The sequence below is a fragment of the Trichosurus vulpecula genome, chromosome 4, assembly GCF_011100635.1.
Source record: "Trichosurus vulpecula isolate mTriVul1 chromosome 4, mTriVul1.pri, whole genome shotgun sequence".
Lineage (NCBI taxonomy): Eukaryota > Metazoa > Chordata > Mammalia > Diprotodontia > Phalangeridae > Trichosurus > Trichosurus vulpecula.
Window position 1 is genome coordinate 220098029 of NC_050576.1, and position 71666 is coordinate 220169694.

Genomic DNA, 71666 nt, shown 5'->3' on the forward strand with positions numbered 1-71666 from the left:
CATATTCATCTCATGTTACCTGGACGTGCTTCCATTTTTGGTAATTTATTTTTTAAATCCAAGTCAGTTGGTAAGTTTCCTGTGCATCCGCATTAGTGTCTTCAGACAATTCTATTTTTCCTATTCATTGAAATTGTATCCCTTTGTGTCTTTAGAATTTCATTCTTAAACATCTCTCATTCCTCCAGGGATGACTTCTGAAGCATTTCACTCCCTGGTCTCCTCTGAACTCTTTCAACAGGTCATATCTCTTGGTGAATCAGTTCAACTCTACACTATACTCTAGAATCCTTTGCTCCTAGATTACTCCCACCATCATTTCTATTCACATGATATTGAATGGAGCTGGAGAAAGTCACAAAATAGTACTAATTAACTCTATTACAAATTTATGTCACATAATGTCAACTAGGGCCTCGTTGCATCAAAGCAGTCCTTTAATACTTTCCTAAAAGATTCTCCATGATGCTATTTCATCTCTCTTCAAGACGTTTCCCTATAGCTTCCTCTTCTATCCCTCTCTTCATCTCATATCACTAAGCCATCTTTTACTATCTTCTCCTTCACTCTTGTCTCTTATAGATAAGAGGTTCTTCTCTCTGCCAAGACAAACCTCTTGATTCCATGCCTTCCTCCACCTTCTCCAGAAGATTTCTCCCATTATCATCCCTACCCTCTTTCTATTCTTTGAAATCTCCTTGGTTTCTTCTCTCCTGCCTACAAACACTCTCATGTTGCTTACATTCTTTAAAAAAACCCTGCTTGATCTGACCATCCCCAGTAACAGTCGTCCAATATTTCTACTCTTCTCAGCTAAACTCATTGAGAAAGTTGTCTACATTAGGTATTTCTCCTCTTCTCCAACTTCCTTCTAAACCTTCTGCAGTCTGGCTTCTGACCTCATCATTCAACTGAAATGGCTCTGGCCAAGATTACCAGTGATCTCTTAATTCCCAAAATCCAGTAGCTTTTTCTTGATTCTCATCCTTTTCAACCTCTTTGCAGCATCTAATGCTATTGATCTGACTTCTCTAAGCTTTCATGACATTGCTCGCTCCCGTTGCTTCTAGCAGTGTAACTGCTCCTCAGCCTCCTCTGCAGGATCTTCATCCAGCTAATTCCCCTAACAGTGGCTGGCCCCCAAAGCTCTGTCCTGGGCTTTCTCTTTTTCCTGTGCTATCTAATTTGGTGATCTTATTAGCTTACGTGGGTTCAATTATCATCTCTATGAAGGTGATTCCCAGATTCATATATTCATCCCAAATCTCTTTCCTGAGCTCCACTTTTGGATATCTTGAATAAAATGTCCCATAAGTGTCTCAAATTCAACATGTTTAAAAAATAACTCATTATCTTTCCTCCCCAAAAGACCTCCTGTCTTCCCATCTTTCCTATTATTACAGAGAACACCATCATCCTCCTGGTCACCTAAGCTCAAAACCTTGGATTCCTCGCTCATACCCAATCCACTATCCAATATGTTGTCAAATCTTGTCATTTCTACCTTCAGAATAGCTCTCCGATATGTTTAGGAGAAGAGCAAGATAGTGTGAGATCAGGATAGGATGACCCCAAGGATCCAGCTTCTGTGACTCACCCTCTTTTTGGGCTGGAGACCAGTTCACATTATTTTTTGAGGTATCAGATGTATCTATAGTGTCATTGCTGTCCTCTTCCAAATTGGTATTTTAATCATGCCTGTCTCCATAGAAAGAATCTATTGTCCTCGGTTTTTTTGTGTTGTTCTTCATATTGGTTTGCCTTTTCCTGGCTTTACAACAAATTTCTGCCTTTGGGACTCAGGGCTCACTGTCCCAGCTTTCTTATTCTGGGGATTGTGAGTCTAGAATTATAGCCTTCAGTTTCCTGAGGTGTGGGGGAGGGGTCTGGCTCCCTGACGTCTCACTCCCTATGGGTGCTCTCCAGCACTGTTGCTCTTCAGCAATGGTCTCAGCTGTTTGTTGTTTGAGCTGATATCTGGCACTTCCCCTGGGGGAGCAAGATTATGTCCGGGCTCCTGGTGTTGACCCCTGCCAGCTCTGCCCCTCTGGGACTAATGAACTTCTACTATTTGACCACTGAAGCCCCACTTCTTTCTCCTCTGTTCCAGCGTTCTTTTTTTTCCCAAGGAATTATCTGGGGGAGTGGGGGAGGGATTAGAGCCGTTTACCTGGCCATTATGTCTCCTGGAAGTTCAAGAAGCCATGTTTCATTCCTTCAGGCTACAAGCCTGAGGAGTTGGTGTTTCACCACCGGTGGCATTGCGCTGCCTCTCATCACTTCCACAGACTGCCGTCCTGTGTTGGGAGGCCTGGGGATCTCCACCGGTTTCGGGCACCCAGCTTTCTCCCAGCCTGTCTCCCACGTGGGTTTCCCGGCTGACCACTTCTGCTTTGGTCTGGAGCAGCTCCGCACGTCGAGCACTCTCCGAGCCTACCCAATTCATTTTATTCTGTGACTGGCTAGAGTTTCAATTTCCAAATCAGCCTACCCCAACCAGGGCATCTCTTTCTCCTTCTGGCTATAGCTTTATGAATAGCAACTCCCAGAAATGAAGGAACTAGCAGTATGTCCACAACCTGGAGAACCACTGAGTCAAAAGCAAAAGAAGCCTGTCTGTACAAGCTCCCTCCCTGGTTTTATTTATAGTGGAAGCATCCCCCTGACATCCCACTTATTAATGGTGCTCTCCCACCCACATATGTACCAAGGTCTTACTATCTTCAGACCTTTTAGTACTTGGAAAAATAGACTTAAAGCCCCCTGACCTCTCAGATCTCTGTTAGTCCTCACAGATTTTTTTTTTATTTTTCAGGAGAATATAGACAGAAGTACAGGGTTCCAAAAATCTTAATGCAGTTTTAAGCTTCTAAAGCATAAATTATTAAACTTTCATAACACTAAGACTTTTGGGATGCCCTGTATAGTTAGTTACCTCTCACATAATCATGAGAGTTATCTATTCTATAGATTATCTATTTAATCCCAGGCTCCTCCTTTCTACCCAATATATTTCTGGATCACTTCCCATGCTGTTTAAACTCATTTGACTATCAAGTAAAATGATTTTATAAAGAATGGAAAGGAAAAATCCCATCATGAAACTCAGATTCTGATAGGACTCCTGTATTATTCACTGACTTGAATTATTCATGTCATCACTCTCCTCCATTAGATAACTGTATAAAGAAAGAGTAATAGGCCAGGGGTCAGGAGGTCAGGGTAACTGGCTCTGTGACCTTGGCTAAGTCATTTCTTCATCTGGATTACAATTTCCTCTGTTAGATGATCTCTAAGACCCTTTTGAGCTACAGCAGGCTATTATAACTCTATTTCTTGCAACTAATAACTTAGCTAGTAAGTAATGCAAACACGATAGCGGGAATTCAAACACGCCTTCCTTTATTCATGGACAATAATACTTTCCATCAAAGGAAAATGAATTATATAAAAAAAGGTAATTTGTCTTGACAATAGGACTATAAACTGACTCATGAACTCACCATGAACAATAGTAGATGTTTGGGCTTTAGTCTTGATATAAAAATATGTCATCGTCGTGCTTTTTTTTTTTAAATCTTCATTCTTCCAAAATAATCTAGCCTTTTCTCCTTTCTTCTCTTCTAAACTTCATTTTCCTGTGATTAATAGATAAAAGTAAATTTGAACACTCTAGAACAAGAGACTTTTAATCTCTTTTGGTCCTTGTATGTCATAAACGTAAGTATGCATGGGTTTCATCTGGATGTGCCTGCCTGGCCCGTGTTCCATGCAGGTCTGTGACATAGATAATGGTCCTTCCCCTCATTTTGCAGATAGGAAAATTAAGGCTTGGACCTCTGGATTTAGTCCCAGTTCTGCTATTTACTATTGACTTTTCAAAAAGAGAAAATGCCCTTCCCTCCTCTGGGCTTCAGGTTCCTCATTTGTAAAATTGGTGGATAAGAGAGATCTCTAGGGACTCCTCCACTTCAGACTCTGTAACCCTGAGAGGTGGAGCTGAGACTGGAACCTAGTCTCAGCGCTCCCATGTGCTACCCTGCCTGTGGGGAGCTATAGAAAGCTGTGTTCTGGGCAGTGGGAGGCAAAATCTCATCCCCCACTCATACCCTGCACACACTCTATACAGCCATCACCTTTCCTGACATAGCTGCCACTTTGAGTTTCTGACTTTTTAACCTGGAAGTCAGACTTACCCAAAGTAGACAGGAAAAAAGGCCTGAACTTGCTTGCCTGCCCCCCGCCCACTTCTCATTCCTCCTCAGCCTTGAGTGGGAACTCAGAACTGCATCTGGTACTTTCCTAGGAACCAGGGGGCCTGAAATGCAATTAACCTAATTGTCTGGGCAGATTGTGAGAGCCAGAGGGAGACAGGAACTTAGACACTGAAAGCAGGGAGAGTGTCTAGGACAATCACAGTTTCAGGATGGAAAATAACCAGGGTGATGTTAGGCGGTACAAACCTGTAATCCCTGCTACCTCAGCAATCTGAGGCTGGAAGATTGCTTGAGCTTGGGAGTCATGAGGAGCTAAGGCTTACTGGTTATCTCCACTAAGTCCAATACCAATATGGTGAGTCTCTGAGAGCAGGGACCACCAGGCTGCCTAAAAAAGAGGGGAACTTGTCCAGATCAGAAATGAAGCAAGTCAGAGGTTCCATGACCACCAGTTAGTGGGATTGGGTCCATGAGTCGTTGCTGTACTTCCATTCTGTCAAGATAGGGAGACCTACTCTTAAAGAAGGGAAGAAAAGAAGAAAGGGAAAGGTTGGGATATCAGAGTGACTGCTAGCAGTCAGGGTGACAGCAAGAGAAAGAATTCTCCTGCCCTTGCTCCCTCTGTGGATCCATATTATAGACACAGAATATCGCAGTTGGGAGGGATCTTAGAAATCAAACAGTCCAGTCTCTCATTTTGCAAATTAAGAAACTGAGGTCCAGAGAAGAGAAACAAAGTGTCATCATTAGTGGTTTGATGTCAGCTTTTAAGTGTCTCTAGTGGAATGCATATGGGATCTATTCTTGGTTCTATGTGGTTTAACACATCTGCTAATTCCAGACTCTAAGGTATTCTAGAATTCATAAGCAGTTATCATAATTAACTTTTTCTTCTTTTTTTAAAAGTAAATTTGTATCGATATCAATAAAATCTTATTGATACTTAGTTTTTACATTGTCCGTACACCCCCTTTTTCAAAATAAGAAAAGAGGAAAAAGTTGGCAAAACTAGTCAACCCTTCAAAAAAATCTGATAATTATGTAATATTCCAAATCCTTGGATGACCCCCTCCCCACCTCTGCAAAGTAGTTGGGAAAGGCGTCTTTTCATATATTTTCCCCAACCAGAGAAGGACACTTGGAATATAGCAACATCTCTCAAATGTGCCCCCTTCTGTCTTCTGATACTGCTACCAGCCTGGCTCAAGCCCTAATCTCCTCATGCCTAGACTTTTGCAGTAGCCTGCTGCCTCAAGTCTCTCCCCACTTCAATCCATCCTCCATTCAGATGCTAAAATGTTTTTCTTAAAACACAGTCAATTCATGTCACCCACCTACTCAATAAATTCTAGTGGTTCCCTATTACCTCCAGGATCAGATACAAAATCCTCTGTTTGATGTGCAAAGCCTATCCCCCCTCCACATTTCCAATCTTTTTTGCATTTCTCTCCCACCATGTACTTTTTGATCGAGCAACACTGACCTTCTTGCTGTTCCTCAAACAAGACACTCCGTAACTCAGCTCTGGGAATTTTCTCTGGCTGCCTTCCATACCTGGAATGCTCTCTCCCACCTTATCTTCACCTCCTGGCTTCTTTCAAGTCCCAGCTAAAATCCCACCTTCTACAGGAAGTATTTCCCAATCTCTCTTATACTAGTGCCCTCTTTCTGTTGTTATTTATTTATTTTGTATATTCCTTGTTTGTACATGATTGTTTGTTGTCTCTCCTATTAGGTTATGAACTTCTCGAGGGCAGGGCTTGTCTTTTGCCCTTGTGTGTGTGTGTGTGTGTGTGTGTGTGTGTGTGTGTGTGTGTCCCCAGTGCTTAGCACAGTGATTGGCACAGAGTAGGTGCTTAATAAAAGACTAACTGAAAGTCATGCCACATGAGAATCCATTGAAGGAACTAAAAGAGTTTAATCTGCAGAAGAAATGACTCAGAGGAAACATTACGGCTGTCTTCAAGTCTTTGAAAAGCTATCCTGTGAAAAAAAATTATTCAAATGTTCTACCTGATCCCCAGGGCAGAGCTAGGAGCACTGAGTGGCAGTGATAAAGGGACAAATTTTAGGCTAGAAGTAATCAAAATATTCTAACAAGTAGGGCTATCTCAAAGTATAATGAGCTATCTCAAGAGGTAGTGGGATCCTCCTTCACTGAAGGTTCAAGGAAAATGTTTATGATCCCTCATCAAGTATATCCCTTACGATCTAAATTATTCTCTTTTTATGCCTCATCAACTTTATTCTAACCAGATCAGTGGGCTCATCTTCTTTGGAGACTCACAGCCTTTGACTTTGAGTTAGCACCAGGCAAAATTGTGAAGCAGACAAACTTTGTCTCACTTCCTCACCAGCACTGAGTTCCATCATTCATTTAGCTTAAGCCTCCCTCCCCAATTCCTCCCTGGCTAACCTTGTAGTCAGGTCCCATGGGGTGAACCCAGGGGGTAGTTAATAAGGAAAGGGTTGTCTCATAAGACATAGCATTCATTATCTAGAGCTTTTTTTCCCTTTTAGTGGGTTTCTCTTAAGGACCTCAGACCTTCCAAACCCAAAGGAAAGAAGCTAAAGGTGAAAGAAGAGATCACTTAATCCCATTTCTGATTCCTTGTAAAAAGCCTTGATACAATATCTTCTTTATAAGTCTCTACTTGATGGGGTTGGAAAAGTAGGGGAGGGAGATCAGTTGGCAGGGTGAGGCATGTGAGGCCTGTCTCTGAAAGCCTACTAGAGGAAACCAGACTAGATTTTGCAGAATCTAATCCCAATGCAGGAAATTGACCAAGCTACAACCTGAGGATGGAGCCTTGGATACCTGAAATCGGCCCTCATTGAGAGTCCTGTCTCTTCCTCCAAATTCTTAATTGCTTATTTTACATAACCTCTTCCCCCTCCAATGCCCCCTTCCCCTTCTAGTCACAATCCCCAATGCCTTCTTGCCCTGCTGACTTGTCAGATGTTTCAAAGGCTCTTGATTGGCAGGCATCGGACTCTGGCATTCCAACCAAGCTAGTGAACATCTGCATCCTGAATGATGGACAGGTGTCACTCACCTTCACCTCCCCAACTCCATTGGGGTAGAGTGGCCAAGAAACCCTCAGGGTATGGAGAGATGTGTATGTTTGGGGGCTTCTGTGGGGGTGGGGTAGAAAAAGGGGAAGATGAAAGAGGAATGAAATGGGGAAAACAGAGTTTAAAAGGGGATGGAAGCAGAAAGGGGTGGGAGTTGGTGGGGAGAAAAAGGAGGAACGGGAAAAATTCTGTAAGTTGAAGCTAAGTTTCCAATCAAATATTTATCAGTTAATTGATCTCTCCTGTGTCTGCCAAAAGGCCCATTTGACAGCTCCCTCTCCCACATTCCTTGTCGCTTCCTTTTCCGTGGTCTTTGTCTTCCCCTGTTTTCTTTTGCCTTCTTTTGTTCCTTGCTTTTCTCTTCATTACACTCCCTACCGCCTCCACTTTCATAACTCTCTCTGTGGTCTCCCTTTGTGGTTCCTTCTCCCTTAACTGCATCATCCTGACCGTTCTCTCTTCTTTCATCCTCTATTCTTTCCCTTTCTTCACTGCACCCCAACCTCCCTCTCCTCTGCTCTTATCTTTCCTCTATTGGTTGGGAGCTGTGGGCCTGACACATTCTCTAACATGTTTGTTAATAATGGGCAATGGGGCTTTGCAGCCCACTTTGAAACAATGATGCTGGAGTCCCCAGTGGAAGAGTGTGTGTATGTGTGTGTGTGTGTGTCCCTCTTTTGTTGTTCTTGACGTTGAATGTTGCCCCAGTTTCTCAGTCTCTAAAGATAGAGGGAAGGGAATCTGCCAGCTGCACCAAAGCGAAGGGACCAGAGAGTTAGCTCATTAGGCATACAGCTCCATAGCTCAGAGTATCCCGGGGTGGCCAGAGAAGAACCCTTGAGATACCAATTTTGGAGGATAGCACAAGAAGGACTAGACACTCTGCAACTCTTGAAGAATGAACAAGGTACAGCCTCTCTCATAGGCCCACTCACGGATACCTCTGTGGGAATCCCACCCTATTTCATTTACCATGGCATCCCCCTAGAGTAGGCTCCAACCCCCTCAAAAGAGTCTTAGACTTAGAAGATGACCCTGGGATAAGTCTCATGTTGCTGCTTTCTAAAATGCATTATTAATAGGAATCAGAGATGTTGAATCTGGAAATACAGAGCTTCCCATGACCCCTAAACTCCCCCTCAAAATCACCTAAATCATTTGGCTGGGTCATCTCCATCCTCTCCTCATCTTGGAAACCAACCCCCTTCTTCTGAGGTTGAATGGTTTTGAAGCAGGACCAGTCATATGTTCCCAAATCTATGCACCAAAGGTCAAATTTCTTAGCTGCCCCAAGCATCTCTGGACTCCTTGAGGTTCTTCAAAGTGAGCAGTTGGAGGCAGCTCCCCTATCCTACCTTTCCCTCACCTTAAACTATAAGACCCTGGAGATCAGGAGCCACAATGGACTTAGCCTTCATGAATCCCTCTTGGTAATATTGATAAATCTAGATTGTTAACTCTTTAAGGGGAGAGGATATTATATATATACACACACACATACACACACACATACACATATTTAGCACTCATACTATATAGCTCGTTGCCTGAGGCCATGTACTAATTGTCACTCGTTATTGGAATGAGGCCCAGGGCAGAGCTAACTTAGACAAGGGATTGGAGAATGGGCCCAAGGACTTGATCAATCCCTGCCTTGACTGTCAGGGATTCATTACCTGCTCTTCTGCCCTTCCTTTTACATACTAGTCACCAATCCAGGATCGAAGATCCTCCTGGGACCACTACTACCCCTATTCCTTCCACCACCGCCACCCCACACACACTCTTGGAGGGATAAACTTGACATTAGAGTAGGCCCTAGGTCAGAACAGACCTGGTTGAGGATTTGGGGAGAATGAGATAGTACTTTAAATATGCCTCATTCACCCATCCCCACACCCCCACCCCCATAAGCAGCCAGGCTCCAGGACAACCTGTTTTGACCATCAGTCAGGACCAAGAACCCAGGACATCTGCCCCCATTGATATATGAATATCACAAATACACTTTCTTACAACCTTTCTCAACATTATCCTTGCAACCGCAATAAAATCTTACAGTTTTATTCAGTGATCCTGAGTCATAGGATGCCTAAGTTGGTGCCCCTTCTCTGACTACTTTTTCTGCATCCTCCTACCCATTCACATTTGCCCCATCCTTTTCGTGCCTCAATCTCACTGTGCCTTATCTTTCCAATGTATCTGGAATCTGCTGTTCTATTGTTAGCAAACGTATTAGTCATGTGCCTTCCCCCCAGAAATCACATCGCATATTTTTTTAATTTAATTTTCTGTGTACACATTGCTTCCTTCCCCGGGGACAGGGGCCTGTGTCATTTTTGCCTTTGTATGCCCAATGCCAAGAACAACGCCTGGAACATAGTAGATAATTAAAAAATGCTTGTTAAATTCAATTAATAAATGCTTCCTGATAGTCATAGGGTCTATAACCCTAAAGCTGGAAAAGATCTTAGAAGTCTTATAGTCCAAGCTTTCATTTCACAGATAAGAAAACTCTGGTGCAAGGGGACTAAGTGACTCACAGGTAGTAAGTGGCAGGTTAGAGACAATGATATTTTCTGAAACACACACACACACACTCTCTCTCTCTCTCTCTCTCTCTCACACACACACACACACACACACACACACACACACACACACACACACACACTGGATGCCTCTATGACCTTGGAAATTCTACCAATAGAGGACATCACCATATAATGGAAAGAACACTGGGTTTACATCCAGTTTATAGCTGAATGATCTTAGACAAGTCTTTCCTGAGTCTCAGTTTCATAATCTATAAAATGGGGTTCATAATACTAGCACTACCTATCACACAGGGTTATTTTGAGGTCAAATTAGACAGTATATTTTAAAGTAGCAGCAAAGGGCTAGAACTGTCATTACTACTACAGAGAATAATCATTTATCTCTAGCAGTAATAATAAGAAAAGTGATGCATCAGGACTGCTGTGCCTCTGGGCACTTTCCCACTGAACTAGAAGGATTCTCTTTATAGAACTGTGGAAGAGGGCACTGTCTGTACCCAAGGTGCCACCAAGATTCTAACCCGAGCCCTCCTGTTGGTTTTCTCTTTTTCTTTCTCTCTCTCTCTCCCCCCAGGGTAATCAGGACACCACGGCTCCTCCTGAAGCGATGGCTCAGCCCTACCCCCAGGCCCAGTATCCCCCACCACCACAGAACAGCATTCCCACTGAGTATGTGCCACCCCACCCTCACCCCACACAGGACTACTCGGGCCAGACCACAGTACCAGAACATGCCATGACCCTCTACACACCAGCACAGACCCACCCAGAGCAGCCAGGCACCGACGCCAGCACACAGCCCATCACTGGGACACAGACAGTACCGGTAAGAAGCCTCTACCAGCCAGCCTCATACCTTAGAGGGCCCCAGGCACTGTCTTCAAAGGCCCCATCAATAAGTCCTGTCTAGACCTTTTCTTTAGGTCTTGCAGGAACCAGGAGCCCTCCAGGGCATTGAAGTGGCCCTGGCCTATGAAAGTACTCAAGGTGCAAGGTCCATCAAGAGAAAACTGGGGTGTTGGCCACAAAGTGAAACACGGGGGTGATGTGGAGAAAGCAAGGACTGCGCCAAGAAAGGCCTGGCTCCTTGATGGGAAAGGAGTTAGGCGGGGAGGGATAATAACTGTGGGGTATAGACCTCCCTGGGGAGTGGAAGGGAGGTTTCAGTAATAAGGATGGATTCTTTTTATAGGATAGAGTGGTTCCCTCCTCTCACTCCCTCAGGCCTATACACACAGAAACTCAAGGTCCCCTAGCATGTCCTCCCACCTTAGCGTTTGGCTCCATTGGTTCCTCCTCAGGGAAACCATAAAACTCATTCAGTTGTTTCCGAAGGGAGTGGCTAAAGAAGACCCAGAAAACCTTCGGTCTAGGCCACCCACCTATTGGTTCCCTAAGCCCTTGATTCTAGCCGTTCCAAAAGGAACCCAAATCACTTTATTTGAGAGATGAACGGTGTCTTCAGCTGCCAGTAACCTGTTAATAGAAAGTAAGAAAAATCACCAAACCCAGAAACCCTGAGCAGCCGCTGTAACCCTGCTGACGGGGCCCTCTCTCAGAGCTGTCTCAGGTTACTGGCTCTCCTATCATTTCTAATCACTTGTAATCTACCTGCTTGGCTGCCCTCCAATCAGATAGCTTCAATTATGTGGTTGTAATGCAGTTCGGAAGGGGAAAGTGCTGAGCCATGCACTTTCTAGAGATTTCCTGATAATCAAGGGAGAGCTTGTTAAGGACCAGCCCCTGGCCAGTCTCCTGCACAGGGTGAGCCCCTGTCTCCCTAGCTCCTCTTCTTCTGAGGCAGCAGCTCTACCCTCTCCCTTCCCTTACCCTTCCTTTATTTAATTCACTGTGTTTTATTTTTTACCCCATCATTTTTTCACCCTCTTTCAAACCTTGGATAGAATGCTGGACTTGGAGCCAGGAAGACCCGGGTTCAAATTCCACTTCTAACAATAACTGTGTCCTCTATGGTCGGTCTCCCCTTCTATAAAATGTTAAGCTTTAGCTAGATGTCCTCAAAGGTCCCTTCCAGCTCTAAATCTGTGCTCCTTACTCCGTTACTCCCTTCTGATTCCAATCTTTAGTTCCTCCTGAGGCCTAGTTCTCATGCTGGCTCTTTAATCAATAAATTTCCTGGGGTTGGGAAGTAGAGGTGGAGACTAGGAAAGTAGGTTATTATTCTCAGCATTTCCTAGTAGTGGCAAAACCCTCACTTATTAGCCTGCCCTGTCTCTGTCACCTGCTGCCCCGTTTACTGGGTTTGTCTATCAGGAAGTTTCTATAGAATTAAGAGGCTACCCTGTCACTATGTCTTGGGTAATGGAAAAAAAAACGCACCCAGAGAGAAAGGGCCAGGGCATACTCTCACCCTCTCTCTGTGAGGGTTTTCTTTCTTTTTATAGGCTCAAACCCCGGTTTTAGGGGACAGGAGCCGTTTGGACATATTGGCCAACAGTACCGTAATGGCTCTGAATTTTTCCAGTCCTTTGGGCTGAGGTCAGGGAAAAAAAAAAACCAACTCATCTTCTCATAAACTGACTGAGACATAATAGAGTTAAATCCAATCTTTACTAAGTGGCTGCCCTGCTGCTAAATGAATATCACAAATATGCTCTCTTCAGACCTTTCTCAACATTACCATTGCCACTGTGAAGGTGTTTACTACTTTACTAAGTAGTTAAGCTGGAAAGTACTGAATAAAAGTAGGTGTCAAATTTAGATGGTCAAGTGTATGACGTATAGAGTTGTTGGATTGTTTGACCCCACTCCACCCTGACTCTACATTTGGCAAAATGCTCCTTAACATCTTTCCCCCTTCCCAATCTGATGGAAGAGGAGGGGAAAGGGGATTGGAGGAAGTTGTATTTGTCAGATAGGGACAAGTGTGTGATTAATTAACCTCAGTACCAGGGATTCTAACACATAAAACATTTAGCAAAAATCCAGGCATCCCCATTACCTACTCATGATGAGGGGTGGAGAGAAAGGTGTATAGACTAAGAGAAGGCAGGATGGTGTAATGGATAGAGCAATAGATTTGGCATTGGGAGACCAAGGTTCAAATCCTACCTAATATATTTAACAGAGCTTCAGTTTTCTCATATATGATATGGGGGTATTAATGCTTGCATTACCTACCTCACAGAGCTGTGGTAAGGAAAGTGCTCTGTAAATCTTAAAATATTATATAAAATGTGAGTTATTATTATTATAGATAATGTTTCCCATCATAATGTCTACAGAAACATACTCTACCCAGAGCTTCCCTGTGGCTTCCTTGTCCTAGAGCACAAATACTTAACCTTTTTTCATCTAAGCCCTACCTGAAGCCAGATCAACAATTCTTGCATTTTTGCTGTTCCTCTCCATCCTCTTGGGACCTCTCTTCCTTTGGTCTCCAGGGGCCACAATGAATGTCTCCTTTGGCTGCACAGGAACTCTATCATCTCTAGGCTATAGGTGTAAAGACCAAAGTCCAGGACTCCAAAGAACCAAGAGCAGAAGTCATTTGCCTTCCACTTCCAACAAGTAGAAACACAATCTGTGTCAACAGGACTGCCGTTGATTCAGCAAGAGATTATTAAACCTCATCAAGTAAAGAAGTAATCACCAAGAGCCAGCATTGGTTCCCTAAGAACAAATCAGGCCAAGCTCCCCTCATTTCTTTGTTGATGGGTTTATCATTCTAGTAGATCAGGAAAATGGTACATCTTGTTGCTGTTCAGTTGTGTCTGACTCTTTATGACTGCATTTGGGGTTTCCTTGGCAAAGATACTGGAGTGGTTTGCTATTTCCTTCTCTAGCTCATTTTACAGATGGGGAAACTGAGGCAAATCAGGTTAAGTGACTAACCCAGGGTCACACAGCTAGTAAGTATCTGAGGCCAGGTCTGAACTCAGGTCTCCCTGACACCAGGCGCAGCACTCTATCCACTGTGCCATCTAGCTGCCAGTATATCTATTGGGTTTCTTCATTTAATACTGGTACCCTCATAGAAAATATAAGACAGAGCAGGATGAATGATAGTAGAATTAAGTGGATATCAAACAGAAAAGTCTTCAATAGTATCCTATAGATAGTATCCTACTATCCAACAATTTTATCAACAACTTGGAGAAACAAGAGTAAGGCACTCAAATGTTTGTTGCATGCATGAATGGAGGCCTGGGAAGCTGTGACTTCATTTCCTTTGGGAAATCCACTTTCCTTTTTGGTTTCATTTATTTATTTATGATATAGATATACACATGTATACACAAACATACACATATACATGTACATGTATACATTTATGTTTAGTATGTAATTATTTTATAGATGTTACCAGATTTTCCAATGATACAAAGCCAAGAGGAATGACATAATCAGGTTTCAACATAATCTTGACAGGTCAGAATAATGGTGAAATTGAACGAGAACAAATTGAAAGTTTTGCAGTTCAGTTCAGAAACAACACATAGTCACAGGGTTGGGGGTACATGCGTCAGTCACAATTCAGGTAGAAAAGACCTGTGAGTATTAGGTGATCAGAAGCACAATATGACAATGTGATGTGGCTACTTAAAATAAAAGCAAATAGGCCATATAGCGAGTCATCTGGAAACCATGTCATTTTAGGAACAGCTGGAGAGACTGGAGATGTTAAGCCTGAAAGAGAGAAGATTTAGATGAGAAATTGCTATTTTCAACATATGAATAGCTACATGGAACAAGGAATGAGAATTCTCTGTGACTCCAAAGAGTCGAACTGGATGGAAATTATAAGATGTCAAGTTTCAATTCAATAGAAGGAAGAACTCTGTAACAATTAAAACTGTCTAATAGTGAAATGGACTTCTGGGTTAGGTGGGGAGCTCCCCATCACTGGAAGTGTTCAAGTTGAGAATGGGTAATCTCTTATTTGACATATTACAGAGGAGATTACTGCAGTGGGTGAGAAGTTGGACTAGATTAACTTTAAGGTCCCTCCAACTCTAAGATTCACGTATCCTCTGATCTAGGGTCTTTCCAGGATGGAGTCAGTAAAGAACTGAATTTGCTCTGACTCCTAACTCTATCCCAGGTTCCCTCAATTTCTGGTCCCGGACTTCAGCGGCAAGTATAAACCACTTAAAATTACTCCAGATTCCATCTCTTGGTGCTTCTTCTGAGGGCTCTAGCCATCTCCCAATGCAAAAGCACAAGTTGGCCAAGAATAGCATTTAGATTAGAAAGTCAATCTAATGGGTATTAGAAGCCATTTCTCCTCCCCCTGAGTTAGAGGACCTCTCCCTTTGAGAAGTTCATGGGAAATTAAGGAATGCTGTTCAATCCATAAATTCTCCAAAGGCCTTCAGTCCTCTTTGTTTTGTCGCAGTTGGAATTATCATGGCCTAAAGTCAAGGAAAGAAACAAGGGTGGGAGGCTGGAGAGCCGGTCACTACTTTCTAAACCTCACCGATTGCACTAAGTCCCTGGCCAGGAAGCAAAAAGAGGTTTTTCTCACTACTTACAACCCTACCCCAGCATTCTTAATTCCTTGGCTGGGGTTGGCATTGAAAGGAAATGATGGAAGGATGGGAGAACAGGAGGAAGTGACTTTTCTGCAGAGCATTGAATATTGAACGCTGGGATTGGAAGAACTAGATTTGAATCCTGGTCCACTAACCCACTTAGCTATTCAGCCTGAGTAAGTCATTTACCTTCTCTGACCCTCGGTTTCCTCATCGGTAACATGGGGATAATAATACCTGCACTTCCTATCTTCCAGAGCTGTTGGAGAAAGCATTTTTAAACCTTGAAGTGTTGTGTAAATGTGAGCTACTATAATTCAACATTAGTCTTCTCAGCTTCCTTTCTTGTTTCCCAGTCCCTCCTTCTAGATCCTAGTCTTCTTTCAGGGAAGGTTATTGAGTGCTACCTTTAGATCCACTGGGATCTCTTCCTTTCCTGTATCATTCCAGATATATTTCCTGACCTGGATTCAGAAAGGAAACTACGCCTTTGGAATGACCTCTGAAATCCCACCAAGGACTTAGGACCTGACTATCCCCACTGACATTTTACATATCGTGGCTATCTAAAGCAATCCCTTTGGTTCCTAGCTGTTGCATGGAAACCTTGGATACTCTGGCCGTGGAACCTTAAAACTCTGTCCATAGCAGAGTCCTGCTCTGCCCTGGCCTGACACACCTAAGTGCTTATGACCTGGTTTCTTGGATCTTTGGAATGTGTTCTGGGCTGGGCTGCTCTGCAGCAGTTGACTTTGGTTTTGGGGGGTCAGGGAAATATCCTATATCGATGCTCAGTTTAGATAAAAGATGTTATAGAGGCTGATAGGAGCATGCTGGTGAGCCTTATAGGATATCTGTATCATGGTAGTGCCATCTCAACTCCACAGGCTCAGGAACTCAATTTTAATCAGCCTAGCAGCTAGGTGGCACAGTGGATAGAGTACCAGTCCTGAAATCAAGAAAATTCATCTTCCTAAATTCAAATCCCGCCTCAGATACTTACTAGCTGTGTGACTCTGGGCAAGTCACTTAAATCCTATTTGTCACAGTTTCCTCATCTGTAAAATGAGCTGGAGAACGAAATGGTGAACTGCTCTGGCATCCTTGCCAAGAAAACCTCAAATGGAGTCATGAAGAATGGAACACTACTGAAAGATGACTTAACAACAAAATCCTGCAATGGTCAGACTCTGGAGAATTGACTGACATTAACTAAACTCATGAGAGATTTAGAAGCAAGTGTGGCAGTGGGAAGATTGTTGGACTCGAAGGCAGGAAGGCTTGCTCAATTATCACCTCTAAGACTTGCTAGATGTATGATCATGGGTAAGTTACAACCTCTCCAAGCCTTAGTTTCCTCATCTGTAAAATGTGGTTATAAAGACTTATAGCACCTACCTCACAGGGTTGTTAAGAGGTTCACATACAACAACCTATATAAAATGCTTTGTGAAAGTGCGACATAAGTGTCAGCTATTATTATGGAGACATTGATAAATGAGAATAACAGAGTGTTACTTTATAATTGCACAAGAGAGTACAGGACACTCCATTGGGGAAGGGAGGGGTGAACTTGTTTGCTCATTCGAGAGAACTGATCGTAAATCAGTAAGTTGGTTCATGAGTACAAAATAGTAGCAAAAGGAGTTGAAGATTCTTATGAGAAATTTCCGTCAAACCCGGTGAATTGCCATTCTCCACCACAGGAATATCCCTTATCTAAAAAACAGGGATTTGCCATATGACATCCTGAAAAGATTGCTGGACTTGGAATCAGAAAGAACCGAGTTCAAATGTTGCCTTAGATGCTTACCAGCTATGTGACCCTGGGTAAATCACTTAAACTCTGTGTGCCTCAATTTCTTCAGCTGTCCAGTGGGTAGTCAAATGATAGTATCTACCTCCCAGGGTTGTCATTAGGATGAAATGAGAAAATATTTTAAAGTGTTTAGCACAGTTCCCAAGCACATAGTAAGTACATAATGGATGCTTGTTTCCTCCCTCCTTCCTTTCTTCTTTCCTTCCTTTCTCTTGAGTCAGTTACATGTTGACATTTCCCCTCAGAACAGCATGGGAGGCACACTGGCCTTTGTGACTAAGTTTGGAGACTGGTCTTGATTAAATAGATCAGTCTGTCAGTCACCTGAAAGCAACATAGCCTCACATTAGAGCAGGATTAAGTACATCCATTCATTCATTCAACAGGCACCTTATTTTTTTGCCTAAATTACACTTTAGGTTTATGATTTCCTGTGGGTTTCAGGAACCACCCTGGTTTCAGCTGCATCTCAGTTCAACAAACAAGCAGAGATCCTGAGGGTTTAATTTAATTAGGGCACAGGCACTACCTTTGTGGAGCTTAAAGTCTAGTAATAGTAACACATCCACAAATATTTATGACACATGTATTATTACAGATGATAAGTACATTAGAACCAGGCAGGCCGAGTACCATTTGCAGGTTATAGGAGGAAAGGTCAGACATCCCTGAGAGTGGGGCTGCTTCTATAATCTCTTCCATCACTGATATTGACTCATCAACTTCAGATTCAGAGGGTGACATTTTTCTTAACCTTGTCCCCCAGATTCTGGGGATGTGTCCAGTTGTTTTTAGCCCATAGCTCATATGCACAAACTACACCCCCTTCTCCCTGTCACTACCAGCTTGGGCTGGTTTTCTTTTCTTTGGCTGGCTGGTGCTCTAAAGCTTTGGTTAGAAGCCTGTTGTAGTTAGCCAACTCAGTGATTCACATCCCTTGGAGTACAACGATTATCTTTATCTGTGCTTCCCCCATTCACCTACCCCAGAGTCAAAGGAGAAAACTCTCAAGAGAGTTATCATCTCGGAATGGTCCTCAAATAGTTTGAACTACTCTGAAAAAAAGACCTTGATGAAGACCATCTGTCTCTAAGAGGCTCAGGGCAAGACCATAGGCAATTACCAGTTTGCCTCAGTTCCTTGTGGTTCCAGCCACAAAGCTGTTATCCCCGGTGTCCTCAGAGCCAACTGCATGGTGGAATGAAAAGAGCTCTAATTTTGAAGTCAGAGATCCTGGGTATGAATCCCACATGCTATTGGAAAATAGTGACCCAGAGCAGGGGTTCTTAACCTTTTTTTCTTTGTCATGGACCCAGGGGTGTTGTGAAGCTCGAATGACAGGGGAAGGAAAGGGGACAAGCATTTATATAGCACCTACTATGTGCCAGTCACTGTGCTCTCATTTAATCCTCACAACAACCATGAGAGGAAAGTGCTATGATTAGCCCCATTTTACAGATGAGGACCCCAACGCAGACAGGTTAAGCTATTAAGTGTCTGAGTTCAAATTTGAACTCAGATATTCCTGACTCCAGGCCCTTCTGACTGTGTCCACTTCACCAATGTAGCTACCTCTAAACATTATTCCTAAAATGAGATAATAGATGTAAAGTACTTTGCAAACTTTAAAGTGTTCTATAAATGCTAATTAATATTATTAGCCTCCAGTCAGCCAGCCTCCAGTCTGGGGACAATTTCATTCCTTGGACCCAGCCACTCTTCTACTGAGCTCAAGCAATGTTTATATAGCCTCAGACACTAGTTGTATGACCCTGGACAAGTCACTTAACCCAGTTTGCCTCAGTTTCCTTATCTGTAAAATGAGCTAGAGAAAGAAATGGCAAACCTCTCCACCAGTATCTTTACCAAGAAGACCCCAAATGGGGTCATGAAGAGCTGGACACGACTGAAGATGACTCAACAATAAAGTTGCCAAAAAAATTTTTTTTTTTAAAAAACAGATTCATGGACTCCCAAGTTAAGGACCTCTCAACTACATAATCTCTAAATTCCCAGACTCAGAATCTTAGCTTTAGGAGGATCTTTGAGATTATTTTAATGTAACTGCATTTTACAGAAAAATAAAATGAGGCCCAGAAAAGATGAGTCATTTTCCAAAGTCATAAAACTCATTAGGAGCACTGCCCAGTGTTGTTAAACTATCGTTGGTGGGTTCCCAGTAGTGAAGATACTCAAAATAAACAACTGGAGACCATTTGGAGAGCCATGGGAAACCATCCCTAGTTCTCAGAAGACACTGTGGACATGTCCTTGGATCATGGACCTCAATCAGTCTTGGATAAGACAACTTACCCATTCCTCTGAGATAAGTAACAGTTAATATCAAAGAAGACAGTTCTGCATCTGGTCAGCTCCCAGAAGGCCTTTTAGGAGGGTAGGGCAGACTGAATTAGGCAACAGAAATTTACTTAGGTTGGATCCTTCGGTGCCTCATTAATAAGATTGCACTTTATCCTTATTTTAGGGAATGTTGTGGTTACCATAGTCAAAATTCAATCTTGGGTTCGATTCCAATCCTGCCACTTACAAGATGTGTGATTTGGGGCTAATCGCTTAACCTTTCTAGTCTTCGATTTCCTCACCCATAAACTGAGGGGTTTGCATTAGGCGATCTCTCAAATCCTCTTGCCAGTTACTCTATCGTGAGCCAGTGACTAAACCTCAGACCAATCCCTCCCTTCCCCGCCCCCCATTATCTTTGTCTTTTGGCTAAGCTAGAAGAAGAGAAGTCATTGAAAATGCAGCTTCCAGAGTTTCTTGAGAGTAGGGCCAATGGTGAAGAGAGAAGGGTACTGTTTGTAGCTCCATAGAATCTTGGCATTACAAGGGACCTCAGAAGCCCCTTAGCGTGACTAACTAGGCAAAAACAACCACAATAGCTAGCATTACAAAGTGCAGTACTTATACAGTGCTCTTCTTCCAGAAAGCCTTACAAATATTTCATTTGATCCTCACAATAACCCTGAGAAATAGGTGCTGTTCCTATTCCCATCTTACAGATGAGGCAACTGAGACTGAAGGAAGCTAAGTGACTTGCCCACAGTCGCATACTGCTAAGTTGCTGAGGTAGAATTTGAACTCAGGTCTTCCTTACTCCCAGGAAGGGGAGGGAAGGGAAGCGGAAGGAGGGAGAGGAAAGGAGAAGGGGAAAGGGAAAGAGAAGGAAAAAGAAAAAAAGAGTCCAGGATATCTCTTTAGTGTGTACACATAGTTGGGGGCCGTAACATAGATGTTTGATTCACCAAAGAAAATTGAGAGGACATAGTTGAACAAGTAAAATTGTCTGGAAATAGGGAACCATGTCACCAAAATGCATGGGAAGAGGGGGTGTACAGCAATGTCAGATGCTGGAGACAGGTCAAGAAGGATGAGGACTGGAAAAGGGCCATCAGATTTGGAAATGAAGAGATCACTGGTGATATAGAGAGAGGTTTCAGTTCTATAATAAGGTTAGGAGCCAGACTGCAAAGGCTTGAGAAATGAGTGAGAGCATAGAGACTGGAGGCAAAGAAGAAGCATGGTTTTTTTCCTTCTACTCACTGAGTGTTCCTACTTCTGCCTTCTGGGAACAGGCAGAACAGGAATAATTCCTCTTGTGTGTGACAGCCCTTCAAATATTTAATGACAGCAACCATATCTTCTTAAAGTTTCTCTTCTCCAGTCTAAACATCTCCAGTTCCTTCAGCTAAGCCTCGTATGTCATGATCTTGAGACCCTTCACCATACAGGTAGCTCTCCTCTTGATACTCTCCAGATTATCTACCATATGTGCTGCCCAGAACTGAACACAATACTCCATATGTAGTCTGACCAGGGCCAGTGCCAGCAAGACTATTGGTTCCCTCAATCATCCTATATTAGGCGGACCAAGTGATGGTATAGATGGCAGGTTTGCAAACTGGAAAATGTCTGGGTCAGGGCTGGGGATTATAATGGAAGAGGAAGAGAGAGAGAGAGAGAGAGAGAGAGAGAGAGAGAGAGAGAGAGAGAGAGAGGAGAGAGAGAGAGAGAGAGAGAGAGAGAGAGAGAGAGAGAGAGAGAGAAGCATAAGTTAGAATTAGGGAAAGACAAGATATTGTCTGCATTTGAGCACATTTAAGATTTTTTTTTAAAGGCAAGAAGTTTGCCTATTGGAAATAAGGCAAGAGGCTGCCTGAACCACTGTGATAAATGGTAGGAAAATGCTTCATCTCCCCTAAGGGGCAGCAAGTGTACTTGTTACACTCTGGGGTTTCTCAGCATGTTACAGTTTTACAGCCATTGAGCCCATTTATCTACTCCTGTCCACAGCAGAGTTGCTGTGGTTAGACCATAGGATCTCTGAGGGATTCTCCTTTTATTCACTTATGTGGCCTGGGCTCTCCTCAGGACTTCACCCTTTGGCTATCCCTCCCCACTGCTCTCTCTCTTTCTCCTTCTCACCCCTTTAGGTGGGGTCCTGTCCAGGGTCCTAAAGGAGGCAGAGACTAAAGTGACTTCATTTTTTTTTCCAGCACTGATATCTGCTAAGGTTCTGCCAGTGAGACAGAAAAAAAGGACCACAGCCTGTCCCCCCAAAATATTTCTTGAAACATAATACTTGTGATTCCAGCATCCAAAAGGGAATGAACCCTATGCCCCCTCCAGGTCCCAATACAAACACTCTTGCGTGAAGATTTTTCCCCCCAGAATGTCTGTTTTTTTCCAAACCCCAGGTCTTTCTTTCACATGAATTGTTTTCTAGTCACGTCTCTCAAATCCTGGACTTATGTAGTTGATTTTTTGAGCCCACATTCAAGACTTGACATTTATCCTTATTGAAATTCAGAATTAATAATTTTAGACCATTGTTCTAGCCTCCATGTGCCTTTATAAAAACCTTGGAATGAGTTCCTTCATTTGCAATGTTAGCAGACTTTCTATAATGATTTAGAGTCAGAACCTGAAGATTGGGGCATAGATTCAATAATTTCTGAAAGGTTAGCCCTAGACTATTTTGACTTCCAGAGAGCCTTAGATATAAGAGCAGGGTCAATGCCTTATGAAGAGTATTTCTTTATATAGGTGCAAACATAAACTTTAGATGTGTTTGGCCAACAATTCAATCTTTCGTGATAAAGTGAACTTGGTGTTTGAGCTTCTTAGAACTCATGTTAGAGAGGAAATTATGTTGAATTTCATATTCTATACCCTATCAATTTTCTGGCATCTAAGGACTTGAATTTTTAAAAGGCACTAAGGAATATGAAATGTATAATGAGGATATTTTGTTTTCTATTCCAACTATATCATCCAAATTACAGAAAATGTTGGGTAGGTATTTTATTAAATTTGGGATTACAGAACCCAAAAGAAATATCCACTGTAACAAAACATACTTGACAAGTAGCCATGCAGCCTTTGCTTGAAGACCTCCAAGTAGGGGATTTCAAGGAAGGCCATTCCACTTTTAGATAGCTCTAGTTTTTAGGAATTTTTTCCTGACATCAAGGTTAAATTTGCTTCTTTGGAACTTCCACCCAGAACTCCTGATTCTGTCCTCCAGGAGACAAAACTAATGTCTCCTCCACGTGGCAGTCCTTTAAATATTTGAATACAGCTGTCATGTGCCCCTGAGTCTTCTTTGGGCTGAACAGGGCTAAACCCAGTTTTTACTACTGATCCCCATATGACAAGATTCAAGGCTCTTTACCATCCTGACTGCCCTCCTTTCTCTGGACACTGTCCATCTTATCAATGTGCTTCTTGAACCCTGGTGCCCAAAACTGAATACAATACTGTAGATGAGGTCTAATGAGAGCAGAGTATAGTGGAACCATCACCAATCTGTTCTGGAGGTATGTGGATGTAATGCAGCCCAAGATGGCATTAGATTCTTAGACTTCCATATCACATTGCTAACTAATATTGAGCTTAGAGTCCACTAAAATCTCCTGATCTTCTTCAGAACAGCTACTGTCTAGCCATGCCTCCCCACATAATATTTGCTGAAGTTGATTTTTTTATGCCCAAGTATAAGACTTTACATTTAAACCTTTTTGGATTTCCTCTTATATTCAACCCGGATGCTCTAGCTTGTCAAGATTCTTTTGGATATTGATTCAATGTCATCCACCATTTTATCTATCCCTCCCAGCTTTGTCATCTGCAAATTGCATGAGCATTCCGTGTATGCCCAAATCATAGAGAACTAAATAACTGATAAAAATTTTAAATAGTACAAGACCACAGATCTCTGGGATAATCCACTGGAGACCACTGGCCACATGGACGGTGAACGTTTAGTGTTGAACATTGAACCATTAACAACTAGTCTTTGAGTCTAGCTAGCCAACCAGTTCTGAATTCATTGGATTATATTTCTAATCCTTATGTCTCTGTTCCACAAGAATGTCATGAGATACTTGGTTAAAATATGTATATACAATAGAGGCAAGGGGAGGTAATTGGATGAATCACTTTCTCTCTGAAATTCAATTTGCATGTCTATAAAATGAGGAAGCTGGAACAAATGATCTGTAAGGTTTCTTACAAGTCTAAATTCCACAAGATTATATTAGAACACAGAATGAGGCAAACAGGACTCTTTAGGAGGTCTGAGACAGATAAAGAGAATCTCAGGATATCTGGCCCACAAGTGGTAGAGATTAGGGAGACGACCAGCTCCCGTTTAGGATGAGCGGATCAGGCTAGAACAGGGTTTGTGGTTCTGTGGTTTGAGTGCAGAGAACGTCACCCAGAGAGAACATGCAATTTACAAGTGCCACAGGGCAGAGACAAAAGACTAGACTGTGAAGACAAAGGAGAAGAGAGTGGCCACACCAGGACTCATATGTGCAAAAATATAGCAGTCCTTTTGTAGTGGTAAAGAACCAGAAACTAAGGGAATGCCTATCAGTTGGGAAATAATTGAACAGATTATGGTGTATGAATGTAATGCAATCCTACTGTGTGAAAAAATGATAAAAAGGGACAGTTTCATAAGAACCTGGGAAAACTTGTATGAAGTGTTACAGAAAAAACAGAGCTAGCGGAAAAAATTATACAACGACAACAACATTGTAAAGAAAGACAACTTGGAAAGACTTAAGAATTATTTGCTACCACCTGGAGTACAGCATACTGTGGAGCTCTTTCAGGTCCCCCAAGGGAACCTCTGCTAGGATGCCTTGTGTTGGACTGACCAAGAGTCAGTTCTGGGCTCTGGTCCTCACCCTGTCCCTAACTGCCCTGCGTGACTGTAGGCAAATTACTTCTTTTCTCTGGCCTCAGTTACTTTATCTGCAGTAGGAAGGGGTTGGAGTAGATGACCTCCAGGTACCTTCCTACTCTGAGATTCTTTAAGGACAAGGAGTAAGGCTGGGTCAGCCTTCCCTCTTCATCGTCAAGGAACAAATCCTGTTCAGAGACCTACATTCCAGACTGCAAGGGTACCTTGAGCAGAAGGCCTGCAAGGCAACTTCCACTGAATCCATTCTTGTAAAAGGAACCAAAGAGATGACACATGTTTTAAAGCTTAGGGAAGATGCAAAGCTTAGCCACAGCTCTCAGGATCCAGAGGAAGCCAAGGCAGAAGAGAAAGCCTGATGAAGAGGCTAAGAGTTAACTCCAGGCAGCAAATACTGACCTTGCCCACCAAGTACCCCTGAGTCCTCGTGGAAATAACTACTATAGCCAACCCATCTACCACTACATCTAAGTCTCAATTATCCAGTTTTTGGATTATCTAGGTTCTTTGCTTATCCTTCTCCCTCTTTCCCACTTTGTTTCTGTAGTGACCAAGGCTAAGGAAAAGAATATCAGGGAAAAGCGAACGGAGAATCCATTCTGGCTGATGTGCTTCTTACCAAATGTTCTGAGGTTGCAGGGAGAGCCACAGGATAGGAGGAAGGGTAACAAATACCCCTCCAAAAAGACCTTACATTGTAAGGGAGACAACTTAGAAGGGAGTGGTTAGGGTAGGGTATTTTGGTCTGGGAGGTCACAGGGATGGTGAGTGGAACAATAGGGCAGTCAGCTGACATGCCCTTTCCAAAAGCAATAATAATGTTGACTTGGTTGAAGTTTCCAGAGCTAGAGGTAGAGGAACTCCCAGACCAGAGAAAATTAGGTCATTCCAACTAGATATATTGAAGTTTCACCATTGAGCCTAGCCCAAGTCTTGACCTCTGGAAGTCTCTTACCAGGCCATTCATCAAAGCCTTTCCAGTTTGGTTAGGACCTTACAGAGCTTATACTATGTTGAGCTAGCCTTCAGAAATCCTGAGTCACCTCCCACTTCCAGGCATTGGAGTAGGATGTGAGTGGAAATGTATAGTCACATTGTATTAAATAACAGAAACCATCCTTCCCTCAAAGACCCTGAAGTAGAGAATACAATAATTCTCAAGAGCAGTATATGATTACAAAATTATGAATTTGTATGGTGAGGGAAAGGTGAGTTAGAGATTGTTGGAGAAAAAGACTGAGTTTGGGGTAGCTGCATAAATGAGGCAACCTTGAATTACGATGTAAAGGAAGTCAGAGAGGCTGTTTTGTGCATGCAAGATAGAAGAAGAATGAAGGTGAGACAGAAGCTTAGGTGTATGTATGCAGAGGGAATAGGAGGATCTACCATGCCTCTTCATTCTCCTTTGCTTAACTAGGCTTCTTGGAGAGTTGTTCTGATCCCCATTTCTTACATGATTCAGAGCAGGAATATAACAGAGGGGGGAAGGAGGCAAGCTTTAAGGAGTAGGAGAAAAGAGGAGTTGGGTGGAAAGATCTGATCTCCAATTTTTCCCCACCTCCAAAAGGCAGGAAAATTCCAAAGGTTCAGGTGGAGGTCTAACCCAGAGATCCTGATAGTTTGGAGGACAATCAATAAACAGGCATTTATTAAGTGCCAGACACTGTGCCAGATGCTAGGGATGTGGGCACAGAAGGAGAAAAGGCTCTCCCTTCAAGGAACTTATAGTCTCACTGGAGAGAGAACATTATATAGAGGGAAGGCACTAGCTTCAAGGGAGATCAGGAGGGACATCATGTAGAAGGTGGCATTGAAAAAACTAGGCTTTCTTTAAGACAGGTGAGAAGGGAATAAATTCCAGTCCTGGGGAAACAAACAATGCAATTACGGTGAGGGAAAGGGAACGCCATGTATGTGGAACAAGAAAACTTATCTGGACCATAGTATTCATGAAGAGGAGTCATGTGTAGGCTAGAAAGATAGGTTGAGGCCAGTTGTTAAAGGCTTTATGTGACATGAGTTTTTATTTGATCTTCAAAGTAATAGTCACTGGAATTTATTGAGTGGCGGAGAGAGGTGGTGAGCCCTGCACTTTAGTAAAATCTCTTTGGCAGCTATTTGAAGGACATTTTGGAGTGGAGAGATACTTGAAGCAGAGAGACCAATTAAGAAGCTATTGCAGTAGTCCTAGTGAAAGATGATGAGGCCTGAGCTCAATAGTTTCTACCTGAATGAATGGAGAGCTGCTATGGAGGTAGAAATGAAAAGATGTAGCAACTGATTGGATGGATATGTGGAGTGAGTGAGTGAGTGAGTTAGGTTGTAGGCTGGAGCTGGAGAGCTGGAGATACAAAAAGTGAGATAATACTTGCCCTCCAGGAGCTTTTATTCTGTTAGGGAGTGGAGGCCAGGAAGGGTATTTTGGTCTTGGAAGTCACAGAGATGGTGAGTGGAATAATGGATCAATCAGTTGACAAGTCCCCTCCAGAAGCAATGGTAATGTTGATTTGGTTATAGTTCACTGAGCCACATGTGGAAAGCTTGGGGGGAAAGGGGAGTACTTGTGGGCCAGAGTAAAAGAGCACAGACAGGACTTGCCAGCTAGGTATATTGGGGACTCATCCATAAGGACAGCCCAGTCCCAGGGCAGCTTCTCCAGGTCCTGGGGTCTGGTGGTTCAGTTGGAGTGTGGAGCAGCAGGAAATGCCCAAAGTGAAAGAACGTGGTTAGATCTAGGCCTGGTTAAATATAGTGAGGAGGTTGGGCCTTCAACCTTCAAAATTGGGAAGTTCAAAAGTTTGCAGGGAAAAGATAATTAGCTTTGTTTTGGACATGGTAAGTTTGAGATGCCTGTAAAACATCTCAAGATGCCCTTTCTGAAGCAGCTTTCCACTTTGCAACAGGTGTTGAGGGCATCTCTCTGGCCTTCTGTTCTGTCTCCCCAGCAAACAGATGAAGCTGCACAGACAGACAGCCAACAGCTACATTCCTCAGAGAACACAGACAAGCAGCAGCCCAAGAGATTACACGTCTCCAACATCCCCTTCCGGTTCAGGGATCCTGATCTACGGCAAATGTTCGGGGTGAGTGCGCTTATCCCAGCCCCCTCCCCTCTTCTGTCTTCCTCCTCCCGCCCCTCAGCCCAGCTCCCCATCCCTAAGCTCCCTCCCCTGCCCCCCACCATCATTTACTTGTACTGAAAACCAGAGACTCCTTTATCAAGAAAGAGGAAAGGAGCCCACATGTAGACACATCAGGACATCTCCCATCCCCCTTTTCCTCATCCTTTCCCCCCCTCTTCCAGGCCTGCTTCCTGTTGGTTATCAAATTATATTAGCCTCAGAGGCCCATGGAAATCCCCACAAGGATCTCCCCACATAGCCTTTCTGTCCTCTCTCTTCTCTCTTCCTTGGGATTGTATAAGAAGCAAAACAAGGAAGCTTTGTCCAAAGTGCCAGCCTTTGTTCCTTAAATTAATTCATTTCAACTTACACTTGCCTCCATTTGCAACTATAGCTGTCTCTCTGTCTCAGTTTCCTCATCTATTTTTTTTAAAAGAATAGTAACAATAAACTCATGCTGTTACCTCGAGTTTTGAAGAAATCATTATTTATACTATTATCTTTACTGTACCCACTCATCCTCTCTTCTTGGACCCTCCAGGTTCCCCAAAACCTTTCCCCCTAGCTATGATTTATACACCCCGTTTCTCCAGCTGCCATTTTTTCCCTAGAGCAAAGAGGACAGGTAGGTTTCTGCCAGACTGACTTGCCAAAAGAATTTCCCTCTTCATGCTGTTTCTCCCCTCTCCCCACCTTCCACTTTCCTCCTTCCTTCTCAAGGCAGTTCAAAGGTGGATTCTGCCTCGGACCTCCTGGTTTCATCACCAGCCAAGAGGCCCTGCTCAAGGCACTAGCTTGATGAGAGGGGGAATGTAACCCCGTCAGAAAGACAACTAGGAGATTCATTCTCTGGCTTCACTTTATCCTGCTATGTGACCTCGGTTAAACATTTTGGGTCTCTGTTCTTACATCTGGAAAATGGTGATAATGCTAACAGTACCTGCTAATTGTTGTGAAGCTCAAATGAGATGATGGCTTTAAAGTATTTGAAAAATTTTAAAGTGCCATAGAAATGTCAGCTATGTCCTACAGTATTATTTTATTATTAAATTATTTTAATATTCAATATTATTTATTACTATACTATATTTTTGCTATAGAACTATTATTTTTATCATTACTAATTATCTTACTATATCTTCATATATCATTACTATTACTATTAGTAGAGTACTTTTTATTATTTTTATCATTACTAATTATCTTACTATATCTTCATATATCATTACTATTGCTAGAGTACTTTTTATTATTTTATCATTACCAATTATCTTACTACATCTCCATATATCATTACTATTACTATTACTAGAGTACTTTTTATTATTTTATCATTACTAATTATCTTACTATATCTTCATATATCATTACTATTACTAGAGTACTTTTTATTATTTTATCATTACCAATTATCTTACCATATCTTCATATATCATTACTATTACTAGAGTACTTTTTATTATTTTTATCATTACCAATTATCTTACCATATCTTCATATATCATTACTATTACTAGAGTACTTTTTATTATTTTTATCATTACTAATTATCTTACTATATCTTCATATATCATTACTATTGCTAGAGTACTTTTTATTATTTTATCATTACCAATTATCTTACTACATCTCCATATATCATTACTATTACTATTACTAGAGTACTTTTTATTATTTTATCATTACCAATTATCTTACTATATCTCCATATATCATTACTATTACTAGAGTACTTTTTATTATTTTTATCATTACCAATTATCTTACCATATCTTCATATATCATTACTATTACTAGAGTACTTTTTATTATTTTTATCATTACCAATTATCTTACCATATCTTCATATATCATTACTATTACTAGAGTACTTTTTATTATTTTATCATTACTAATTATCTTACTATATCTTCATATATCATTACTATTGCTAGAGTACTTTTTATTATTTTATCATTACCAATTATCTTACTACATCTCCATATATCATTACTATTACTATTACTAGAGTACTTTTTATTATTTTATCATTACTAATTATCTTACTATATCTTCATATAGCATTACTATTACTAGAGTACTTTTTATTATTTTATCATTACCAATTATCTTACTATATCTCCATATATCATTACTATTACTAGAGTACTTTTTATTATTTTTATCATTACCAATTATCTTACTATATCTCCATATAGCATTACTATTACTAGAGTACTATTTGCTGTTTTCATCATTACTGTTGATCTTGCTGTGTACCTTAAGCAATCTGTTCCTCTGAGTGACAATTCAAATACACTGGGGGCATCGAGGTGTCAATGTTGCTGCCCCGAGTGGACTCCATTTAACCTCAAATTATAGAAGGTGGCATGGATGCTTCCTACCAGTGTGACCTTAGGCAAGTCACTTAATCTTCCAAGGTCTCTGTTTCCTCATCTGCAAAATAATGGGCTTAAACTAATCGACCACTGAGGCCCCTTCCAGCTCTAGATTGTGATTTTTAACAGTGGTTGTGAACTGTGGTGACAAGAAGATGTGGCTGCTAGCCCTGGTTCTGCTAGTGGTTAGCTGGTTGACCTAAGGGTAATCTGACCCTGTCTCTAAAATGCTTTATAAAATACAAGAACAAATTATATAGTAAAAATAGTAAACACCTTCTAGGAAATGATCTGGTATCAGTCATTTACATTTTAGTATAAATGAGAAAGGGCTTTAATGCTTGGTAGCCGAGATCTCTACCAGCTCCATATAGCCTAGCCCTATTAGGCAGCAGAAGCAAGGAAGAGGTGACTTGCTTCCAGAAGCACATTGGTAGGTCTGGACCCTCCCATCCCGAAGGTAAGAGGAGTCCCTGGTGTGAACTATGCCCGTATATTGTCGCCCTAATTGTAGAACAAAAGGTATTCTTTCTGTAAAGGAATTATGAGAACTGGTCACAGATGGGTGAAGAAGCATTTCAGTTGCAAGGCAGACCTCTGCCTCTTTGATCTAAACAAGGACTGAGAGGTTTCAGGGTGAACACTTCAAAAGCACCCCAGGATAAGATGAGCCTTCTCAATTTGTTCCCTCTTCTCTCCTCTCTCTCCAGCAATTCGGAAAAATATTAGACGTGGAGATCATTTTTAACGAACGGGGCTCCAAGGTGGGTGCTGCCCAGACGCCGCCATCATTACAGCGAACCCAGCTGTAACGGTCCCGCCAGGCTAACGTGTGAAATGTGCGTTTCCTTCCTGGAGAGCTTCGAGCCCGAGGACCCCTGAGCAACACGGGTGCTTGTATTCCCTGCTCTTCCTGACTCACACCTGTCCTGCCTCTTCCCTGCAATCCTGACCTCCTCCTCCTCCTCCTCATCCTGCAAGTCCCTCCCCTCTTCCCACCTTCCCCCAAGCTGTCTGTGTTGCTGCTGCTTCTTCCTTTCTAAAAGCGACAGGACCTCTGCCTACCCCTTGGGAACACTTCCTGCTATTCTGTTTGTGTCCCCTTTTTCCTACTATACCTCTCTTCCCCCACCCTCAGTGTTGGATCAATCCCCACCAGCATCCTGTCCCCACATGCCTATCCCTGGCTTTGGCTTGGGGAGCTTTTGACTGGAGGTGGGATTACCTGGGCATCACGGGCACCAGGGTTGGGAATGGGTAAGGTTAATCCACAGGGGCTGATGCACAAAGGTACCCATCTAAAGCTGGCAAGGGAAAGGGGGACTTGGAGAACTGGGGAAGGCTGAGCCTTCTGGGATCGAGGTTGGGGAGAGGTGCCCAGCCCAGGGGGCCCTGACCAGAAGCCCTGGCTTCAGCTCCCCCCAGCCCTCAGACCCTCTGTCCCTCCCTCCACACACTCCAGCGTCTTTCCAAGATGGGGCAAGGCAGGCACCTCTAGCCCCTCACCAGGTTAATATCCCTCTGGTAGCTTCTGCCCCTTTTGTGGGCCACCCTTGGTACCAAGGAGGGACAGCTCAGGAAGGACAAATTCTGCAGCTGCTGCCCAGAGCCTGGTGCCCTTAGCCTTCTCTGTGTGTGATGGTGGCACTAAAACCAGACCTTTTTCTGCAGTTCAGCAGCCTGAGTCTCTCCTATCAACTCTCCTGACTCACCCCCCTCTCTTTCTCTCTCTTTCTCTCTCTTTCTTTCTCCCTCCCTGTCACCCTCTCCCTCTTCCCTCATCCCTGCCTCCCCTTCCTTTTTTTTTCCTTTTTTCTCATCCTGTGTCTTTCTTTCCATGTCTGTCCTTCTCCTCTGCTCACAGGGATTTGGGTTTGTAACTTTTGAAACTAGCACAGATGCTGATCGAGCACGAGAGAAGCTGAATGGGACAATCGTAGAGGGACGGAAAATAGAGGTGCTCAGATAAGTGTGACAAGGGGCAAGGATGCCCTGTCTGCGTTATACCCGTCTCTCTGTGTCCCCCCTCTCATCTTCCCCAAGCTGCTTTTAGTAGGGCCTGGCAGATAGGAGGACTCCTGTAGGATTTTCGCCACAGGCTCTTTCCCCTGGTGTAAAGGGCGGCAGAGAAGGGGGAGCTGGGGGAGGGACTAAGGAATCCAGTTGACACTAAAGTTTCTTGGTTTAGTCATGGTTTCCAGTCCAGTCCCATGCTCCTCCACCCCTTCTTTGGGAACAGACAGGAATGTCTCTTCCTCCTCCATTCTATTCCCTGGAGTAAGAGAGGAGACATTCCCAGACTGGCTTCAGAAGTAGTATCCAAGGGGCAGCCCTGAGCTGGTAGAATCCCTGAAAATTTTGGCTTTGACAGGCTTGGGGATGGGGGAAACCATTTGGAGCTAGAGTGCTCAGCTGACCCTCTGACACTACCTCCCCACCGGCTCCTTGGGGCCACTGACTGGCTACTGGGTGGGGCAGAATAGAACAGCATCCAAGAAGAAGGGCCAAGCTCAGCTGAACCTCTCTGCTCCCTGCTCCCCATCCCCTGCCTCTTTCACAGGCAGCCCTCCAACCTTCCGCTGAATCTCTCACCACCCAAAGGCAGTGTCCTTCTCTGGCCTCTTTCTACCCCTTCTTCCTCCTCCTTTCCATGTCCTACAGCCTCTTGCAATCTCAGTGGCTCCCCTTTTCTCCACTTCCCATACCCAATTCCCAACCGTTGCTGAAATGGCATCAGTGTATGGCACTGAGAACATGCATAAGCTGGCACAAGCTGTCAGAACAGGGGTGGTGGGAGAACCACTATAGACCACCCATCCCCCCTCCCTGATTTGGGGCACAGAGAGCCGGGTCCCGGGATGCATGCTTCCTCTGTGTGTGGTGCTGGTCATTCTGATTGGTTTGATTTCATTTTCTGTACTCGTTCTGAAAATAATGGGGAACGTGTGAGCTGGTGACTAGACACAATAGTAGGGGAAGAAATTACAGGGACTGGGCCCAGGCCAAGGGGAACCAAGCAAGGTGGGAGAATGAATGGATTCAGTTTGTCTAAATTAGCAGAACCAAATTGTTGCCATCTACTGCTCCTCCTCTTCTCAAATCCTACTCTGCTCTGGATTAGAAAGGAAAGAAAGTCCCAATTAGGAAAGTCCCAGTGTTGAGAAGCATGGGCCTGTGCCACTGATGGTGGATCCCTGGGCTCCTTGTCAGGCCAGCATCCAAGGAATGTCTAGGCTCCAAGCCCCTGAGCTTGAGTCAAGGCAGCTGGAAAGGGGGAAAAAAACAGAAAGGAAAGAATGAAAGAAAGAAAGAAACAGATTCAGGGCTCAACGGATTTGGAGTCAGGCAAGACAGACGCCAAAAGGGAATGCTGTAGAAATGAGGACTAAAAGCACACCCATGAAGTATGTGCATGTATGGAGGAGAATGAAGATCAGACTGGAATTTTTCAGCCTCTCCGTATTATTCCCCACTTATGTCCCATACAATCCATCCAATAATCCTACCTTCTTTGTGGTAGATCACTCTGCTTTCACTAAACTTTCCCTAAAAGATGAGCTTCCTTCCTTTCTCCTAACCCTACCTAGATCCCCTTGGCCCTGTAGCTCAGGCCTCTAGGAAGTATCTTCTCCAGTCTGCTGGGCAGGACTAGGAGGCTAGGTCATTTAACAGAACATCCAGGCACTGGGGACCCCACTACCCCAGACAAAATAGAAATGGTATATATCCTCCACTTGTCCCCCATAGGCCCATTTCCCCTTCAGAGACAGCCCTTCTGGGAATGGCCTCCCTCTGGTTCTGTGGGGTCCCAAGAGACACCCTGCTCTATAGTTTTGATCACTGCCCACGAGGTTGGGGTGGATGCATTTCAGCAGACATTCCTCTACAGAGCTATTTAATGTTGAAAGCAGATGTAGATTCTGGTTGCTGATCACAGACAGTGGAGTCTTTAGCACTGTGATGAGCAAGCAGTAATACTGAGGGAATATGAGGAGGACTAGGGAAGGCTTCCACTTTGGAGCCTGTGGAGAGTCCTAGCAGAGGCAGATGAATGGATTGAGAGCAGAGAGTCCTGCCTAAAAATGAATTTGCATAGCCTGCTGCTGGAAGGAAAATGTGGGGAGGGGAGGAAAGCGAAAGGGACCCAGCTGACCAGGCAGCAGGACATTGGGACTGGAGATGAGGGGAGGAGCATAAGCATGAGGTTTTGGTTGGGCTCTGCATACCAATGTGAAGGCAAAGACCTATGGCTCTTAGTTTGAATTGAATTGATTTTGAGTTGAGCTGGCTCTACTGTAGTATTTATGAGCTAGAAGATGGAGGTGAGAGTCTATGGTGCAGGATGGAATGACTTCCAGGTGGCCAAGTCTAAGGTTTAGGCCCCAACAAGGAGCATTCGAGGAGCTAACGTTTAGGGAAGGGAGAGGGTTGCATGAGGCTGGGAGGAGATGACAGTCTGGGAACCAGGGACTGGACAGTTTTGGCAGAAGGGTCTGGATAAATGGGCTTGGGCATGGGGTATTGGCAAAGGCCACTGGCTAAAGCTTCCCCTGCCTCCTTCTGTCACCCTATTACTGAGACTGCCTGCAGCCACCCAGTCAACTCCCTGGACCTTTCAAGACTTCTTAGTAAAGGCAGTGGCAGCTCACAGGGGCCAAGCAGGGACCAAGGGAGGGTGCTATGCTCAGCCCGTTCTTTCTCTCTCTGGGCAGGTAAATAACGCCACAGCCCGGGTTATGACCAACAAGAAGACCACGAATCCCTACACAAATGGTAAGGTGGCAGAGAGCATGGATGTCCAGGCAGGGGTGGGGTGGCCATTCTGCTCTGGGTCAGGCTTGAGGGGAAGGTTAGGGAACTACTATGCTGCCTAAAAAGGATCTGATTTTCATATCTATAAAACAGTAGTCTATATTGTCCTCTCAGCTCTCTCTTTTCTGGCGGGAGAAGGGTCATCAAAGGGTCCACAAGGTCTGAGGAGAGCCTGGAATCTTCTTGCCCAATACAATTTGTCTGTCCTTATGCAGGGCCACTGGGATTTTCCCAAACTTGTAGGCAGTGGACAATACCCAAATGAAAGAGTATTACATGTATAAATGTATATGAGGGGGAATTAATCTAAGGTGAATTTCCATTTTCCATAGAATTATGAATACATTACTACATAAGCAGAGTAGGAAGAGCATTGGAGTTGGAGTCAAGGGATCTAGGTTCAAATTCTTATTCTGTTACCTTCTAGTTGTGTGACTTAGAGGCAGCAGATAGACAGAGTGCTGGGTCTGGAGGTGGGTAGACCTGAGTTCAAATGTGCCTTCAAACACTGGGTAGCCGAATGACTCTGGGCAAATCACTTAGCCTCTCTAGGCCTCCATTTTCTTACCCACAAAATGAGGGGATTAGAATAAACATCTGAAGTCCCAGTTCTGAATCTATGATTCTATAATAGGACTATGCTATAGACTACCTTGCCAGAAGGAGGAAATAAATGATGAGCTCTGTAAGATAATTAAATTGGCATTAAAGGCACAATAGGAATGCTAGGGGGATTTCTACTGTTTGGACAGATCCCTTGTTCCCATCTCTTCTCTAAATCCCCTGGTGTTTTGGAGATATGACCCCTCTATCTGTAACCTACAACCTCATTACTATAATTAAATATATATACATATATATATAGTTATAAATGATAGTATATGTAATTATGTATATATTATATATAATGTTTATTTTGTATATATTATATAAATATATATTCTTGTATTGTTCTGCAACATTGTTTTGGTAACATTTTTGTCAATGTTTCTTAAAAGAAGTTACATTTCTGTAGTCCTAGGACCATAGCAAGACAAAAGAGCTTAGGAGAGCAGTTAGTTTAACCCCTCTTTATAAATGAAGAGAGTGAGGTCAAGAGGGACAGATTTATTTGTCCCAACATCACATAGACATTAAGCAGAAGAGTGGGGATTAGAACTCAGGTTTTCTGATTCCAAACCAGCCCTCTTTCTGCTGTGTCATTCTGGAGGAGAAACCATGATCACAGCATTGAAAAAAATTCTAAAGATTCTGTTATCCATTTTCCAGATGAGAAAGCTGAGATCCAGATAAGTTAAGTAATTTGCTGAAGTTCATGGCAGAACTGAAACCAGTGCTTGGGTTTCCTGACTGCCAGTCTAGTGCCCTTTCTACTAAGGGGTGGTTTAGTATAGAAATATACTATGTATATATGTTGAGGTTAGAGTCTTTCACAGTTGAAAAGGTAGTGACTCTGTGTGTGTGTGTGTGTGTGTGTGTGTGTGTGTGTGTGTGTGTGTATGTATGTAAAAGGACTAACAAGACCAACCTCCTGGAAAACAAGTCCCCCCCCGCCAAAGTGACTTATTCTTGTGAACCGGGTGAAACAAGCAATGTTTGGGGCACCCTTTCCAGTCCTCTCCCATGTGTTAAAATTAATTACCTGAAATTAAAGGAAGCTGAGGACAAAGCTATGGAGCCATCTATAATTTAATTTGCAAAGCTACCGTTTGCATGTCAGATCAGGTCACCTGACTCCTCAGATGTCAGAGACCCCCAAGCGATTTACCCAGTTGATTTTAATAACAAAAAAGAGGATTTTCTTTTAAATTACAGAAACTTGTTTTGAACATAATTCTATGGGACAAGGAAAGTCACCTGACTACTTAGGCTTTCTTAATTCTATCCAAAAGTCCTTGCTTTGCTTCTGTTATATTTTTCACATGCCCAGTAAGAAATGTATCCTTCAAGAGAACACCAGGATGACAGAGGTTTCATGTTAGAAGGGACATTCAGTCTGGGCCACCTAGTTCAACCCACACCTGAAAACAAATCCTCTCCACAGCACACTCAACAAGGGGACATCTAGTTTCTGCTTGAAGGCCTCCATTGAGGGGGAACTCACTGTCTCAAGGCAGCTAGGTGACACTGTGGGGCTGCTAGGTGGTGCAGTGCCTGGAGTGAGGAAGACTCATCTTCCTAAGTTCAAGTCTGGCCTCAGACACTAGCTGTGTGACCCTGGGCGAGTCACTTAGCTCTTTTGCCTCAGTTTTCTCATCTCTGAAATGAGCTGGAGAAGGAAATGGCAAAGCACTCCAGTGTCTTTGCCAAGAAAATCCCAAGCAGGGGCATGAGGAGTCAAAAACAACTGAACTCAGAAAGCAGCCCATTCCCCTTTTGGATAGCTCTGATTGTTAGACAGTTTTTCCGGATGATCAAGCCTGAATTGGCCTCCTGGCAACTTATACCCATTGCTGCTAGCTCTTCCCTCTGAGGTCAAACAATCAATCTAATCCCTCCTCCACAGCCTTTCAAACATTTGAAGACAGCTATCATAACTCCATACACACATACAAACACCCCAAGTCTCCTCTTCTTCAGGACAGACATTCCTAGGTCCTTCCATTTATCCTTATATGGTATAGACCCCAACATCCTGGGGCATGCTCTTCTATTTTTCCAAATGTTCTCCTCTGCAGCACTCCTTAAACTTTAGGTCTCAACCCCATATGGGGTCGTGAAAAATTTGTCAACGGTAAAAGGTTTCTGAATGCGCAACGACCAAAAATTAATTAAAAATCAAATGCGTAATGAATCGGGGCTGCATTTGCCCATGTTGCATCACACAACTTAACTGCAGCCTTGGTTCTCAACCCAAGTTTGCACCGCGCAATGCCGTCAGGCCACACAATGCCAACAAAGGCTGCCAAGGAAAGGAGGAAAAGGAGTCAGGAGTGGAAAAAGTTTAAGAAGCCCCGCTCTACTGAATGGTCTTGTTAAACTCTGCCCCCAAGAACCGAGCACAAGCACTCTAGAGGTGGCCAGCTCAAGGCCGAAAACAATGGCACGGTCCCCTGCTTATTACTTCAGTTTATGTGAACTAAGCCCACGCTAGATTTTTCGGCTCCCCAACACACTGTTGTCTCCTATCAAGCTTGGCACCCTCTAAAGCACCAATGCTGCTAGATGTCCCTTTAGACTCTTCACCCACCAAATAGCTAATAATCTCGGCTATTTACAGGCAAGTCAACAGGATGTAAGGTTTTGTTTGGTTTGGGTTTGTGGTGCTGACAGCTTGCGGTACACACATTCTCACCAAATCCCCCTGTGATCAACAAAACTTAATGCTAAGGATTCAATTGTTAAGGCACATTCAGGGGTGTGTCATGTGACTGTTGAATCAATTTCTCCCTGACTGTAGGAGAGAGCAGTTATGTCTCCAACCATTTCAAATTCTACTGGTCTAATGATGAGAAGATTGGCTTAGGTGAAGGTGTTAGGAATTCTAGGGAAAATGTGGGTTTGGGTTAGGATTAGACACTTGCAGTTTAAGGATACTACACCATGTTCCTTGTAGCTTCCTAAAATAAGGAACTTAAGCATCACACAAAGAGCAATGAACAAGCATCTGGTGGGTGTGAGTAGGCTACAAAACATTACAAACAAAGAATTATACAGGAAAAAACAGCATAAAAGACACCATCAGAGAAATATCTGACTAGAGGGGGAAAATATAGTGGGAGCAAGGGCTAATTGATGGATTGTGCAATCGTAGATCTTGAACTGGAAGGGACCACAGGTGTCATCAAGTCCAACCTACTCATTTTACAGAGGAGAAAATTGAGGCCTAGAGATGTTATATGAATTGTCTAGAGTCCTACAGACAGTTTATGTCTCATGCAATATTTGAACCCAGGTTTTTCTGACTCTGGGTCCAGTTACACTGCCTCCTGAACACACATGTTGGACAGCCAGCACACTCCATGAATACCCACACAGTGTTAAGAGTTCTAGGAGACCCCTACCCCCAGCATGTTGTATATTCCTCCTGTAGAGAATTTATGGGAGGATGTGGAAAAGAGTATGATAGGATGGGCAGACATAGATGGACTGTAATCTGTGCTCTGGGAGTTAGTACCCACATTAATGAAATCACAGATCCAACAAGGGAAAAAATAAAAATAAAATTTTAAAAATTATTAGGTATCTCACTAACCACATGAGGGCTCTCCAGGTTTCATCTAGTTTCTGAATGAAATTGAATAGGGTTTTAAAACTCTGGAAAAAAAAACAGAAGGCAGTCTATCCATGAAAGATTAAATCAGAGCTTTTAATGATTGAGACCAATCAGGTCAGACAAAAATCACCATATGCCCTTGTAACAGTAACAACTTCACCTAAATGTATTCACTGGCATGTCCTAGAATATGATTTGTTTTACTGCTATTTCAATGTAGAAGGCACTCTGTTCTCTGGAGACTCTGCTGATAAGATGCAGTACACTTTGCTCATCATTGACTCCATGGTGACTTTTGCCTCCATCTACAAGAGCAAAACTCATCTCCAGAAATCTCCAACAGAAAAAAGACCAGATTTATCTATGAAAGCAAATGAATGGGCTTTAAATGCAAGTAATCCTATTTTTGAGTAAGAATTAGAAAAATGCCTATGTAAGCTGATTTAGGGCCTATGTATGGACTAGGAATAAGGAAACAAGTTCTAGCCATGGCATTGCCACTAAACTACTATGGATCCTTGGGTAAGTCCCTCCCCTCCCTCTTCCTGTACCTCACTTTGGGGGTCAATAAAAAAAGTTGAGTTGGACTGGAATCATCCAAAGTTTCACAGTGTTTAGCATCTGGTTTACAAATGGCCTCCTGAGGGACATCTTGTACAGATGTAACAATAAGTAAAGAAGAAAGGCATCAGACAGAAACAGAAGTGCTGTAGGAGAACTCTGATAGGAAGGGCCAAGTTTCTCCTTCACCCATTCAGGGCTGGCCCCAACAGAGAATGTGTGGGAGAGGGGAGAGAGGGGGTAGAAAGGGGCTAGATTTGACCACCATGCCACTAGTCCTGTTACTTTGGTGACAACAGTGATGACCATGCTGAGAGCTCACACTGATCTAGTAACTTAAGGTTTATAAAGTGCTTTTTATACATTATCTCATTTGGTGCTCACAAACAACCCTATGAGGTAGACGCTATTACTAACTCCATTTGACAGATGAGGACGTTGAGAGCTTAAGTGACTTGCCCAGTCACACAGCTATTAAGCCTCTGAGATGGGATTCAGCTCAGGTTTTCCTGTCACCCTAGCTACCTTACTATACTACCTCCCATTGCTTTTTCAGTTGTTTCAGTCGTGTCTGACTCTTTGTGACCCCATTTTGGGTTTTCTTGGCAATGATACTAGAATGGTTTACCATTTCCTTCTCCAGCTTATTTTACAGATAATGAAATTGAGACAAATAGGGTTAAGTGACTTGTCTAGGGTCACACAGCTGATGTGTGCCAAATTGAAACTCAGGTCTTCCTGACTTCAGTCTTAAAGCTCTAGTCTATCCTCTGCACCATCTAGCTGCCCTTTCCCATTGATTAGTACCTCCATTAAGAAGTTTTTTCTTCTAGGGGCAGCTAAGTGGCACAGTGAGTAGAGGCACCTACCCTGGAGTCCAGAGGACCTGAGCTCAAATGTGGCCTCAGACACTTGACACACTTACTAGCTGTGTGACTTTGGGAAAGTCATTTAATCCCAATTGCCCTGCCTTCCCCCTTCAAAAAAAAAGAAGTTTTTTTCTTGACATGTGGAATTTTCCCAGGAGATAGAATATTTCTTTCTAACCAGACTTCCTATAATTTTCCCATAAAAATGATAGTGCTGGCGAATGAGAAGATGATGGAAGGGATGGACATTAGAGAATATGGCTGATAGTGTTGGACCTGTCGTAATGATCAAGTTCAAAATGTTCTTTCCTGAAGGGTCTTTATGATTCCTTGTGGTCAGTTCGCCTTCTAGGACCCAGGTTTGGAAGTCTTGAGAGTGAGCCAGGTTCTATTCCCAGTCTGGTCACTAGTTCACAAGATAGCTAGCCAGCTTCTTTTCGTGGAGTTCTGGACTTTAAATCAGGAAGACCTGGGTCAGCTCTTCTCATTATTACCAGAAGCTCTGGTCATCTTTCCTCCTCTAAACCTCAGTCCTTCCGGTCAGACAAGGAAACAAGGACCCTTCTCATTCAGCAGCTGAAAAGGATCTCTGGAGTTGTACAGGATCCTAAAGAGAGAGCCTAGAGATTAGATGAGGGGAAATCCAAGATTGTACGGTGAGGAGGAAATGAGCACCAAAAAAAAAAAAAGGCTGTGTAACCCCAGGGAACTACTCCACTCTTCTCACCCTGAAGCCATCAAACTGGATCACATGTTAATTCAGTTTATTTTCCACTCCAAAGGAGTTTTAATTTAATAGAATCACAAAATGGAATCTCAGAATTGAATGGAGCCTCAGAGGTCATCCAGCCTAGCCAAAGCCTTAAGAGCCCCCTCTGTATATTACATACATAAAGGGTTACCTAACCTCATTTTGAAATGGGGAACTTAACACCTCTAGAGTCTTCCGATTCCGCTTTTGGACAATTCTAATTATGAGCAAGTTTTTCCTTCTATCGAACCAAGATTTGCCTCTCTATAACTACTGCCTAATGCTCTTAGTTCTGTCCTCTGGGATCAAGCAAAGTAAATCTAATTTTTCTTTCATATGACAGCCCTTCAAATACTAGAAAATAATTGTCAAGTCCCCGCCCAAGTCTTTGCTTCTGCAGGCTAAACATTCCTAGTTCTTTCAACCCATCCTCATGTGTCATGATTTCAAGTCCCCTTGCCATTTTGGTCATCTGGGTACACTCCAATTTGTCATTGTTCTTCTGTTCTTCCACCCAAAACAGAACAGAATATTCCACATTGGTCTGTCAGGGGCAGATTTCAATGAATACGATTCCCTTCCTTCCTTCCTTTATTTTTCTTTCTTCCTTCACTCTCTCTCTCTCTCTCTCTCTCTCTCTCTCTCTTTCCTTTTCTGAGAGGCAATCAGGGTTAAGTGACTTGCCCAGGGTCACATAGGTAGTAAGTGTCTGAGGATTACTCCCTCTTTCTAAGCACTATGTACATATACTACTGATCACATTAGAACTTTTTGGCTGTCATGTCAATGTTGGCTTAATGGAGTTTGCTGCCCCTTCAAAGCTTCCCCTCCTTTTTACATGAATTGATATCTATCTCCCCATGATATGTTTTATGGTTGATATTTTGAATCCAACCGTAAAACCTTACACATTTTTCCATTCATTTTCATCTTATTCGATTGTCAGTAACAATGGCTTACATTTATATAATGTCCTTTACTAAGGACAACCCTGTGAGCTAGCTAATACAACTGTAATGATTACCCTTTTATAGAAGAAGAATCTAAGAGAGTGAAGTGGCATAGCCATAGTAGCTTTGTGCAGGTCACTTAACCTCTATGAACCTCAGTTTCACTATCTGTAAAGTAGAAATAACAATACCCTTACCAACCTCACAAGGTTGCTGCAAGAAGGGATTTGGTAAATAAACCTCAAGTCATATTGTGAGCTCTTGGTATAATAACAAAAACAAATGATAGCCCATTATTCCAGGCTGTCGAGATCTTTTTGAATTCTGATTGTGTCATTCAAGGCACATGCTAGCTCATAGTGATGCTGTCCCTTTCCAAGGGCTCATTAACAATACAATCTCAAACAATTTCTGGGAATTGAAGACAAACCCAATGGCCTAGAGTCTAAAAAATGTGTTCTTTCCCTTTATGAAAATCAGTTCTATTTGTCTATCTTCAGTCCTATAGTGCTCCACATTCTCTATGGCTATTCACAGATTTAGACCTGCAAGAGAGCCTTAGAAGTTATCTAGTTCAATTTCCTCATTTTTACCAGTCAGGAAACTGAGGCCCGGAAACATTATGTGAGTTGATAGAGATCTCACCAGTATGAAGTATCAGATCCCGACAGGGGCTCAGCAATCATGTCCTTAATTAAGTTCATTCTGGCTTGGTGACTTGATGAACTCAATGAAAGCAGCTAAGGCATTCAGTAATAGTTCCCTGATCTTGGGTCTGGATGCCCAGTTAACCTTTTTTATTCCATACTTATCACTCTGAAAGTCATTGTCCATGATAGAGAAAAAAGGGTTGAAATAATTGAGGGATTCTCTTTTCTTCATTACCCATGATAATAGGATCATAGAATTTGAGAGGTAGAAGTGTCCTTAGTAGCCATCTGGTCCAACTCATATACAAAAGGAGTCCCCACTATAATATACCTGACAAGTACTCATCCTGCCTCTGCTTAAAGGCCTCCAAGGAAAGAATTCCACTCCTCCTTAAGGGAACCCTTTGCATTTTTGGACAGCTCCAGTTGTTAGGAAGTTTTTCCTGACACCAAGGTTAAATTTGCCTTGTTACAACTTCCAGGTTCTGTCCTCTGGGGACAAACAAAACAGGCCTAATCACTCTTCCACATTCTAGCAGGGGTGGGGAACCTGCAGCCCCAAGGCCACATATGGTCCTTTAGGTCCTCAAGTGCAACCCTTTTACCAAATCCAAACTTTGGAGATTTGTTCTGTGAACTTCGGATTCAGTCAAAGGGTCTCACCTGAGCTAGAAGGGCCACATGTGGCCTCAAGACCACAGGTTCCCCAACCCTGTTAGCTTGTCAAATACTACAATAGCCCCCAAGGCTGTCTTTTACCAGGTTAAATATGCCCAGTTCCTTCAACAGATCCTGCTATGGCATGGACTCATGGCCATTCACCATCCCAGTTGCCCTCAACACTCCTTCTTATGTCCTTAAACCACAGAACCCAGAAATGAACCCAGAATGGATGAGGTCTGACATGAGCTAAGTATAGTCAGATTATCACTTCCTTGTTCCTGGAAGCATGGCCCCTTTTTAATTAAGCCCAAGTTGGCTTTAGCTTTTCTGGCTGACACATCACATTGCCTATTCATTTTGAGCTTGAGGTCCACTAAAGCCTTCTGATCTTTTTCACAATAGTTGTCCAACCATATCTTCCCCATCTTATCCTTGTGATGTTGATTTTAACACCCCACTTTACATTTATCCCTATTGAAATTCAACTTCAGTCCAATTCAGCCCAATGTCAGAGCTTTAACCTGTCAAGGTCCTTTTGGAATATGTCATCAACTGTTTTAGTTGCCCTCCCAGCTTTGTGTCACATCTGCAGATATGATGAGAATACCATCTATCCCCTTATCCAAGTCATTGATAAAAATTTGAAACAGCACAGATCCCTGGGGTACTCCACTGGAGACCTCCTGCCACATTGACCAGCCATTCAACCAGTTCTTAGTCCATCTGATTATATTAACTAATGCAGATTTCACCCACCCTTCCCACAAGTTTGAGATATTTTATCAAAAGGGAATGTCAAAAACTAAAAATTAATTAATTAATTTAACAAATAAAAGAGAGTTTAGCTAAACTTTAGGTAAACTATATCCATAGCATTCCCCTCATTTGATTTGGCAATCCTTTCAGAAAAAGAAAGAAACACTGGTATGACTTGCTCTTGATGAAGCCAGGTTATCTCTTTGGCATCACTGCTTCCCTTTCTAATGATTTTTTTCTAGAAGTTTCCCAAGAATCCAAGTTAAGCTCGCTTCTACATAACTAGGGAAGGCAAACAATGGAAGGAAATCTACCCCCAGGTACTGGCCCTGTGCTTTTAAAAAATCTTTTGTCCTGCCACCTACATACCTAAAATAGAACCCTTTTTTGCCCCTAATATTCATTATATGCCTCAGTTCATCCTGGGCTTCAAAGTTTCTCCCGTTATTCTTAAGAAGCCAAAACTTGTCTTTTTATTTATTATCAGTTATCAACCCATATTCTGCACAAATATTTTAAAATTTTGAGTGATTCTATAAGCATCTATAATGTACAAAAGCACAGAACTTGGAGTCAGAGGATATGAGTTCAAATCCTAGCACTCCCATTTACTACCTGTATAAAATCAGGGCAAATTGTGTAACCACCATTGCTAAAATTTTCAGATGACCCCTCTGCCTTTAAACCTGTGATCCTGAAATAGAAGTGCGTTATAGACAACTGTGTTGTAAATAAATAGATGATGAATTCCAGAAAAAGATCACAATGGTCATTAAGAGGCATGATATATTCACTTTTTTTGGGAGGGGGGGAAGGCAGGACAGTTTGGTTAAGTGACTTGCCCAAGGTCACACAGCTAGTAAGTGTGTCAAGTGTCTGAGGCTGGATTTGAACTCAGGTCCTCCTGACTCCAGGGCCAGTGCTCCACTCACTGCGCCACCTAACTGCCCCTGTGACATATTCATAATAGGGGATTTCAATCCTTTGCTTCCATTTCTTCTCTACACCGCAGCCTGCTCCTCCCAGGGACATTGAGGACATTAACCTACCCTTTTGCCCTATCCTCCAACCTCACTGGGATTCCCTCTTCCCCTCCTCTAGCAAGAGAAGATGCTCCTTTGAAAGTGGGAAGGGCGAGAAATCAGCGAATATCATCTGGTAAAGGACCAGACTTGGCACCAAGAACAGAAGCAAAAAGAAGACCATGTTAGTCTCAGGGATAGAAATGGAGCATCATAACTTGACTGATAATTCAAGATGGTACTAGAAATGTTAGCATTAGCAATAGGAGAAGAAAAAGAAATTGAAGGAATTAGAATAGGCAAAGAAGAAGCTAAGTTACCACTCTTTGCAGATGATATGAGACTACTTGAGATAATAGTAACTTAGCGAGGTTGCAGAATATAAAAGGAACCCACATAACTTAATTGATATTACATACCAAGTACATTCAGCTCTTAATTATTAGTTCTAACCTAGGGAAGTTGTGGCATAAATAAAACTGATGGGGTATATATACACCATGTAGTTGTTTTACCCTCATGATTCTCTTTTTCTTAGGTTGATGTTAAAAGGAGTTTTACCCCCAGAGCATACAACCACTGACAGAGGAGCAGGCCTGGGGCCAGGGGATAGAGGGTGGGGGTGGGAGGGCCTGGATGGAATAACTCACAAGGGTTAGATATTGGGAGTTATTTCTATAGAAAGAAACAAACCCAGATAGCTTGCAGTAGCTTGAGAGACTGGCCTGTTCTTGTTCCTGTCGGTAGCAGTGGTGTCGATGGCATAGCTCAGCTGGAAAAATTGGGGACTGAGACATCCAGGAGTCCTTAGGTTCCATTCATTCCCTTCTAGACTTTCATTAATTTGACTACCTCTGGTCACGGTGGGGCAGGGGGTACAATCTGTGGGTGGTATTTCTGGCCCGCTTTCTCTAGAGGCCTTTAAAATGTCCAACTTAAAGCTCAAAACATTTCAGGAGTACTTAGCACTTCCCCATGGTGCTCCCTGTTCTAAGGCAGCCCAAAGCAGAGGGAGTAGGATGGAAGGGATGTGGAAAAGGTTCAGAGAGATCAGAGATACGTGGCAGTTTGGTGGGCAGTGGGGTGATTAAGTGGTCTAGATATAATGACTGTCCCTCTTTATTTCTGTCTCAGGCTGGAAGCTAAACCCGGTGGTGGGTGCTGTATACGGACCCGAATTCTATGCAGGTAAAGTGTGGGGGAAAGGGAGGAACATGTCATTTTTGAAACCTGAGGAAGGGGAGAGGAGAAATGACAGGATCCTAGCAGAAGGCTCTCTCAGGCACATACAGCAATCTCACCCCAACAAAAGGGTGGCTATTGTTTAGCTGTCATCAGCATCAAGGTAACTTATAGGGCAATGCCCCATCACTCAGAGTCAGGAAGGAAGAATAGGGCAGAACCTAAGGAAATTGTTGGGCCCTGCTCCTGCTTTTGAGCCTGAGCAGGGAACATCAAGGATAGATGCAAGAGAGAGCTTAGTAAGATACTGGATACTCCTGCTTCCTTTCAGGTAAAAATTTAATTGACTTCCTTCCCCTGACCCTCATTTCTTTTTTCTGTTGGATGACTCCATGTGGTGACTTCTTTTTTCTTCCTCTTTCCCTGCAGTGACAGGATTCCCGTACCCCACAACGGGCACAGCAGTAGCATACCGAGGGGCACACTTACGAGGTCGGGGACGGGCTGTCTATAATACATTCCGGGCCGCACCACCTCCTCCCCCCATTCCAACATATGGCGCGTGAGTACCTAGGACGGGGAACTCCTGGTGGCTTGTGTGGGCACAGGGAACAGTTCGGGAGATTCCAGGAGTGGGAAGATGGAGAAGGAATAGGGGCCAAGGAAGGGGAACAGAACTCTGAGAAGTCTAGGGAGGGCAAAGGGGGCTGGTCAACTTGAAAAAAAAAAGCACGTGTAAATCACTTGAGGAACATTTTGGGAAATTATGAACTAGGATCACAGGATCATAGATTGAGAACTGGAAGATACCTAGAGGCCATTGAATCCAATAACTGCTTCACTTTACAGATGGGTGAATAGAGGCACAGGGAGTGAGTGAGGCCCAATTTGAACCCAGGTCATCCTAACTCCAAGGCCAATGACCTATCCACTATATCCAACTGTCTCTAGTCTCACAATTTCCCAGTCATATTAAAGAGGCCAGATGGGACTAGCAGAGAGGGAGCTGGCCTCAGAGCCAGGAAGACCTCTGACACACACAGGTTATGTAGACCTTGGGCAAGTCACTTACCCTTGAAGCTTCTCTAAAACTCATGTTGCACAAAAGTTGCTGATGTGTGTTGGTAGAGGTAGTTCACCTGGGAATTCCAGTAGATATCACATATCTAGTCCTTATCCCTATAGGATGATGAACAATCCGGAAACTTCTCTAAAATTGTTCACTCACACGCATTTAGTCAGAGACCTACAAGATCGTAAAACTAGTGGTACTTCTGAGCATCTTTGCGTCCTCCAGTATGTTGAAGATAACCAGGGATCCTCAGGACTGGAAGACCAGGGTTCCATTTATGTTCTGCCCCAGCTGCCTCCTCTGAGGAACTGAGGACAAACCCCATCCATCCGGGGTCCTAGTGCCCTCTGATGTCTAATGGGGATCACAGTTCCCCGGGATGAGGGTGGGGATGGTTGGGGGTGGGGGTAGTAAATGAGACTGGGCTGAGAGGCCCCCTAGGCTTGTGGGGAAAAAGTTGCTGACTATAGCAAGGTGTTACTCTATTGTTATACCAAAACAGGGCACTGGAGCACAACGCTTGTTAAAATGCCAGTCCCATGGGCCAGGGCTGGCACCATGCCCCCTCCCTCCGTCAGCAGACACCGGAGCCGGCCTACCCACCTCTCCAGCGTTACCACCACGTTCTGTCCGTTTGCTTCCAGGGTCGTGTATCAGGATGGATTTTATGGCGCAGAGATTTATGTAAGTGTGCCCCACCCCTATAGCTACCCATTTCAGGGGATAAAACCCTACTTCCCCCATAATTGTGCTTAAGTCAGTGGGATGCCTCCCACAGTTCAGATGATCCCAGGGCCCAGCAGAATTGGGGAACATACAGATGGAGATGGTATCAACTCTGTGTCCTGCCTTTGTTTTCCTGCGGCCCATTATAGTTAACTCTCAATTACTTGTGTACGTTAGGAAAGTGAGATAGGAATAATCCAAAGTTCTTGTATGAACGACAGCATATTTGTGCCCAACCTGTGGTAGAGCCTTCTGAGCTTGTATTGGTCTGCTCAGCCACAGTGGGACACACTGTACCTTGACCCAACATAGTGATGTCATTTTGAACCTCTTCTAGAACGAAGGACAACCACCACCAATGTTGGGAGGGGGAGGAGGCGGGCAGGAGGAGAGATGAGACAACAGATTTTCACTCCTAATCATGTTAGCTTGGATGGCATTGCCTCTTATTACCTCTTAATAGTGGAAGAGGATGACACTGCATCCACAAAGTTGTATAACCCAACATGCAGATAGCAGAACTTGCTATACTTCCAACCTCTCTGTTTTTTTCCCTAATGTGCCTCTTCCTCATCCCTACCCCTTTACTCCACAGCATCTCCAGGAGAAAAAGGAATCCTTCATTCCTCTTAAAGATTCTTTGCCCCTGTTGCTTTCAATTAGAAACTTGTAATTTTGTTACAAAATTCCCCTCCTACCCCTACCCCACTTTAGCAGTACCACCTACTTACTGTCTTGTGTGTTGTCCTGTCAGAGAGGACCAACCCATCTTGATTTAGAAAAGGTGAATAAGACATGGATCTCTTTGGAGGCCATCTGATGCCATTCCTGAGGCCTTCCCCAAGACTTAGTCTAAACAAGGAGTTCCTACCTAAGGGTCCACAGAACTAAGGGGTCTATGGACAGATTTCAACAGTCTGTGAGTGAGCTTTTAAAAAATATTTTGATATTTTGATAACTATATGTCAATATAATTGGTTTCCTTTGTATTTTTTAATTTTCCTATACACTTTGTTTATATGCAGTTTTTCTGAGAAGGAAACCATAGACTTCATCAGACTACCAAAGGAATCACACACCGAAGAACCCCTCCTGCCAGTAAATTGTATTGGACTTTTTCGGTTTAGCAACATAGTCCCACCTGGGCAGAGAATCAGGAGCAATATTCCTTACAGGCCAAGGGCTAGGTCTTTCCCCCTCCCAGGTCTTCTCTGTTTTCCAGTGTTTTCAATGCACTAAATATGTCGATGAACTTGGGTCCCAAGGGCGTGGAGGCTGTTCTAAAACCTGTTCCCATGGGTACACTCCCTACCCTATCCTTCTTCAGCAGACAAAGCCCCTCAGACTGAGGCCCATTACACTTATCTGCCTTTTCTCTTCTCTCTTTCTTGTCCCTGAAGGGGGGCTATGCAGCCTACAGATACGCTCAGCCAGCAGCGACAGCAGCAGCTTACAGTGACAGGTAAGAAGTGAGTCCAGCCTGGGGTGTGGAAATGTATGCGGTGGGGCTGGGGTGAAGGGAAATGAAGAATGGGTCCCTATAAGGGAAATTTACAGATGACAAAGGTAAATATCATGAACATTATCATAACGATCATAGCAATCTCCCAGCTCTCCCTAACATTTCCCCATCACCCCCCAGCTCTACTGCTCCATTCAGAAAATAGAGTTGCCACCTATCCCAACCACTGGCCCTCTCAGAAATCCTTTAGAGGAATCTTGGTTTCTTTCAAATTGGCTCAAATGTCATTAGGCCTCAGTAATGGGCACAATTGTCCCTAGGGTCCATCTATATTGCAACAGCTTACTCCAACAGCAAAATTGTCATTTCTTGCTGTTTCAAAACTCTCACACCCTTGTAACTTATTTGAGGTTCTGGGCAGATATCGCTACAACCCCTGGAATGACTGATGACTGCTTTTAGTCAGGGTTCCAGATCCCCTCCACTTTATTTGTCTTTTGGGGGAGATTTAAAGATCTGGGAAGAGCATACTCCCTCGATGAAAGCCAACCTCAAGCTCTCTGTTCCTGGTTGCCTCTATCGGTCAGTGTTGGATGAAATATCAGGTAATGGCTAACACTCTAGTGATGAGCTTACTAGACTGGTCCTCAGACAATAGACATTCAGGCAGGTAGGTGCACGTGTGCGCGCACACAGACACACAGACACACACACACACACACAGACACACACACACACACACACACACACACACTTTGTTGGATGTAAACTCAAAGCCTTTCCAGCTTGTTAGGTCATGCCAGTGTTTTTACTCTGCTGGCCCAGCCTCCCAAATCCCAAGGTCACCTCCATGCCATGAGGATTTAAACTTCACTAAAAATGTGCACCTTAAGATGGAGAAGAGTCAGTCAGTTAACAAGCATTTAGTAAGTGATTACCATGTGTCAGACACTGTTCTAAGACTGGAAATACAAAGAAAAACAGTTCCTGTCCTCAAGGAGCTCCTGTTCTAATGGGAGAGAGAAGCATAAAAATAACTAAGCATATACATATATACATATATAAAAACACAAAATATAGGTGTGTATACATGTATGTGTATATGGTTACACATATGCATATTATATGTGTGTATATATGCATACACACACATGCATACATACAGAAAATATAAAGGCAATCTGAAAGAGGAAGGTATTCGTGGCTAGAAGGAAAGACACTCTTCTACAATTCCCCCCACTCTTCTTGTTAGCCAAAGAGCATTTTAGCTCTCAGTCCATCTAGCTGGCCTCTGGACAGCAATACATAATGACCTCTTCCCCCTTCATCTAAGGTTAGAAAATTTCTGAGGAGTGAACCATCACACCCCCATCCTAGGACATTTATGAGTCTGGTGCTTCCCTCTCTCCATTCCCCATTAGCTAAGAGGCCAATGTAAACTCCACCCAAGCCTTTGTCTGACTTCCCAAATGTCTCCCCATCTCTGATTCCTTAGGTCCCTTTCATCAAGCTACCCCCAGGCTCTAGAAGGGGGTCTTTAGAAAGGTGGCTAACTGGAATCTCTAGATCATCTGGACTCTCAGCTACTCCATGGGAGGAATTCCTCCCTGCATGCAGGAATAACTGATAGTTGACTATAAGACAGGCTATAAAAAATGAAGGCAGGTTCAGAGGCGGGTCTTTCTTTCCTTCTCCCAACTCTTCTGTAAGAATCATCAGGGTTGCTATCACTGGAAAACTATACATGTCACTTGTAAAAGTGCTTTTCTTAAGCTTTATCTCTGACCCTCTGTACATGTCCAGGATTTCTGTCTCTCATGGACTGTCTGATCCCTATGACTTCCTCTACTGAAGTTGTCCCAGACTTGTGCACAAAGTGAAACCTGTCCACCCACCATGTGCTTGTCCTTTGGTTAATTAGCTTAGTTACCAGAGCAGTTCTAATCAGGCAAAAAGTATTTATTAAGCACCTACTGTGTGTCAGGCACTATGCTATTCACTGTTCTATCTCTCGCCTGTTATCGCTTCTGAAGGATAGCCCCAGAATGGAAGTGGTCAGTAAATAACCATCCCAACTCTTTCTAATATGAATCCTTAACTTCTTTCTCCTTCGAGACCAGAAATAGGATAGTAGCAACAAACTCAGGTCCTTGGACAAAACTGGTGGAGCTGGGGTTGCAGAGAAGTGCGAAATGTTTAGGGAAAGTAGGATACAGTAGGGGTGGGAGGATGAGGTAAGGGTGCAGCTGTGATTGATAAACCCTACCCACCTGGAACCTTCCCCCACAGTCCTCGAGGCTTCCCTGCTAGTCAAAGAACCATGATTCTACTTCATTCAGCCCTGATGCTCCATCCTGCAGAGCCAGCGGGACTCCTAGCAGTGTGGTCTGGGATGCTTGGCTCTGCCAGGCATAAGACACCAGCTGTAGCAAGCTTTCCATATCTGCTAGGAGTCTCATGGTCTTGTGATGGGGGAAGGTTTGCATCACGCTATCCCTCCCAGCCCCATCCATTGGGAGCCTTACCCTACTTAGATGTTCAGTGTCTGCTACGACTTCAAAGACTGAAGATTATTTAGTCTCTTTAGTCCAAAGGCAGAGGGGAAACTTGGTTACCATCTTAAATTAAATAATAAGTAAGAGATATAAGGCTGTCCAGAGAGCAAGCCCATCCATCTTAAAGGAAACTCAGAAACTCAGAGGAACTCTCACTGTTGGGCTGGCCAATTGTGGCTATCTCAGGCTGTTACTCGGTACTGATGATAATGAGTCCATCATGATCTATTCTCACCTCAGTAACCATTTTTCATCCCACTCTACACATAGTCACTGGTGCCCTTCTGCCCCCACATCTGCATGTAATCACTCAGTTCTCCATCTCATCAAATATGACATATATATTGTACATAAAGTTATATGTGAAAACACAGACAGGCCCTATCCCACATCTCTTGAGGAGCTGACATTCAATTACACAGGGTCTGATGGAGAACAAAAAGGGAATGTGGTTATCTGCTACGAGGAGCTGCCTCTTTCTAAAAGAGGCTTCCTGCAAGAGGTGCACTAGGCCTTGGCAAAGAGAACGAAGGTGACCTAGTAGATACAGGAATCTGAGGTCAAGACTTAAACCTAGGTTTTATTTTCTTTCCATTTCCTCTGCTTCTTCTCACCACTACCACACTTTGCCTGTTTGTTTTTTGTTCCCTAGTTACGGCAGAGTCTATGCAGCTGCTGACCCTTACCACCACGCCATTGGCCCTGCTGCAACTTATAGCATTGGAACTATGGTAAGGAGGCTCAGCCCTGCTTTGGCCATAGATTGGTTCAACTGTTCATGGTCAGGAAAAGCTGTTAGCCTCTAGAGGGTAGGGAGAAGGGAGGTTGTATGGTGGAGGGTTTGGGGGGGATATTAGAGAAAGCCCCAAGTTGAATCTAAAATAACTTTCCATGGGGTCAAGAGGTTGGGGAAAAGGGGAAGAGAAAGCCTGTACAGCCCCTACAGGTATATAGCATTCCTCTCCTCACATTCCCTTCTCAAGATGGGAAAGGGACATCATAGATTACAGTTTGTGGGCCCCTTTCTGTGTGTGTCTCTCTGGCCTTCCAGTCTGTGTCATTATCCCAGGTCAACTTCCCAATCTTCAGTGACCCATTATCCTGAATCCAATATGCCACTGAGACAGATCTTAAAACATAGCCTCTTCCCTTCCTCAGTGATACCCTCCTATCCACAGCAATGGGCTCAGTTTCCCCAGGTGCAGAAGTGGTCCCTCTGATCCCTTCTATGTTTCAAAGTGCCAGTCCTCTCGTACACATAACACCACCACCCACAACTGAGGAGAGGGGCCTATCGATTGTGGCTCATATTCTCAATTGACTCAGTGCTCCCTGAGGTGTTTGCTCCAGGATTCTCTCTCCCTGGGTTCCGTAGCTACCATTGCATGGGCAGAATGGTTGGGATCAGGAAGAGAGAAAGGGTGCACTTCTGATGAGCTTGGCTTGATGACGGTGATCTACAGGAGAGCCTGTGTGTATGTGTGTGTGTGTACATATGCCCCATTCTACACCAGGGTATTCTCTTGACAACACATCAGCCTAGTAGTAACCCAACCCCTCATCCCGGCATTGTGCTTAATGTCGGTTTTTAGCTAGCTTGGCATCCAGCATCAAAGATGAAAACTTGGGGGGAGGGAGAGGGCCAGGGAAGGGAAGTGGGGAAAGTGGGGAAGGGTCAATCCAACAAGATTTTTTTTGTTTTCTTTTAAGGGTCCCTCACTTTTTTATTCTAGTTTTTTCTTTTTCCTTTTAATTTTTGGGTGTTTTTAATCCTCAAAAATCCAGTCTTGCCTGAGGTTGTCCCTGGCAACACCATAGGCCAGATTCAACCCCTCACTGACTCACTTTCCCTGAGACCAATGACTCTCAGGAGAGGTACCCAGGCCCTAGACCGGTGTGCTTTGTAGGGTTTTCTGTAAAAATCCCAATGCCCTCAGTTCAGCTGCTAGCTAAAAGCTTTCATTAATTAATGAAGGGTTGCCTCTTTTTGTGTTTTATTTAACATTATTTTTTAAAGAAACTTTTATCTTTTTGTCAACTTTTTTCCATTTTCTCCCCTTCTCAATTGAAAATGGACAGTAGGGTGAGAGGGGAACAAGAAAATCTTTTGTTCAAGGTAATGGAAGAGGTCAGGTGAAGAAGTCAGCTCAGGACTCCAGAGGAGGTTGAAGAAAGGTTTAGAAACCCAGGGAAACAGGGATCCTTTGAGGAAAGGGGGGTGAGTAAGTAACCTGCTGCACTGGCAGGGAACTACCCTCTTGCTTATAAAAGAACATAGAATCATAGATTTAGAACTAGAATAGATTTTAGAGGCAAGCTAGCCCAACTGCCTTTTACAGATGAGGAAAATGAGGCTCAGAAAGGCTGAGTGATTAACCCAAGTAGAGCTGAGATTCACACACAGGTCCTGTGTTTTTTCCACTACTTTCTAACTATGCCTAGGATACAAAGACTCTCCTTCTCCACCACCACCAACCCGAAAAAAAAAAAAGTCCCTACTCTTAAGGGAGCTTACATTCCCTATATAAGGAAATAAACGAAGCTCAGAGAAGTGGTTTGCCAAAGGGCGCACAGCTTATAAATAAAGAGGACACTCAGACCCTGGTCACAGCAGAAGAAAACCTTCCAGGCAATTATTTGGAAGCCCTGGGCCTAGGGCAGGTCTGTCTGATGTGGCCATTTGGCTTGGGGCTTAAAACTTCAATAGCCCCAATTCCTTTATGAAAATCAGGTGGCATTGCTTCAAAATGAGCAGGCCCTTATCCTCCCCAGATAAAGCCTGCTCAGAGTGTGCATCCTGTCTCACTAACTCATGATCGTAGGATCACAGTATTCAGAGCCAGTGAGATCACTTGATCCAACTCTGTCATTTGAGTGATTTAATAATACAACAAGCACCTATCATGTGCAAATCACTGTGCTGGGTGCTCAAGAGACAAAAAAGAAAAAACAAAGTCCTTGCTGTCAAGAACCATCATTACATTCCTTTCCCTAAGGAAACTGAGGCCCAGAGCAGGAAGTAACCTCCCCATGGTCACACAATCTATAAATAACAGGGCCTACTAATTTAAAACCATGTCCTCTCACTCCAAATCCATTGCTTTTCCCACCATGTTAGGCAAAATCCATTAGAAATCAAGGGCTACACCAAGGACTAAGAATTGACAGAGAGAGAAAAAAGATTCAAGGCCGGTACTGCTGATGGCCACTTCCTATACTTGCCCTGAAAGACCCCCTCCCTCCTGGCTTCAGGGATACCACCCACTCAGAAGTAAACTAAGCCCCTTAATCTGGCCCTCACTGCCCTGTTGCCATGGCAAATGATCACTTATACCATTTATCAATTATTCTCCTCATGGAGGGGAAAAAAACCACTGGGGGAAGAAAATGGGACTTGGCTATTTCTCTTTTTCCTTTCTTTTTTCTTTTTCCTTTTTTTGATTTTTTTTCCTACCAAAAGACAATACTGATTGGCTGTTTTTCATCTTTGATGTTGCAGGCTAGCCTCTGCCGAGGAGGGTACAGCCGCTTCACCCCCTACTAGCAAGAGACCCAGCCCCTAACAGCATTCACACTGACTGCTTAATCCAAACCAAACCAAACAAACTAGACACCAGGCAGATCCTCCGGGAAGACAAACTGCCCCACCGGGTCAGGGACATTCTCCGCTGACCCTCCGCGACTCTAAAACCATAGATTTTTACCTCCAGTTGTTTCTCCCCGCCCCATGGTGGTGTGTGTGTCTTTGTCCATGACTGTACCTGTATGTTTGTAACTAACTTCCTGTATTGAGTTTGTCGGTGTTGTTCTACTCCCAAACCATCAAGGTATGGTATACAAACTGGGGGCCGTGGGAGGGGGAAGGGAGAGAGTCAAGAAGTTGAGAAGTTCGCAGAGGATCAACCTCCCCTTTCCCCATGGCTCTGACCCCTCAACTCATAGCTACCCCGAAAGGGTTAGCAAAAGGGCCTTATACCCTGGCCAATCCCCCTACTTCTACCCTATTCCATCTATACTCTTCAATCAATCACCAGGCTGAAGTCAGAGAATCTTAGTGAAAGGAGTCAGGGCCACAGACCATTCTGCAGTTTCCACAGTTCACTTAGATGTCCATTCCTCCCACTCTGGTCCTTGCCCCAATGCTTTATCCCTCTATAGTTAGTTGTCTCCCACCTCCATCCAATGGATCTTTGAAACTACCAGAAGAAATCTGTTCCATGAAGAAAGGACAGGAAAAGGGAATTAGCACTCTCCTGTCCTCTCTTCCATCTTAGATCAACCCCTCACCTCTCTGCTTCTCCCTCCTTCTCTTTACTTCACTCCCTGTAGATGGTCTTCCTTGTCTCTTCTCTTAGCTGAAACATTATAGATCCCATTCCCTATGGAAGTCATAATAATGTCCTGGCCAAAGTGTTCTTTGCAAGAGATGAAAATGGAAATGAACTGTCCCCTCCCTAGTTCCCTGCATCTCTCCATATGCCTTACAACTCCCCCATATTACCATCTTCAAATTTCTCCTTTGTCCTATGACCTACAAACAAAGCCGTCAGCATCCTAGCTATGGAGATCCCTAGCCCTCTCCTAAAGTGGCAGATTTTATTTTCCCAGCTCTGCCCTTGGTGTGTGCTGCCTAGCCAAAGCCTCTCCCTTCCTGTGCCTCAGCTCAAAAAAAGGTCTTTAGTTTGAGTGCTTGGATCACTTTGCCCTTCCAAAATCAAGCTTCTTCTTTGGGACTCCTCACTGCTGGATGGCTCATCTCAGGACTGACTCCCTGAATCCAGCTCCCCTTCCTACCGCCTCTAACTTGAATACACGTAGATTTTTTTTTTAAAGAATGTACTCACATGTCCACAGAGATTTGCCTAGCCTGGCTCAGCCTGGTCCTACAACAAAGTACATAGACCATGGCTTGGAGACCCTCAGGCCAATTCCTAAATGTTAGACCTGGAAGAGATGCCAGGGTCATCCCTTCAAAACTCCGTGAAACCCAGAGATGTCACAGCAAGTTAGCAGCAAAATTAAGACTAAAACGCAAGTGTCCTGCATCTCAACCAGGCTCCATTGCAACTTCATGTTCAGGAGAAAGCTTAGCTTTTCAGTTCTAGTTATCATACGGAAAACTTTCAGGGAGCTTAGAGGGGGCCAACCAAGAGAAGGGGTCCTTTTTTTCTGTATCATTCATGGATTTTAAATAAGCTACTCCCTGAGCCTTTTTATCAAGTGAGATAATATTTGTAAAGCGCTTAGCACAGTAGTAGGCGCTATATAAATGCTTATTCCCCCCTTCTTCCCCCCTTCCTTTTTATGACCATCCCTCTAATGGGAATAAGCATGGCAGGAGTTTTTTTTCTTACCTTTGACTGAGGAAAGCTAAGGCACCTGGTGTCTGGAAGAAACTAAGGCTCCCTACCAGCTGTGGGACTTAGTTTCTGCTATAACCGCCCCCCCCATATATCCCTGTTTGGAAAACTGTTCCCATACTCCCCTTCCCATCACTCCTCTCTCAGGTGTCCAATTTGTCTCTTCCCTGTTGTTAAAATTCACCTTCTCCCACATATCTACCACCACTTTTTCACATACTCGTTTTGTTTGCTGAACACTATTCGCAGAACACTTCTCCAGCCCTTTCTCCACCTCAGTCTTAGCTCTCCTAATCAGTCTGCTATAATTGGTTCTTTTATCCAAGCTTAGCTTGTTCTAGAGTCTCCATGTTCTACTTAAACCAGAGCTTAGCCATATTCTCATCTCCTTCCACCCCAAGCCCTGACCTCCAGTTCCTAGTTTCTACTTTCTTATGCCATCACTATACATCCAACCAACCCTGGAAAGGGTTGAAAGATAAGTTAAAATCCAACATTTATATTGTAAAGCCAGCAGCCTCCTGAGGGTCAAGAGTAATTATATATATAGTGAGGGACTAGGAGATGAGAACCTCAGCTGGGCAACGGAGTCCACTATTCTCCCCTCATCTCCCTGGGGCAGTTTAATATGTTAAAAAGTAAATATTTGTCTCAAGCCAGGGAACACCAACTCCTCCCCACACTATCTCACTATCTCCTTCTGGGTTCAAAGACCCTCCCCACTGTCCAGGGCCTCCGTGGCCTTGTCTTTACACACAGTGTGCTGCATCTGTGAAACTGTGCAAGCTTGGCTTTTTTGTTTCTGTTGTAGTGAAATCTGCTGTTTTCTTCTTGGACCGTGAAGGGCAAAAACAAAACAAAACAAAAACAAATAAAAAAAAAACAAAATGAAAAAAACACAAAAACAACGCCAAAAAATCCCCCAAAATATTTTAAAATGAAAGCAACAAAACTTAAGCAGAGAAAAGAAGCAATCAACCAAGTGACAAGTCCCACATAGAGGCCACACACAGACGCCCAGCAAGAAGAGTCCAGCAGGAGGCGCTGTGTACCCCGTACCCACAAAGTGAACACCAACCTGACGGCACCAAGTGGGAGACTTTCCCCAACCTCCACTCTTACCCCTTTCCCTAAGCTGGCAGTCATGTTGGGGCGCCCCTCCTCTTTCTTGGGCTTATGAGGGTGAGGTCAGGGGGTGGGAGCCAAGCTTTTGCTACCCCCAAAGACAGGGTTTTTTTTTTTTTTTTCCTACCATGTCTTCCTCTCAGTCTCCCTTCTCTCCCGGGTTGTATAGGGACTGATAGGGCAGAGTAATGGGAGAACAGAAGGAAGATGGGATATAGTGATCTTGTTCCAAGTGGCTTGGGGATGGCATGCAAAAAGAAAGAGTTGGGTCCAGGAGCAGCTGAACCAGGAAGGATGGGGCAGAGAAAAGAGGGGATGGTAAGAAAAAGCAAAGGCAGTTTTGCATTCCCAGGGAACTCAGGCTTTGGCGCATGCCTAGTCATCCATGGGTTGAGTTTTCTGGGCTCAGCTCCCCATGCTGTGCTGACAAAGAAAATGCCCTTGCCCTCACCCTAGTGAAAGCAATGTGCCGAGCAGTGCATCACATTAGAGTTTGCAGGCCGCCTGAATGTTATTTGACCACCAGTCCTCGAGTGCCAACTCCTTTAAAAAAAGGAAAAAGCATTGGCAGGACTCCAGGAAGACCAGAGTCCACAGATTTCTCCTCCAGCCACTCATTCTCTTGGCTCCCAGACAGCAGAACAGAACAAGCCTAGTCTGTCCGTGAGACCCAGGCTAAAAGTAAACAGGACACCCAGTGTTCCTCTGATGTAAGAACTTTGAGAGGTGGGCATCCCTTGCAGCCAAGCCTCCTCTTTCAAAACTACTTTCCTCCTCTACCACATGCAGTCCTGGAAGATAAGGCTTGGAGAAGAGGCAGGAGTTGAAATAGAGGTAGGAACCATGCAGTGCTGGGGGGGGGGGGGTGGGCAGTTCAAAACAGGTTTGTTCTGGTGGCTGCAGTTAATCTCTAATTCTGCTACCTGGTGCTCTGCCCTCTGCCAGCTGCCCAAGGTCCATTCCCCTTGGAGGCCAAGGGGCGAGTAGCTAGAGGGGGTATTGGACAGAGCTGAGTGGAAAATAGAGGGTAGGTGCTAAGGGTCTGACTCTGCGGGGGTAGGGGGGCAGAGGAGAAGGAAGGGGGTAACCTAACTCAAGATCTTCATCTGCTCCATTGGTGCAACTTATCCGCAAGATTAGGTATCATGGTGCTATGGGTCTAGGAAACCATAGCCAGGGAAAGGAACCTGTGAGGAGAGCTAGGGAATAGGGGCAAAGAGAGGGAAGAGAGGTTCAGAGCTGACTCTCAGCCCCACAGTGGAAGCTCTGCCCTAACCTTCAGTAACTGCCCTTGGTTGGGTTTCCAAAGTAGTGGTGGCAGCAACGGGTCATCCTTCTGAAGCACCTGGGAGGAGGGAGAGACCTGGTCTAGCAGCAGATGGTAGGGACAAAAGACAGATGGCAGTGGGGAGGAAGAGGAAGCCCCTGCCAGGGTAAGGACAACTGGGGTAGCTGAAAGGAAGGGGGGGAAAATAGACTCCCAACATAGTTTTACTGTCTCATGAAACTTAAAAACAAATCAAACAACAACAAAAAACAAAACCCTCACTTTATATTCAGCATAAGCGCCTGAAGCTAATGGAATTCTCCTTTTCTATTCCTGATGTACATAGAACCCAGTCCCTACCTCTGGCCATTTGTCTTCTGTATAAAGTTCCCCCACCCCTTCCATCTGCTGTACTGAATCCTTTTCTCTTGGCAGCCTCCTCCCAAGCCCCTCTTCCCCTAAATTTACTCCCCTCCTCCCTTCTAGGACTGCAACTGAGCCCCCAACTTCCTTTCTTACCATTCTGTATGCTTCCAAGGTGTGACCATTCAAATTAACAGTATTATTATTAAGATTATTAATAAAGATTTCTTTCTTCAAACCAGGACAGCTTTTTGATTGGGGGGTGGGGGTGGGAGGGCAGGGGTCCTAGACACAAAGGGTGGGAATGGAAAGGTATATGATGGGACCTATTGGGGAGCAGGTATTGGATCCAAACTGGGTACATTCTCTAAATGGTTCAATTCTAACTTTGCCAAAGCCAGACAAGTGGGTGAGACACCTACACACACACAGAGACAGAGACAGAGAGAGAGAAGAACTCTTGCCAGACATGGGGTTATTAAACCAGTAAGGTCCAAATCCTGTCACTCTTTCCTTTTGCCCCACCTTCCAACAGCCTCTTTCTAGAAGAGAAACGTGGAGCTTTCGTATTAATTCCTGGGATCCTTTCATTTAAAAAAAAAAAACCAAAAACCTTTCACAACAGCCTTGTGGCACCAAGGCACCTCTCTGCCCTTACCCATTCGGGTATCAGAAGATTTGGGATAGATGATCTCAAAGGTTTCCCTTCCAGTGTTAAATCCTCTGACCCCAAGATTTCCACTGAGAGATTGGGTGATGATGGTTTTGCTACCACTGAATTCCGGTCAAGTTTTGCCGAGCAGTGGGGCATCTGCAGTATAGCTTACTCTGGGCAGAGCTCAGAAGGAAACCAGTCCCACCCCTGAACCGGATGCTGCTCAGAAAGCCACACTGTCATTCTAACTCAGAACATTGAGAAAATAAATGGATCATACATGGGGCCAGGCAGAGGAGGGAGGACAGAGGGAAAGTAGAAGCTATTTGAGGTCCTACTGGTCCCGTTATGTACTCTCATTAAGGTTTAACGATGTTTGAACAATCTGGACACCTCCCCACCTGAAGAAGAAAAAAAGAAAGAAGAGACAGGATCTGAGTAAAAGTGCTTTTTTTGGCTTTCTCCATTTCCTGGACGAGTGGGTGAGCAGAAGCCAAAAAAAAAAGATCTAGGAGCATCTGATCTGGGGACATCTCTCTTTGATAAGAGGAAAATAAGGGATGAATGACTGGGGGAGGCAGGATGGAATAGAACGTGTTGCAGATTAATAAAGTTTTGGCTATGTTTGGGAGGTTACCGGGCGGGGGGGGAGGGGTGGTAAGGGGCAAGGATATTCTCAGGCCCTAAATCACCACTCTTGCCAGAACTGCACATCGAGAAAAGTTGAGTTCTTCATTTTTCAAAACGTCAGATAATTTATTTCAGCGCAATTACACCCACCAGAGGGGCACCAGCTTAAATGCCGAGATATTAATTTTCCTGCATATGAGGCTTTCTTGTTGGTGGAATTGGGGACTGTGCTCTCAGGGAGTTGGGGCTGTGTGATCCTGCTGTGCCATGCTCCGCTAAACCCCCTTACTTCTAATTGCTTGCTCACCAGACTGTGAGAAAATAATTGCCACTATAAATTTTCTCTCCTCTGCATAAAATATTCTAAGGAACCTGTACTAGAAAAATGACTACATGCAAATAAATGAAGCCAGGCATCAGTATTATACTAGCTACTAACAGGTGGGGTAGGAGTCAGGACAGAAACCTGAGGAGATTGGGGCCAACATGAGCATTCAAACCGACAGTAGAAACCACCTCTGCTCCATCAAGCTCAAAAATGGGGGAACAAGCACATACAACCCCAGATAATTACTGAAAATAAAAAAACGTGGCTCTATAAGTGGCTCCAAATGTCAGCATCTTTCTTCCCCATCCCTAACACCCCCCAGGAAGTACCACTCCTACTGGCAACACCCTCCGAAACAACTGCAGCTTTTGAAGATGAGCCAGAGCATCAGGTGTGCATAACAAGATTTGACCCCGATCCACAAGAGGAACCTGTGAGAGATGTTCCACTCACTCCCTCACATTTTCCAAGCAGCTGCTGACTCAGAAAGCATCTTTTCCTGGCTTGCAGTTATGTTCCTTGTTAAGAGTGTGAGGGATGTACATTACCCACAGAATCACAAGAATCGGAAGGAACATTAGAAGCCTCCTAATCCATCCAGTACCTGAACACGAGTCCTCTCTAACACACACTAACAACTTGTCGCACAAGCTTTGTTTGAAGACTTTGAGGTAGCCTGTTCCACTTCAGGATGTCTCCAATTGATTTTTAAATAAAATTTTGCTTTTTCATTCCACAAAGGTCTACTTTCTTTCTTCCCCTTCCTACCTCTCTCCCCCACCCACTTGAGAAAAACAAAACCCATTACAAACATGTATAGTCAAGCAAAACAAATTCCTACATGGCCATTGGACAGCTCTAATTATTCTGGTTTTTCTGGATATCAAGCTTTAATTTGCCTCCTTACAACTTCTGCCCTGTGCTCCCAGTCCTGATCTCTGAGGTCTAGAGCAGAACCACTCTAACCTGTCTTCTAAGTGACAGCTTTTCAAATACTTGGCAACACCTGTCATCTCGCTCCTACTAATTCTTTTCGTCTCCAGGTTAAACTTTCCCAGGTCCTTCAACCCATCCTCATGACCAGAGTTTGAGGTCTATCTATCTGGTCACCATCCTCTGAACATTCTCCAATTTAACAATGTCCTTCCTAAATTGTGGTGCCCAGAATTGAACACAATACTACAGATGTTATCTGATCAGAGAGTACCAGCCCATCACCTCACTAAGCCAGGACACAATGTCTCTTATCTTAATGAAACCTAAAACTTCATTAGTTTTTTGGGTGTTTTTTTTTAATGTATCACACTGCTAATTCATTGAGTGTGTAGTCCACTAAGTCCCCAGAATTTTTCAGAGAAACTGCCATTTACCCATCTTGTACTTATGAAACTGGTTTTCTGAATCGGTGTTAGGACTTAATTCATTCCTATGTAGCATCATGCTAACCCCCTCTCATATGCAAAGTCCACAGAACAACTCCTCGGGTTCAAGGTAATCTAAGTCTATATCCCTCATGAGCCCCCCAAAATGTGTTTATTTTCTAATTAGAGGACACACTTAGTTCAAAGCAAAGGCATTTATTGAAATATCATAGTAATAAGATTTGCAATACAAGAGTATATTCTTTCACAAATATATACAACACTAGCAGAGAGAGTAAACATGCATAGGGATGAGGGGCAATCCCTGCCTCCGATGCTGTAGGACCTCTGATGTCTTCTAGTGATGTTAACATTCTACTCTCACTAGGTTTGCTCTTGGCTGGGTACTCTTGCTGGTGTGCTCATCTCTTTAGGATCAGCTCAGCCGTCTCAGCTGCAGTCTGCTAGTACTTCGTGGCTAATACTTCTCCCTAAAAAGGGCAGGCTGACATAGTTGCAGCCACCACAACCAGCTAACAAAAGCCAGGCAGAGTGCCCCCAGGCTAAGATTAGGTCTTTCCTTTCCAGCCCTAAATCATAGGCTGGAGATCAGAGCCTTCAGTTTTGAATAACACCCTGAAACACTCCAAAAAACCCTCACAGGCTTAGCCATAAATGAACTTCAGCCCCAACAAAAGGTAGGATAAGAAGGCACTGGCCTACCCCAAATTTCTGTTTTTATTAAGCATTATTGTCAGTAGCAAAGCCTGTGTGCTGTGGTATTGAATTTTAGCCAATGAAAATTTCAGTCCCCCAATACTTATTAAATTTTATCTTTTAAATTTGGTCAGGTGCTTCGGTGCTGAATTTTAGCCAGTGAAAATTTCAGTCCCCCAATGCCTATTAAATTTCATCTTTTAAATTCGGTCCAATGTCCTAACCTATTGGGATCTTCCTGTATCCTGATTCTGTTAGCTATCCCTCCCTGCTTTGTGCCATCTGCAAGTCTGATAAGCATACCATCTGCTTTTATCCAAATCATTGACAAAAATCATTAAACAGCACAAGGCCAGGCAAGGATCCCGGGGACATTCCATTAAAGACCTTCCGAGATGACATCAAACCATTTAAGTCCAGTTGTTCGGTCAGTCCCAAATCTACCACACTGTAGCATATCTAGCCCATATGTCTCCATTTCCTCAGCTTCCTCATGTGTAAAATAAGGCCATCTCATGGCCTCTAAAATCTCTTCCTGCTCTACATCTCTGCTCCTATGCGCCTTTTTGGAAATCAGTATGTTTGCCCTTTTCCAATCCTATGGCACCTCTCCTATTCTCTATATCCTTTCAAGGAATGCTGAGAACCACATCTTCCAGTTCTTTCATTACCAGAGGAGATTGTTTATCTCAGCCTGGTGACTACAGCTCATTAAGGACAGCCAGGTGCTTTCAATATGTTCTTACTTCTCTCGGGGATCAACTCTCTACTAGCCATTCTCATTCTATCACTCCAGTCCAAATATCATTTTTATTCGTAGAGAAAACAGAAGCAAAATGTATGCTGAGCAGCGCTGCCAGTTCTGTTGTCATTTCTTATCACCCCATACACCCAAAAGGGGTTCTAGCCCTTCTACATCCTCTTTTCTCCAGCATAATTTGTAGGCCCTTTTTATTGCCCTTCCTCATCAAATTCAGCCTGTTCTTAGCTTTAGCACACCTCACACTATTTTTATAGAACAAAGTTACACTTACATATTCACTCTCCATTACCTGCCTTTGCTCCCATCTTCAGTATGAAACTTAAAATCTAAGTTGTTTGATGGATTCACTGTCAGCACACATCTATCTCAATAATTACTTTCTCCTCATCAGAATTTCCTTTGTGTCTTCAGAATTTCATTCTTGAGAGTTTCCCATTTCTTCCAGAATGACTTTCCCTACAGAATTTTAATCCATGGAATCCCATGGAGTTTGGGGTTTTTTTTTAACCCTTTAAAATTTGCAAACAAGATCATTATTATGGTCACTTGCTGGAACCAGTTTCTCCTTATTGGTGAGAATCAGGTCCAAAATAAAAACTTTCCTGTCTTAGTTCCTCTACTTTATGAAGAATGAAATTATTATCAAAGTAAACAAACTGTTAGCTCCTATACTTTTGGAAGTAAGAGATCCAGTAATTGTCCAGAATTCTGGCACTACTCAATCAAGCCAATCTGCCATGTTTATGTTTCCCAAGCTTCTCATATTTCACCTTTCTGCCCGACTGGTCTCCAATAACAAAACTGCTTCTTTTTCTGCTTCCACGGCTCTTCAACCCAACTGTTCTCTACCATGCTTCCCAGCTTTGCTTCTCAGATTGCCTTGCATCGAGTATATATTCTTAAAATACAATATTACTCAAACCCCTTCCCCCACTTACAATGCAACTTTAAACAAAATCAAAAAACTTATCCCAGGGGCAGCTAGGTGGCACTTGCCCTGGAGTCAGGAGGACATGAGTTCAAATCCAGCCTCAGATGCTTGACACACTTACTAGCTGTGTGACCTTGGGCAAGTCACTTAACCTCAATTGCCCTGCCTACCCCCTTCAAAAAAATAAACAAACTTATCCTAGATTTTGTTTTGTCATAAGGTACATACACCCTTCCAAAGCCATATTCCAGTCATTAGTCTTATTCCACCAAATGTCAGTGACATCTAAGAAGTCCTATTTTCCTCCTGGTATCTGAATCTCCTTTCTTGGATTTTGTCACCTATGAACTTTCATCTGTCTTCTTCTTACATTACTGCTACTATGCTTTATGATACCTATTTCCTTCCCTCTCCTTTTTTCAACCTAAAGACCTATTGATAAAATTTGTAAGACACCAGAACTTTACATTTTTACATGCCTTGTTAGGCTCATGCCTGAGTCATTCTGTAGTCCAAAAGTCAAGTTGCTACCTATACGGCAACTAACAAGTTTGACAGAAGCTGTAGAACTCTGTGATGCAGGGAATCAGGGTTACCTTTCTTCCAGAAGATGGGACATGGCACCCTATGGCAGTATCTAGGGACAGCTACAGATCCCTTCTCAGAATAATGTTGTTAAATGCATAAAATAAAATATATAGGATTACAAAGAAAATCAATTATATTGAAATACAATGATCAAAATGTTAGGGGGGGTTGTTTTGTTTTTTTTAAGTTTAGAGTCTAGGTTAAGAGTTCCTTCTCTGGAAGAAAGGTACGACCTAAAGAAAGAGAAGGCAAAACACTATGAAGAACAAAGCACTATCCTCCCACTACCAACATACAAAGAAACCTTAGGTATCCTACATCTTTCATTAGGCTCTGCCAATTTTCCATGAAGCCGCCAACTCCAAAGGCCAAAGGAAGAGCAACAGAAGCCAGGAGACCTGTGCTGCCACCTGGTGGCTTACAGTACAGTGTAGAAATCTTTTTTGATATCACAAAAGCTAAATATTGATTTCCTGCTCTAACAAAGCATCCCAGGATAGACCACTGGGTGCATCACCTGGGTGACTGACCTTTATCTGTTAAATAAGAGAGTTAGATTCAATGACCCCTATAGTTCCTGGAATTCTAAATGACCTAATCCAATGTTCTACAGGCAGGGCTTATGGGTTTTCTCCCTACTCTTTAGGGACACTGCTCTATGAATTCTTCAAATTCACAGAGGACACACCACAGTGAACTCAGTCAGAATGTAGAGAATTTAGCCAATGTAACAAGGTTAACAGACCCCAAGCCCTAAGAAGGGTATCTGGTGGCAAGTTGGAAAAGTAGAACCACCAAATGTATTGGGTGTTCCTCATGACACTGGCCATGAAACTGATTCATCCAAGACGAAAGACCAAAATGAAGAACAAAGGCAAGGAGGTGAGAAATGAGAAGAAAAGCAATAGATAAAGACAATTCAGCACATATAAAAACCTTCAAAGGGGAAAAGACTGTAGAAAAAGACGTAGTCAAATGGACCTATCTTGGGTGTTTCTGCTGAATGATAGAAAATAATAGGCTAGAAGACAGACAGAGACAAGCTACCGTCCCACGAGGTAGAAAAGGCTATGATGGGCCTGGCCTCTCATCTCCTTGAACCTAATAGCCTCTAGTTAAAGCAGAGGTACAGCCAAGGGAGGCAGAAAACTTCAGTCCAAGTCTAATAGGAAAAGAAATGTTTTAAAAAAAAAATCTAGAGTCCTTAAAGTCCTTCTACAGAGAAGACTTTTATGGGTCTTGATCAAGTCACAAGGCTGGAAGAGATCTATAGCTGTATCTCTGTTAAACTGGCCTTAGATCTTAATCCTTGACTCAGATTAGGGAAAATTGCTACACTTTCCTCCCCATGCCCACACCCTAGAAACAATGGGCACTGCCCAAGTTTTCACAGTGAAGTCAAGACTTGCCTTGGTGTGGGGACTTCATAAATTACCAGGCCCAGAGCACTGACCCCACAGTGAAAGCACGGTTGTAGCATCTCATGTTAGACCTCATGCCTCTCTCAACTAAAATCCTCCAGCTGTGATTTAAACTCATTTCCTCAGCTATTCAGACCACAGTGAAGAAAAATGGTTACTACCTTCAATGTAAGGATACAGCTTTAGTCTTCCTCTCTATTTTCCCTTAACTAAGTATTTCTAATTCCTATAACTATCACTTTGAAACTTTTCAGCATGAAGAGAATGATTAGGATAAAGTCTTCAAATCATGCCAGAGAAAAAATTTTCAACCTCAAGGAGTTGATTAAAAAAAAAAAGAGAAACGTTACGTGTGCCTCAGTTCCAATGCAGCTACCAAGGCCTACATGGGCCTCCAACGGCTTCCCACCCACAGCTATGCCCAAGGTCCCCCAGTGGCCTTTACTTCAATACCTCCAAACTTACATGCTTGAATCAAGCCTCCCTCCACCACAATGATGAAAGAAATCTCAAGTCCATGAGACAGTTCTGCTTTAATGCTTAGACTTTGAGTAGAGCAGGGTCAATCTGCCCCACTCTACCTGAGGAACCAAGAATCCTTCCTTGGGGATAGGCTGTACCAAGAAATCCACAAAGCAGTCCTGGCCAGCTCGGGCTTCTTCTACTTCTAGGTTCACCACACGGTACATATTGGCATGGGCTACACCCAAGAACGTGGGCTCTTCTGAGTCCAGCAACTCCTTTCTATAAGAATAGTTTCCTCCCTGATGGTAGATTCGGAAGCCACAGGCTTGGGGTAACAGGTAGGACCAGCAGAGAGTACAGCTGAGAAGAAGCTTTTTGAACCTGTGTGACTCTGAGTGGACACGCTGCCAACAGGTGTGGGAGGCAGTAAGGTCCCGGACCTGGGACAAGGGTGTCATTAGGCTGTTTGCATCCACTACCTGCCAACAGAAAGAAAGTTCAGAATATTCCCCTAATTCCTCACTTTCATTTGCAACATGGAAAAGAAGAGCCCTGTGCTATTTACAGGTTGGGCACCAGCACCACCCCCTCTCTCTGAGACAAGGGTTATTACCAGCAAACTTTGTAGTTTGTTCCCAGTTTTATAGCAATATCATGCCTTTTCCTTGCGAGGTCAGCATAAGCCCTTAACAGGTTGAGCCCCCAGGACCTCAAGCTTCCTTTCTACAAGTCTTAGAGCAGGAATCTTCATCCTTAGGACTTCTCACCTGGATTTCTCCAAGGCGACAAGTAAAGTTTTCATCTTTCTGGCTGCCCAAGGGGCGTGTGAAATTAACAAAGATGTCTTGCAAAAAGCAGTTCTGAAGATTCACTTCATAGCAGCTGTGGAGAGGGCAGAGACAAGCTATGAAGACAAAGGAAGAAGGAGGGGCTTCTATGTTGAACAGAATCCCCTACTACTTCACTGAGTGACGAAACTCCAGCTCAGCTGCTTACACTGCCGACTGCTTACCATGACCCAATTCCACATGAGCCATGGAAGTAGGGGGTTTGGAGGCAAAGTGACAAAGGCCCTGATCCAGGGCCTAGGGCTCCAGAGATAATAGGACCTATACCCTGCAGAGGCCTAGAAACCTGCTGGACAGGGCTGTTCCAAGAGGCAAGAGTGACTAAACCTAGGAGTTTCCCCACCACCCTCCAGACCTAGGAATTCTCAGCTTGGAAATCCTTACACCCACTCACCTCTAGCCCATCTTCATGGTAGGCCAGCCCCTTGCACAGTGCAACACACCCTTGGGGGAGGGGGACTCACCGATGGATCCAGCCCCCGTCGAACTGCTGGCTGCATCTACCAACCCACCTGAGCAGCTTGGCTGGGGGCACCCGGAGAGGTCGGGGAGTGTGCCTAGTGGTTGGCCCTGCTAAGGAGACAAGTCAGGAAAAATATGAGGTTCAATTCTATTTTTCCAGCCAGATCCCCAAATCAGAAATGCCAAGAAGGAAAGAACCAGGAACCAGGAAGAAACCAGCCAGGAAGCCAAAACTTCCATTTTTGAAGAAGTTGTCACATTGCAGGCATCTGATCTCCCTTCAGTAAAACTGAACTTTGAATAAGAAAAGCACTCAAGGATAAGGCTCCCCACCTTCTCCTCTACTCCATGCCACTTTATCTGCTCACTCCCAATGACACGCCCAGCTGGAGGTACAGCTTTTTGAGCTCAAAGACAAAGTCCTGGACTGTTGGAATTAGTCTAAAAAGGAAAGCAGAAATGAATTCTTCCTCTCATCTACTTATGATATGATCATTCTGGGGCATGGTATCCCTACCTGCAGACTCTACTAAGAACTCTTACTACCTGAAGGAAGGAAGAAAGCATAGACAATTTAGCTGAGATCTTAATATCCACTTCTGGGACCCCTGGAAGGCCCCTCCCAACACTCCTTCCACCCTGTTGGTTATCCAAGTTCTTTCAGACTTTTGCTTCCACAGATGACCACAGAAGCCAAAGTAAAAAGCCCAGAGGGAAGAAAAGACATCAGAGGAAAGGAGTTTAGTGAAGGCAAGAGGGAGACCCTATTCTGGTTCCTCACCATGTACAGAGGAGATGCCCCCAATGTTACATCTTCGAGCATCCAGGGTGGAGAGTTCCAATGCAACGGTGATATCTGTGCGCCCTTCCAGTTTGTATATTAGGGACAGATAAATTTTTGGTGGTGCTGGGACATTCAGAGAAAAAAGCCTAAAGGAAAAAAATTATGCAATGAGAGGCCTTAGAGAAACTCTACTAAGGTGCTAGGCTCAATCTCTACCTTTCCCTTCTACGATTTAGCTGTTTGGCTAATGATGGCTAGTATACTAGTTCCAGTTACAACCATGACTTTGGAAAGTCACGAGGAAAACCAGAGCTTCCTCAAAGCAAGGCACAACATATGCCGAAAAGCTTTATCTGCCCTGGCCCTCTAGCACTTTGCCCTACCAGGCAGGAAAGCTTAGCAGCCAGCACAGAGGCAAAAGAGAGGCTCAAAGTCCCTAATCCTCACTCATTCACCTACCTCACAGCTACCTTCCCACTGTTGGAAGGAATCATCCCATGAACAAGCAAGGAGCTTCCTCCATTCCAGGCATCCATCAAGCAGCTGTGAATCCTCACCCAACCAGACTCACTTTCTAGTGCATGGTCTCCAAATATAGGCTGGATTTCCTGAGCACTCAGGTGGTACCAGGGTCCTATTGTCTCCTCCTAAAAGAAAAACACAGAGGCAAGGAGAGCATTCTATGATGTCATGCAGGACAAAGCAGACAGCACGAATGGACAGAGATCAAAGTTGGATATCAACTCTATTCAGATCACAAATCCTAGTCACACCAAACAAACCTCCCCTTCATTTCTCACAAATTTACAGAAATTAGAAGACAAAAATGTAATACAAGTTATAAGTAATACAAGGGAAGGCTCATTGGCTGGAGTATAAGGCAGGAAGGGGCATATCTGGAAATTACTGTTACGTAAAGACAAAAAGCACCAATTAATTGTTTTTAATCTAGCACAAGCAGGAAACTCTTGTTCTACCCTCAACCCAGCATGAATTCAAAGGAACAAGAGAACCACAAACACTCCACACACCTGTCCATAGGAGAATCTCCGTGTTCCCAAGCCCAGACAGAATGAGGTGACAAAGGGCAGGGAACAAATGCTGTGAGTGGGCAGATATTGCTCCAGCAAACTCCAGAACCTACACAGAGACATGTGGGTGCAGGAAGAACTCAAGAAATGTAATAAAGAGGAGACTCAGAATACTCTCAAACTCAATCACTCTATCTTATAGCTTTCCCCAACCCCATGCAAGACGAACTTTTACTTGCCTTGAAATACCTTTGATAAAAGTCTGGTATCCAAGCCATACAAGTAATTGACACACATAAAAGACCAAGAGCCACTGTTCAATATATAAGTACCCCAAGAAGGGGAACAGTTTTCAAAAGAAGAAATGCAAATTGTCAACAATCATATGTAAGGTTTTTCCAAATCATTAATTCTGAGAAACTCACACT

General features: G+C 43.6%; 2 protein-coding genes across 4 annotated transcripts in view; one reads left to right on the top strand and one right to left on the bottom strand.

Annotated features, from left to right (window-relative positions):
• Nucleotides 1–10428: 10428 nt before the first annotated feature.
• RBFOX3 (RNA binding fox-1 homolog 3) lies at nt 10429–58397 on the top strand. 3 transcript variants are annotated; one of them, XM_036757092.1, is made up of 11 exons: nt 10429–10676; nt 27338–27475; nt 30603–30656; nt 31757–31849; nt 34605–34665; nt 46277–46330; nt 46754–46886; nt 48041–48080; nt 49523–49584; nt 52792–52870; nt 58311–58397. In XM_036757092.1, the coding sequence occupies exons 1-11, from the start codon at nt 10458–10460 to the stop codon at nt 58311–58313; spliced, it is 936 nt and encodes a 311-aa protein (XP_036612987.1). In that variant the 5' UTR covers nt 10429–10457; the 3' UTR covers nt 58314–58397. The 3 variants fall into 3 exon arrangements, with proteins under 3 accessions (XP_036612987.1, XP_036612986.1, XP_036612988.1); XM_036757091.1 differs by lacking the exon at nt 58311–58397 and adding an exon at nt 55639–56005; XM_036757093.1 differs by lacking the exons at nt 31757–31849; nt 58311–58397 and adding an exon at nt 55639–56005.
• Nucleotides 58398–67955: 9558 nt separating this feature from the next.
• ENGASE (endo-beta-N-acetylglucosaminidase) overlaps nt 67956–71666 on the bottom strand; it is a 15257-nt gene continuing 11546 nt past the window's right edge. Inside the window, exons 9-14 of the mRNA XM_036756153.1 lie at nt 71239–71347; nt 70667–70854; nt 70205–70353; nt 69426–69534; nt 68881–68995; nt 67956–68592 (exon numbers count right to left, since the gene is read on the bottom strand). Of these exons, the coding sequence (XP_036612048.1) occupies nt 68182–68592; nt 68881–68995; nt 69426–69534; nt 70205–70353; nt 70667–70854; nt 71239–71347 (1081 nt within the window). The 3' untranslated portion in view covers nt 67956–68181. The remainder of the gene's footprint in view (nt 68593–68880; nt 68996–69425; nt 69535–70204; nt 70354–70666; nt 70855–71238; nt 71348–71666) is intronic.

Bases quoted from the DNA above. Each gene is read 5' to 3' on its own strand.
- RBFOX3 (XM_036757091.1), top strand. From the start codon at position 10,458: ATGGCTCAGCCCTACCCCCAGGCCCAGTATCCCCCACCACCACAGAAC. The intron at 46,331-46,753 runs GTAAAGTGTGGG...CTTTCCCTGCAG, and splicing joins CGGACCCGAATTCTATGCAG to TGACAGGATTCCCGTACCCC. The intron at 46,887-48,040 runs GTGAGTACCTAG...GTTTGCTTCCAG, and splicing joins CCCATTCCAACATATGGCGC to GGTCGTGTATCAGGATGGAT.